Below are 72,089 nucleotides of genomic sequence, written 5' to 3' on the forward strand. Positions count from 1 at the left end.
TACACTTGAACAGAAGGTAAATTGGTGAAATAACATTATGTACATAAATGCCATTTTTACTTTTCAAAAACCTCATTACTTTTATTTCTTGTGGTAAATATTCATCCCACACGTCTCGAATTGTTACTGTACCACAATGAATGTCAACTGCAATTCCTTAGCTCTCTGAGAATATAATTTTGTAATCTGCAAACCAAATTCAATTATTTATCTCGCCCTTCTACCAGCTCAAGCCCTTCCCATACCACCTTTAACATTTTCTCTGTAAGTTAAGTGTAAGATGAAAAGTTCAAGCGCATATGCTGAGAAAGGTTCCAGCGCATACTTAAGGTACTCACGGGAAGGGCTTGGACTATGAAGGGATGAGAGGGCGGCGAGATGGGTAAGCCTAGTCTTGCAGATGATCAAGCAAACAGTCGGATAGGGATTACCAGCTTTATCGAATTTTTATTGAATGTTTTACACAAAAAGTGCGAGGCATGGAAAAAATGTAAACCACAAGAAAGCTCAAGTGCTGGGATTCTCGAAGAAAGAAAAGTTAAACACTGAAGTAGGAGGGAATAAACTATAGAAGATGCATTTATTTGTGCAATATTTTAGATTGAAATGCAGATAGTAATGGATGAATTAGGTGAATAATTTAATAAGCAAAAAAGCATTCAGAAGGAGAAAATCAATGACACGTCACTAATTAATGAGTGGAAGAAAAGTTGAGTAAAAACCTTAATGTAAGGCGTAGTGCTTTATGAATTTGAAACCCGGTCTTTGAGGAATGGACGTGGATTGGAAAACAAATGAACCTTAATATTCCATCTGAAGTTGAAAGCACTCGCATCCCAAAAGGTCTGGGTGTGGCGAAGAATACATAAAATAATTTGGACAGAGAGGAAGACAAGCTTTGAAGTTTAAAATAGAGTTAGCGAAGCGAGGAATTTGCTAGTGGGGTAAATCCGAATGAGGCAGAGAAAGTGGGTCGTAGAAAGATTGAAAAGTAAAGGGATGTTTAAGAGTGTGATAGAAGGAAAACGTAGGGAATGCGGGGTTGAGGAAAGTAGGCTTTTGAGACTGAATGAAAGCAGGTAGATATTACGAAGATGTAATGAAAGAAATAATGTAGGACAACGAATGAGAAAGTACTAGAATAGACATTTCGGAGTAAATAGTCGTTATGGAGCACCCAGAACCTACCTTTATTTGGTATAACACCTTGAATGATTGAAATTGATGTGTAACTCAATAGCAGTATCCATTTATTGCTTTCTTTTACTGAACAGGTGCCTGGGACACCGAATCGTCAGCTCAATGGTAGGTACGTATTAGCTAAGCCTTGAAACGCGCGTTGGAATTTAAATGAAATAAATAACAGTGCTAAGTTCAATCATATTATTCTACCTATTGAAAATGGTTTTGAATGACTAATTATTTGTACATGTTGAATAGTTACTTTTGTTTACCCCACGTTTGTCCTCCTCCGTTTCTTCTTAGTCTCTACGTGTCATTATACTTCCTAAATATCCTTTTCTCTTCCTTACTCTACCTCGCTTACCTAATATTCTTCCTTCTGCGACGACCTACGCTATCTCATTACCTTTTGATGTTTCCTCCACACACTTTCCTTGTCTTTTGTGAGTAATGAGCACGCACCAACATGATCACTGTGATCAATCCTAACGTTGGAGGGCAAGTGAGGGTAGAGCTCAAACAATACTGAGCCCAATCGCGTATGAAATACACACAAGGTGGAGGATCCAGTCACTTTCCCTACGCCGCAAATGGTTTCACAGGAAGGAGGGGTATCTTTCAGCTTGGATGACGCCGAGCTTTGACGTCACTGGGAATAGAATCCAGGACCAGCACTCTACCCACTGGATTACCGCGCTCCTTCTAGTACTGATATACGATTGCGATAATTTAATGTTCCTTCAAAGAACCCATGATGACAAACCAAATTTAAGCGCCAGACAATTGGATTGGTAATACCTCATTTCCATCTCTCAAGTTTTTTTTGCGAAGAATTCACATCTATCAACAAATACACAAACAATAAAGACCATTGTCTCAACAACCTGCCCCTCACATTCTTGTAGCGGGTTTTGTAGTGTACCAGGCAGATTTAGCAAAGAAAAAAATAGCATTGTGGTCAATACCCACTACGCTATCGCAGTTGGTGATTAAATGTTTTGGTATCCTTGGATTTTGGAGAGGTCTTTGGGATCCAATTACATTTAACCATATTTTTTTACATCCACACTACGCCCTAAGTTGCCAAAAGGGCACGTGGTGGGGGTATTAGGACACCAGCTATTCATGCAAAAATATGAGTTCATAAGTACGTACATGTGAATTAGCTCAAAAACAAAAAAACACGTACACATACATGCCTATATAGTTAGTGAAGCACTTGGTACGCATTAATTCTAGTTTTGATTTTGTAATAAAAAATATTCGGTAAAATCATGATAGTTGGCAACGTCCAATAAGTATGCACGCTGCTTGCTCCTCAGACACGGCCGGCTGCAGTTTCTTCGCCAAGCGATTAGGAAAAAGTGGATAAAAGGACACAGACAAAGAATGTACGAGTAACATTTATTATTTTAGACCTTAGGAACTAAATAGAAAAAATAAATAACTTGGAACACGGGACCGATTTGTCCCCATGCTTGTGAGTCTTTTAATGTTCCTGCTCATCTTAATTTTTTAAGCACATCTTCTTTGGCACTCGTCTAGTCCTGAAGTAGGCGGCGGAGAGCGAGAAAGAGAGGGGGTAGGAAGGGGTTGCTTTCTTTCTGGCTTCCTTCACTCTCCAAAGCCCTTGCTCCCCATACTCTCCGCCCCCTTATCCCACCCTTTCTTTCCCCTTTGGGTGTCAATAAAACCACAAGGGAAGCATGGCGGTGGGCTCACGTACGTGACCGCAAGGCGAGAACTTTCCTCCCCGTACCGCTCACTTTCGCTCGTTTCGAGAGCCCCTAAGGCTGCTTCGCAGTCCTACTCACCCCCTTCCACAAACGCCCCCCCCCTCTTCCACACGCGTGCACGCACTGTTTCGTCCCACTGGTGAAAGGGCCGTTAAAAACACGTACACATACATGCCTATATAGTTAGTGAAGCACTTGGTACGCATTAATTCTAGTTTTGATTTTGTAATAAAAAATATTCGGTAAAATCATGATAGTTGGCAACGTCCAATAAGTATGCACGCTGCTTGCTCCTCAGACACGGCCGGCTGCAGTTTCTTCGCCAAGCGATTAGGAAAAAGTGGATAAAAGGACACAGACAAAGAATGTACGAGTAACATTTATTATTTTAGACCTTAGGAACTAAATAGAAAAAATAAATAACTTGGAACACGGGACCGATTTGTCCCCATGCTTGTGAGTCTTTTAATGTTCCTGCTCATCTTAATTTTTTAAGCACATCTTCTTTGGCACTCGTCTAGTCCTGAAGTAGGCGGCGGAGAGCGAGAAAGAGAGGGGGTAGGAAGGGGTTGCTTTCTTTCTGGCTTCCTTCACTCTCCAAAGCCCTTGCTCCCCATACTCTCCGCCCCCTTATCCCACCCTTTCTTTCCCCTTTGGGTGTCAATAAAACCACAAGGGAAGCATGGCGGTGGGCTCACGTACGTGACCGCAAGGCGAGAACTTTCCTCCCCGTACCGCTCACTTTCGCTCGTTTCGAGAGCCCCTAAGGCTGCTTCGCAGTCCTACTCACCCCCTTCCACAAACGCCCCCCCCCTCTTCCACACGCGTGCACGCACTGTTTCGTCCCACTGGTGAAAGGGCCGTTAAAGAAGATGAAAACTGGGAACGGTAGACGTCGCCCCGAGAAAGGTCTTTCGCTCGCGTGGGACACGCGCCCAAGTGGCTGCGGGAAGAGTGAGAGGAGTAGGGGCAGGACGGCCGACAGTCACGGAGCGGGGCAACGCCCGGCGTCGTGAGGCACCTGCCTCCCGCGGAGTCTCTCGCTCTCTTGCGTTCCCCTACGCCACATCATAATATCGTCACACCACCCCTTCACACTCCTTCCTGCCTCCTGCCGGTCTTCCCTCTTTCCGCGAAATATTTTCCAGGTTGTAGAGGGTGAAACGGTAGGGTGATGAGCGGGTGGAAAAGATTCTTCAGCTGCTCTAGCAAAAGGAGAGGGCGGGGGGTGAGAGTGGTGCGATATATATGGAGAAGTTCACTCCGGTGGCTGGGACCGAAAATCCGATGCTTCCGCCGGACGTGACTCATGTTCGTCGATCGTAGCACTTTGAATGGAGGGAGATTGAGTTTTATCGCGAGGTTGTGACGGCCAAGGGAGCAGTAAAAGAGGAAACGAAGCGCGATTTCCACAATGAATCAGCTATCCGATTTGCATTATTTGTTCACCGGTTCCGGATTATTACCAGGCAACAGAAAAAATTGATCTCTTTACTTTTCCGAAATATTTGATAGTTTTCAGTTTGAAATTGATACATTTCAGAGTTTATTTAAGCATGCACTGCAAGCATCTCAACACGGATTTCATCAATTTGCTGTACCACAGGCTACCTGAATGAGTTGACAGGGAAATGGTTGATTCAGATTAAATGGAATACCTTGGCAACAAAATTTCAAATCAAACATGATAAAAATATTCTACGATACGCTGGGGTATCGTGAAGCAGGGAAAGCACCGACACATGTTCTTAGGTGAGTCACAAGACAAGTATAATTTACTTAAATGCAGCAAAGACTTAAAAAAAAATAATAAGAATACGGGCTTTCCCTGCCACTAATTCTAACCACGACCCCATTGCTTTCCACAGTGCAACTGTCGCCATTTTTTTTAAAGGAATTCTTACGCTAACAGAGAATGGATGTGAATCTTAATTCATTTATTTCATAGAAAGGAAAATTTTACATTTCCTCAAGACCCAACGGAGAAACATCATGAGATAGTTCCTACTCTAGTCATCGCCGGAATTTCACCACGCGTAAATTTGGTGCCTGAGTACTCTACAGGATGTGTTTTGAAATTTCTAGAAATTGCATCAGCATTTTGCTCATCGTTTCTTCTTCTACACTCGGGGAAAAATTGTATCCCTCGGGCTAAAATCATTATCCCTCTTCATAAAATGTCGTTCGTTCTTAAATAATAAAATCTTAGAGGAGGGGCATTGCTCTCGGATTTGAGTCACAAGCATTGAACGGTTCCTCAGATTATATTTGGTCTTTCAGTATCAGCCAAGGGAGTAAAGGGATCGACGCCCGCAAACTTCTCCACAATTTCTTTTATTAACTCGTCCTTGGAGAGGTGGTTATCACCGATAAAATCAGGCTATATTTTACATTTCTCTTTGATATTCGAAGAAAAATGTAAAAAATTAATGCCTGAGAAAGAAATAACCGGACATCTATGTCCGGTTTCCACAATAGACTCTGCCTCGCTTCGGGCTTCGCGAGCAGGACCGCGAAAATATATATAATGGGTCACCTCAATCTCTCGCAATAAACATCGAGACATAGGGTTACACTGAATCGGAGATAAATATATGAGTAAATATTTCCGCAAGAGATCACCAGAAAGCCAACGGGTTTGGACACCTCGGGGTGGGGGCTGACAAAATAAGTTCAGCACTTGTGCCCTTTCACTTTTGGGAGCGGGGAGGGGGGTGATCGACGTTGCGTCGGGGAATGAGTCAAGAGAAGTCTGTTCTTAGGTCGGCCATCCACACCCAAACATCATGACGATTCGGGCTGACTCGTAACCCCCCCCCCCCACACACACACATCGTCGTCAGCTTCACTTGATCACAGGGTCGCATCACAAAGTGCTGTCGGAGGAGATGATCGGGTGGCACTTTCGTGAGGAAAGGAGTCGCCGAGCTGGGCGAAATTACGGCTTCAGCTCCAGCGCCCAGACGTGCTGTGGCCATCCCGTGCGACCCTTGGCCTTCCTCTCTGTTGGACCGGAGCTCACCGCCGAGGGGATCTGGAAGAGAGGAGAGGACGAGAAGGGGAGGCGTGAGACGTGCGTGTACCATGATCAGAGTCATTTTGGGGATATCTCTCCCTTGGTCATATGAAAAGGCATAATGCATATAACCCTTTTAACCACCCAGGAGGCGTGTGGCAGGAAGAGGTGTTAGGTCACCAGCCTTCATTGTTAAATAAATAAGTATTCTAGGTCAGTGGTGCGCAGAAATGTTCAATCAGTTGTAGTTTTTTTCAATTTTTTAGTTTTTCCGTGCCAATAATATTTTGCATTATAACATATAAATGCATTATCCGACAGGCTAATATTTCCAGAAATTAGAAAAACTTCTTATCAAGTAGAGAATGTGCATCATACCGGATACCAGGCGTCACATATGTGATGAAACCGTTCGTATTGCAATAAATTTTAATTGCCGAATTGATTACTGCGTGTGAAGAATGACAGCATCAAAGAGAACGCGAAGAAGACACGATGCGAACGGAGATAGGTTTTTTTCATCCGATTCCGCGTTACCACACATTGAGAAGCCAATCATGACGCAAATCGGGATCGCAGGCGACGGTGACACGGCCGTTGCCCAGATGCCAACGCAGACAGACTGCATTACGGCATTTGCAGGCGAGAGGAACATTCCATTTTCAACGGGATTTTTGGTTGCGCTGCCACAGCGACGTGCTTCATGGGCATATTCCGGCTTCAGTGACTGCAGCGCGTCATCCCAGGAGGGAGGCAGAAACAGGAGACGGTGGTGGTGACCCAAGTGCTCGGTTTTTAGCTACGCAGATTTTCCGAAATTACATGACATTTTTCCTAGATATACCTTAGCTATCTCGATTTTAATTTTATGTCGAGGGTTCATGAACAACCTATTTTTAAAATCACATGTAAAAGCCGAAGTTATCCCTCTGCTCCCCACTGAGGTCATCTCCCCCGCATAACTTCCCCTAGTCTGGACTAACGTCTCCGCCGGTCCCTTCCTTCCCCCTCTCTCGTACTCTTTTGAGACCTCACATGGCTTTGACCTCTCTCTTAAGTTTTATTACCGTTTCGCATGCAAAAGCGAAACCTTTTGCGTACCCTTCTGTCTGCCTGCTCTTCTTTTGTTCGTTCCCCATCATTCGGAATTCCTCTGCTCGCTTTACAGTACGTCTCAGCATAACAAAACCGTCACTCTCCGTTTTCCTTGCCGCTCTGCCCTCTCTCGATTTACTTTGCCACATCTGATCCAATACTACATTGGGGTGCTGGTGGTAATTTTTACTTCACCGGAAGTGTACACTTTCACAAGAGGCGTCTTAATTCAATCAATCAAACCAAAAATCGCGCAGCATCACCTCATCACCTCAATTTCGTTTCTTCTCCATTAATTAAAAGTTGGAATTATATATGTAAGCTCAAAAATATTAATTCGATAAATTTCTTAGATATATGGGATCATTTTTTTAATTTAAGGTGTGATGCACTGATTTTAATTTTTTTATTCCCTTTCGATTGTAGATGGCATCAATTGGAAGGGAAAGTTTAAGGTTAAGGACTACTAAATTCATCAAACCATTCACATATCTTATTTCTCCATTCACTTTCAATTTTAATTAGTACCGTTGAGAGTAAAATTGTTTTCTGGGGATGGGTGACAGAGTGGTAAAATTATATCTTGTCAATCATAGGATTATTCTTTTTGAGTCTTCTTTGGAGCCCCTTAATTTTTTGGTGCTGGTGATGCTGAAGTCTTATAATTACCTATGCTAGTATTGTTTCAATTTCTTTTATCCAACCAATGAAAAATTTGGCCTATGCTGTAATTTTTCTGCATTTTTCCAATTTTGGTTTGTATACTTTCACTCGTGCTATTTCCTTTATTGCATTCGCTTGGGGCCATAATGCCCATGAAACACATCTGTTTGGCATTTTGAGCAATAATAAAAAATCTGCGTGCTCCATAGTGATATATTTTTTCTCGTGTTCAAGTTCACATATTTATATGATATTAAGCTTATATTCCTTACTGTCTTCAGCCCGACAGCAGTGAAAACAACTATAGCTTAGGTAGCGAACCGAAAGTCGACATTTGCGGGCAACCATTCTGCTTAGAACACACTAATGAGATTTTTTTAGACGTCTCTGATTGGTAAACGTTTGGATTTGTGTGGGTAGTAATTCAACTCTAGAGTTCAGAAAGGCAACATGAAATCCTAAACCTGACAGTCGATACAAGCATTTCATAGTTGTCACATCGAAAAATAATTCGCAGAAGTCAGGTTTTAGATTACACAACTAAACAACAATGGGAAAGTTTTTCACAAACCCAGTTTTCCTAAAAAAGATGTTCTGAAAGTAGAGCTTGATATTACATAAATAAATAAGCGTGAATGCAAGAAAAAACGTACCTTTGTGGAGTACATAGATTTTTACATTTAAATCCAAATGAACTAAGGACGCCAACGGTATTAAAAAAAACCTGAGGAAGAAAACACTAAGAGCACACGAAAGTAATCTTGACTGGAAAAACCCACGGGTTGAAATTCTCACCGAGATGGCAGTTTTCGGTTCCCCCTACCACTTCTCGCGCGGTCAACTTGAAGCGTGACCATGAACGGCGGCATGGAGAATGGTGTGAGAGTTTGAGAAAGAGTCATAAATTCTAGCAGGGATTAGCTGGAAAGACGAGATTTTACCAGTCAATGTGGAGAAAAGAAGGGAATTTGCGCACTCCAAGCGTGAAAGAAAAAATTTCTTCTATTGCACATTAGATTATAAGGCATGATATTGGAAAATATGATCAAAATTTAACTTAAGCAACTTTATAAGTTTAGACAAAAAATGATAACATTCTACATCTACCCAAAACCCCGTAAGCCGTCGTAAAGGCGTGTGGTAGGTCACCAGCCATTCTACATGCATTTCCCCTATTTCCTTATGCACCTGTCACCCCGCGATCCACCAAAAACCACTAGGAAAGGGGGCACCAAATACTAATCATACAACATGCCTACACATATTCCGAGTACTACATGGTTAGCAGCTATTCCTATGCTTACACAAAGAGGACAAGAAAATACATTACAAGAGGGCAGGTACGCATTCAATTCAGACCCTTATTACCGGATAGTATTCTACACATTCCAGAAGGATAATTCACAAATAAAATAGGTTTAATATACATTTGCCTACACCCTGCCTGGGGTAAGAGCACATGGCGGGGGGCCTTAGGACTCCAGACTTGGAGAGTGTTTTGTGGGAATATATACCCCTATTTTCAACAGTGCGTACCTATTATTTTCTTAGTTGTTCCCCGTTATATTGTTGTCTTGAATAGTTGACGGGAAAAACCAATACTTGAATTTATCAGTTTTACATGAACCGACGGGGCAGTCCGGGATGAAACCGTTCGTCCAATATAAGAGTTTGGCAACATCTACAAAGATCGTTCTAATCTCAAAAGATACGATTTCAAAAGCTCGAGCCTGATATTACTGAATTGAAATAAACCCACAGTCTGGTAACAGGAATGAATTTTTCACAGGTTTTCAGCATTATTATTTTTTTGGGGTATCTTACCTATTTACTGAGCAGGATTTTTTGATTATTATTTTAATAATTAATTATATTCCCTGCGTATTGAGGCTAATGTTCTTGGGGAATTCAGAATGAAGTGCATTCATTAGGGGGTTTAACTAGAATATTTCTCATAACATTGTGGCGTAATAATTAGGATAACTGGACGGTTTTGCAGCCTTGAAAAGACGAAATCCACAAGACATAATATCTGGAAATAACGAACGGCATTCACTTCAAAAACGACGTTCATGTGAACTCACCCGAAAGAGAGCGTTGAAATGTACACCGCCATCCCATTTGGCGCCATTGCACCCACCTCTCGGAGTGTAATTTTCTCCTCGTTCCCCTTTCCCACCCAACTCCTCTTCCCCACCGCCTTTCATCCCCGGGGAAAACCTCATTGACTGACGGTGCCTGTCACCAACGGGCGTTTGAAAACCTGTCCAATTTGTTCCCGGGGTCCCCGGCCCGTGCCGCTGCGCCTATTTAGAGCCCTTTGGTAAGGTAAATAGAGACCCAGAGAAAGTTTTTAAGTGCCTCGAGGCGGTGCGGTGATTCCCGCAAAAAGCAGAGTAGTTGTATGCCGCTGGGTGGCCTACGGGAAACCCCCAACACCTCTCCCCGCCCGCGCCCAATCAGCACACCCATTCGCCCCTTTCAACCGAGACCGGTCCCACTGGAGTCTTGACTGCGGTAAACAAAAAGACTGGGACGTGCCGCCCTGAAGGCAATCACGCACGCGCCGTCTGAACTCTTCGCCGTGGTTGGCGATGGGAGGTGAGCTGGAAATCGGCTTCGCCGACTACTGGAGACTAGGAGAGAAGGTCGCTGGGTCACACCCTTGATCCCCAGGGGAGAGCGATCTTGAATTGAGTCATCAGCGATGCATGCCCATCTTGAGGATCATAAAATAGGTTTTCCGGACTGAGTGGTTGAATGGGGATGAAAATTCAGCTGGCAGCTATAACTCGACCTTCCGTTTCTGTGGCTCAAAACAGCTTTTCATTCGTATTTCGAGGAAATTATTTAATTGAGACTCCACCGCTCGAAGTTTTTAAAAACTATTCCGCAAAGGGTACTCTGGCATTTGTTTTAGGTGCTGACCCCAATGCGTTTGCATTGACTCTTTTCACCGATTCCATAATCTCTCTACTGAAGGATTGAACTTGCATAGATCGGTATAAACGACATTTGCTCTGGCAGGCTGTAGCGTTGCATTAAAGAAATATAATAGGATATTGGGCGAATAGTACATGTGCACAGAAACAGGTTTGAGCCTTGAACCTCAATTTGAAAGTTAGAAGTTTTTAGGATTAAAATTCCTTATTTTACACTTGAATCAATTAAGTTATCCCACACGAGAATATAAAAAATCCACTTTAAATTGCTAAAGAATAAGGATTTGAATGCATAAAAATCAATCGGTGATTTGAGGGTGAGCTCTACTAGGATATCCGTGAAGTTCCGTATTCGTGCAGAATGATGAGAAAATCGAAATTCTATAACAGATAAATATATTTGCGACGGAAGAAATATTAGCTCATTCCGTCAACCAAGTAAGGATTAGCGCTCTAAAATATTACATCATTTTTAAAAGGTTTGGTGTAGTATTTTTTAATTTTTTATCTCATAATCATCAGAATATGTCGTCTAAATGTGCAAGGTATGTATGTCTTGATTGAGGATTAAATTTCGTGGCAATGCATACAAAAATGATGATCTGAATACCCTGCGTTTCCTCGCTATTGCCTTATACGTATGACACATCACATACACACACATATGTATATATATATATATATATATATATATATATATATATATATATATATATATATATATATATATATATATATATATATATATATATATATATATACATATGTGCATATATATATACATATATATACATAATATAATTATATATAATATATATATATAATATATATATATATATATATATATAATATATATAATATACATAATATATATAATATATATAATATACATTATATAAATATACATATATATATATATATATATATATATATATATATATATATATATATATATATATATATATATCAGAGTATGCATTTGGTATGCAAGCAAACGTCATCCGCCAGTTTTATTTTTGTAAAAGTTGTAAAACAGCGCTCATACAGCGTCCGCATCGTAGTATGCATTTAGGTATGTATGACATATATCACGTCTAAGGGCACACATATCAGTGAAATGTTTAAAACTATCGAATACGATTTCTCTTGTAAATTGTTCCGAAGAACCACTACGTATAATTCTGTCATACTTAAAGACGGTTGTCCAATTACAATGCATTCGATTCGACTTGAGCTTCGTCGTGTCACTAAATAAGCCAGCGAAGCAAGGAAATCCCGATTCGGAAGGAACATATTTTACGTAAAAAAACTATTTCACATATCATACTCCGAATTGTGAATACAACGGGTAAATGGCTCTGTTCAACTTAGCGCATCCAGTTTAACGCGAATGACGGAAGCGTCTACTGGATCCACGGGATCTCGCGAAACTCACGAAAAGGCACGACGGAAACCACTGATGAGGTAACGTATTGTATTGCGGGAGCCCATTTTCTCCACTTTCCTCCCCCTCCCCCGCATGGGTCGATTTACTGGGGTCCGCCCATGGACCCACCCACGCTCGTGGAGTAGGTAAGTCCACCCGCCCTCAAACCCCAAACACACCCATCAGGAGCGAAATTGGCGTTGATTACTGGACGCGGCAACGCCACCAACGAAGAGCTAAAAGAAGAGAGGGCAAGCCGAGCACATCACCGGACGTGACGTAAAAACTACTCGCTCTCCCTCCTCTTCCACATGACCTCTCTCCTTCCCTCCACCACCTCCCACCCCTGCCCACTCCATCCAGTGAACGTAATGACACCTTCCACCCTCAAAGGATGACCGAAGCTCCCACCGCCACTGAAGACCTTCCACGGTTACTCTCGATTGAGGGCCGCTGACCGCCGACCCCCCTTCCCCTTTTGTGCTGTCATTTAACGCGAGCTTATTTTCTTTTGTTCTTCTTCCTACCTCCGTCGAGCTATTGAAGCCTTCCGCACGACGGACTAACACCATGGGCTTTATTTCCTTCAACGCTGGTAGAATAGGAGTTCTGTTGGAGACGAGTGAACTTTTGGAAAGAATTCAAAAATCCTAATGGACAAGCAGGAGAACGGTGTGAAATGGCCAGAGAAGCTTGAGAAGATAAAACACAAGCAAATGAAGTTGAAACGTTTGCCACTTAATAAGTGATCAAATTTGATTTCTCTAAAAAAATTATGTATGTCTTCATCATGAATGGTTGCCATAAAAGTAACTTCTCTAATTACGAATTACCGATTTTAATGCTAGGATAATATTGAAAGTTATTAATCTTTTTCTTTAAAATCTAAACACATTTTTTTGGATAATTTCTCAAACATTTCTTTGATTATACGTCATGCAATCGTTGAAATCACCCATCACCTAGCCCTAAGACCGTTTTGCCTCCCAAGCATAATGGTATTCCCGCTGAATGTAAAAATGGTGATGTGGTATGGGAATTTATTAAGATTCTAAAACAAGACGAAAAATGAAATTACTGCGTGACAATAGATTAATTGATACCGAATCATTAGTAGCACCAAAATTTGGTGGGAATAAATTCAGTAAATTGAAATAATATTACATGGATCCATCTTTAAACGAATACAATGTCTGTAAAATACAAAGAATGTATCCTAAAAAGACTTCACGTAAATTAAAAAATAATTTTTTCGTCGTCGAGAAATCATTATTCGATAGCTAAGATGTTATTTATGAAGAATTCTATCTGGAAGTAATTTTTTCGACGGGTTTTAATTCAATTGATTTTTAGCATGAGCAATTTTAGTTACTTTCTTACTTCAATACTTATGAAGACTTTGACTGCGTTTTTATACGCTCTTCTGATACAGTTGCTTTCATGGTGTAGCAGAGTTAGGTGGCAGCAAGAAGAACAATGCGCAGGATTCTTTTTGAAAGAGACAACATTTTCATTTTTTAAGTCTGGTCTGAGGAATGTAGTATCTATTTACAAAATATTACTTTAGAGACGATAAATACGATCAACAAACGGAAAGAATACCGCAAAGTCTTAATCAACAGACAAAAAATCTTTATTAAATATTACAACGGCTATTCCTCACCATCTTTCTTTGCCACTTTACATACTTTTATGCCTGAAAATACTTCATATATAATCCAAATCACTTGAAAAGGGTCTTCCAATTCCAATTCATATGTACCAGTCCATAAATAAAATTTAAAGAGAAATAGTATATTTTAATTCTCTTCGTAAATTTTCCTCAGGCTAAGAAATTATGATGGAGTCATAAAATAAATGCGCCCACCTAGAGGTGCTCGAACCCCTAACAAGGGAAATTCATTGTTCATGACAATTGCTCACTCATAGGCAACTTCCCTAATTACTCTAGCTACCCTGGCGTGCCGAGATATTACCTGACAAAGATCTGTGACGCTTAACAGTAAAACGCTGATTCAATTCTAGACTGATACAAAATTGAAAATAATAATGTTATGAAATTTTGGGAATAATTAATTTCTTCCAATAACAATTTTTAACCGGCTAACGAACCAAAACTGTAACTGCAGAATCTATTTAAAAAGGAATCTGGAAACATCTGCATTAAAAATATTCAAGTAAGCTAGCAGAATTAGAATTTATTGAAAAATCACAGGAGAAATGATACAAGAAGCAATTAAATTATTTCAATATTTAAACTGCTAGTTCTTATTCAGAATGCGCTGCTTGAAAGTAGGTATTTGGCATATCCCTAAAGGAAAGAAAAAAATAATTCGAACAATGTTTCAAGAACGTATATGAATGTAGATATTGATGAACTAAATATTTTGACTGTGTTGCGGTTCAATGTTAACCAAGGTTCTCATGTAACAGGAGCAAATGTTTTTGAAAACTTTTAACTCATTCAAGATTATCATCTGCTCTAGGAGAGACTATTGTGATAAACTGTAGAAATGACCAGTTAAAAATATCATTTTTACCACAAAGGACGCCAGTATTTTCAACGAACAACTTTTGGGATGGATTTTGGACTGAACTGTTTCGTTTGAAGCCATTTTTGCAAACCAATACTTTTCAATTCCAAAACTACTATCAATTCATACTTATCTCACGGGATGCTAATAAAAACTTTAGTTTTAAATTACTAAGGTTAAAAACTAAGGTTTTAAAATCTGGTTATTTTCATCCGTCAGGCTGCGTCACCTACTGAAAATTTAGTAACTTTGTATATATATTCTTATTGTTATGCATTTTGGATCATGGATGCCTGATGACGAATTCTCCCGCAGCCATTTAACTCAGAATTAAATTTCAAACAACAATGCCAACGCACGCGGATAAGTGCATTAATGTGGGTTTTTTGAATGGGACAAAATTGACTGATTTTACGCGTGTTCAGGGATGACGCTTAAGAAAAGTGTAATTTCCTTTCGACTTTTATTGGCCTTCTCGGCCGCAAGGCAAATTTGCGAGGGGCAAGGAACTAGAACGCGGCCTTCCACGGAATCCGCACATCCCCTCCGCCCCGCGAGGGTTGCAAACGCCACGGCCTTCGACGCAGGGGGGGCCTGCGGGTCGATCGAAGTTGAAGCGGAGATCTGGGGGAAGAAACTTCCTCGATGCGGGAAACGTCCGGAAACTCCGTGCGACCAGGCGGATCCCTCGGGAAGTCGGTCACGTCCGTCCGCGGAGGGGGAAGACGGGTTGGGAGACACGGGGAGTCGAAATGACCACCGAGCCGAAACGCAACTTCATTCGTGCGTCCATCCCCGCCACCCCCGCCTCCCCCTCCTAATCTCCCCCCTACTCTCTGAGGGGGTCGCCCCTTTTGCCCCTCTCACGACCACTCTTAACTCCCCGACCCCGTCGCTCCTGGGTGGCCCCGCGGATGCAGGAAAGGTCCGCCTGGAGGAGGCGAAAGAAATGGAACTACCTCAACAGTTCGTAGCTGTCGGTGCAATAGTATTGGATGAGGGAGAAGGGGGGAGTATGAGGGGGCACGGCGAACGTGAGGAACATCACCACTTCCTCCTCTGACCCCCTTCCCCCCATCCTCCCTCCCTTTCACAATGTATCTCCGTCATCATATACCCGCCGACCTACCTACCTCATCGTACGCCTCTGACACCTGGCACTCCTGGAGGATAACTTACGTGCAATGCTGCTATATAAGAAGCTGACTCGAGAATGGCCGAGTTTCATAGAACTGTTCGATTGTTATTGAATCGAAAGCCAAGAGACTCCACAGCATGAAGACAAATCGTTCCATGCTGGAAACTGCCATCATAATTTCTGCGGTAGCAACGCTAAAACAGCTTACAACAATGTATATGTACCAGCTGCTCAATGTTTCATAGGGAGTTGCATTAAAGTAATCCTAGGACCGACTATTAAATTGAATGAATATTATACCATTCCTTAGCCTCCACGCTTCCCTCGGAGTATTTTTCTTGCGAATATCGACTCAATTTTTCTATTCGCAACGTTTCTGCCGGTTAAAATCAATAAATAGCGTCTATCGCATGAGAAAGCAAGGAATGCGATGGATTCGTTCGATTCCAGCATTGCACCAATCGTTTTCAGTACTCCGGCATTTAAAAGTAACTAGTGTTCCTGCACCAGGTATGGTTCCTGGAATCGAGCCTGACCTTGTTTTATTAACTGAAATACATGTACCCCACTGGGGATGAACCCCAGTATTTTTCTTGCCCCATATGCCAACCCTTGCATAGGGTGCAGTGAAATGTACATATACCTATGCACTGATCCTGAAAATACAAATATAGTATGAGTGGGACCACATCATGGGGTCCAGTGTGCGGAAAAATCAATCTCGTGGTTGATTACTGTAGTTTGATACGCGGTAAAAAACGGCAAATTCAACCTTGGGATGTAGGTAAATGCAATGCCTATAATCACATCTATATACCCTGCAACCTGTCGGGAAAGTGTGTGGCAGGGGGTGTGTCCACCACGGTTATGCACCGCACACGGACAAAGTCACGCACAATGCACGAGACGACTACACAGAAAAATTTCCGACATTTAAATAAATTCGTAACCAATTAATGGATTCGTAAAGAGGAACCTACACGTGACCATCAACATTTCTAGTGAAATCTTGCAACAAGATTGATATATTTATTGCTAAATATAGACTCGACTACCTTAAAATGTCGTGAAAATACATCGCACCGAAGATACATCGACACTTGGGTGATGCTTACAGCGCACTCTGCCCTACCACCTGGCACGACTCCCCCCCACCACCTCAACACCCTCCCTAATCATCCACTGCTCCCATATCCCCCTGCTCCGTTTCCCATCCCCACCCTTCCGCCTATTCCCACGATCCCCTCTCTCTAGGCACCACGACGACGACCGCCTACTAATCCACGGCGTTTAGTGGGCGTGGCGAGGGTAAAGGAGGGGTACAGAGTGGAAACCCCCTAACGTCCCCCTTCTGTGACCCCCATTCCTACTCCTATGGACGTGCGGCTACGAACGAACCAACAGAGCCCCGCAGAGGCGGAGAGTGGGGGTGGGGCCATGCGCACCGTGTCTTTCAGCTGTCGCAATATAAAAATGAGGGGGGCGAAGTTGGTTGATAATCGGGAGCAGGAGGCCCATCTCCGCGGAAGGGGCGAATCCGGCGACTATTAAGAAAGGAGGGGGTGTCGGTTTGTCGCACGAGAAAAGCATGAGAAATATTTACTCCCCGGCACACTTGGGTGTGGGCATCCGAAAAAAATTCGCAACATGTACATGAGCCCATAGGCATGGAAAATTATCAATTTTGCCTATATCCTACTGTGCCAACAAAATGCACGTATTTATCTTGTGAAGGGGAAACGCCTGAGAAATTTAAATGCGAGCAAGTTTTCCCAAAGCATCTCAACGCATAAGACTGATTATTACCTAAATCATTCATTCCAATTGGCAAAAAAATATAATTGGAGAGCATATTAACGTAAATTAGAATGACTCACTGTGGTTTATTGGCATTATTAGATCTATTGCATGCATCAATAAATTTTCCGAGCAGAAAATTTTCATTATTACGATATTTACGCAAAGAAAATAAGGGAGAACTTTTCAGAACAGTGTAAATTTCAATTCCTAATATTTCATTATTATAACACACTTCCCAAATATTATTCCTGTGCTCTTACTTTAATTTTAACCTTGCACTCATAGATGATAATGTCACGCTATTTTTCCTAACACAACCAGGTTAATGGAGAAAGATGGTGCACAATTACAAAAGTTGAAAATTCACAAAGTCAGTACTTTTATCTCTACAACCTGTATATTTCCATTATCATTAATCATTATAATTTTATAAAAAAAGCAATACTTTTCAAGCTAACTAAGCAATAATAAGATACTTTTCTTTCCAACATTTATTTCATCAATTAAAAAGATGTATTCTGAATGAAGCGATCGTCTCATGGTGATTCTGTTATTTAGCTCTGCATGTTAAATATTAAACATTCTTCAAAGTAGTGGCTAGTTTCCATCGTAAGTATTGGAGTAGTTTATAACCTAAATCACAATTGAGGTTTGAGGATTTCCCTTCAACAAGTTTGAATAAATATATTCTAATTAATTATATTCTTATGCCGCCCCACTACGATAAAATAAACGCAAACAGTTGTTATTGAATCAATAGGGAGGATCTGTATAGTTTATTTTACGGGAAGTAGAGGCGTTATTTCTTTTCATTCTATAAGACTTAACTTTTTCATTTCCTCGATAAGAAGGGGTACAACAAGTAATAATCGAACCTAAATGATTCCCTGAGCTGCAGACGTTGGCACGGAAAAAATAGTTTTTTAGCTGAAAGTGTACCGAGAAGTTTAAAGAATGACGTCAATCATTTATCAATTTTCATGGCCGAAAAAACCGAAAAATCGCTATAGATATTATGAAAATGGAGATTTTTCCCACGTCATCCATCACTTTCGCCACCATAGTCATTCCACCTTCTCCAAATATACGGAGTGGAAATGTCTACATCTAGGAAACAGGTGCACACAGTACGGTCGCCCATGGAGGCCTTTTCTCGTGTGGAAAATGTCTCCTAAAGCGGAGACCATTCAAATGGGGCGGAACTGACGAAACGCTCTTCAAAACGAGACAGGACGAAAATAGAGCTTTGCTGCAAGACACGGATGGGCTAAGAGGTGGAGGAAGAGACGAGGCGTCCGCAAACTTGTTTCATTTCGGGCGGAAAATTTTCCGGCGATTAAAAAAATAGAAGGAAGGAATGGGGGAGAAAAATCACTGCCGGGCATAACAAGCCGCGGCTCGAGCCTTCTGGGAACTCTGCGAAATGTCTTCACCGCAGCTGAGTTGGAGAACGGGGTGAGGGAGCTGAGGAGGCAGGGGGATGGCGGGAAGGAAGGCTGGGGGCTCGTGTCAACGGCAGCGGGCCGTCCCCACGACAGGAGCACGGCGGCCGCGGGATGGTGGGGCAGAGGGGCTTCCTGTCACGTGCCGCGAGGGACCGCGTGCACCAAAAAATCGACGCGGCTTTCACGAGACGCACCTACCACCCACGGAAACGCACAGTGTCACTTGGCAGCTTGCAGTCCCCCCTCTCTCCTTTCCCCCTCTGCGCAGTCCCCAAACACCCTTCCCTCCGCTGCCGGATTCTTACAGAGACAAAAGGCTGAGCTCCAGGATCAGTAAGCCGTTTTGAAAATTACTATTTTATGTGTTGTCTGCCTATCTGAGGTAAGTATCTTATGGATATCTAAACAAATGGGACAGCGTTAAGGTTAAAAGAAACAGGTATAGGAAAGTCAATATTAAAAGAATTTGCAATTTTCCGCAGAATTTATTTCACACTACAACGCGTTTCACCGACTTGCGGCATCATCAGGCTGACCTGGTGATGCCGCAAGTCGGTGACACGCATTGTACTGTGAAATAAGGTCCGCGGAATATTACTAACTCTTTTAATAAGGACATCAAACAAATTCACGAAGTGGAGCCGGAAAGTGTAAAGTACATATAGGTATAAAATATATAGGCATCTCTAAGTAACGGAACTATGTAAGTACTACCTAGAAACATGGAAATTTAAGAAAGAATGAAATGGCTTTCACCTGTTCCCTTAGTTGAAAGAACATTTGGCCGGAAGTCGATTCAGCTCCGACGAAGAGGAGAAAGATGAAGTTGAACGTTTCCTCAAGAACGTGGCGGCGAGCTGGTACGACATGGGTATACAAATACTGTCACAGCGTAAACAAAAATGCATCAACCGAAATGAAAATTATATAGAAAAATAGATAATTAATCAATCATAAAAATAATGTATATATTATAGAAAATAGATGTTTTTTTCTATTTCTAAAAAATTGGAGACCTTACTTTCTGGATTACCCTTGTACCAAGCAAAAACAATGTGAAATTAACGAAGCATGCTACTTCTGTCATTACATACATTAATTCTACAAAATAACACCTAAGTAACTTAGTTTTATGACTATATTTTCCCATGCACTCCTTCAATCTTCATCACCACATTATTTCTGGCCTATTCAGTGGTGTAAAATGATTATTTATCTTTCCTCTTTCCCTTTCACCTAGCATTCTCACTTGTAACACAGCCTTCAATATCTCTTCAGCTGTAATAGTAATTCCTTTATCCACAATTGATTCTGAGAATCCCCTCTAAAAATTCACTATCCTAAACCGTGTCCTTCATCTACTTCGTGTGCCCTCATTTTATTTCAAATGGCATCCTCTATAGTCTCCTGCCACATTGCGAAACCATCTTCTTCATCGTATTTTTCTTAACTTAGCGGGAATAAAGTAAAATATGGACATTTTCAATGGATCTCTGTATATTGTGAGAAATGTCGTCCATTGCTGTATTACGAAAAATCATTGAACATTGACCTGGTCATCGAACCAGCGATCACGGGATGAGCTCTTCAATGGAACTTTCCAATTTATGAGCCACGATTGAGTACATTGCTGTCAACAATAGCATCTCATGAGCTTAGACTCGATAAACAGATTCCCGTTTACAGTTGGGGTACTGCTACAATATGTAACTGCTCACTAAATGAACACATGTCAGTAAGACCAATGGGATATTTCCTGGTTTACTTTCGCTAAGTAGTTATCACTCATTGAAAAAGTTTCTTTGCCTGCAAAAAGCGGCGGTCAAAATTGAGCGTTTGTTCCTCTAGTACCATTTTTCCGCAAATGCCTATTTTTTCTCCCCTTCCGCAGTCTATTGATTTCATTTTTGATTTGGCGTCTGAGGTTTCATTCTACTCCCTCCTCCGACCTTGGCTTCTTCTCTTCAATCTCCCGACGGTGAGTTCTTTCTTACTCTCATCCGACCCATGTGTTGTTGAGTCACGGCCACCGTGGAGATATTTCGAAGAAAATAGTTATGAGAACAATCCCTCCAAAAGGACGTGATGCGAAGGCGAAGAAGTGGGAGCGGGAATTCTTTCTCTTCCGCTAATTCGCTTGCCAGTTCTTTCGTGGGTCACTAGAAGAGCGAAGGGCTTCATGACCTGAGGAAGCCCCGAATATTACGAAGGGGACAGCAGTATCATATGGAATTACGGAGCGCGTAGCTAGACAAGCGTCGTCACTATAAAGTTAACATACGTCTTTCACACGATTGGAGGATTTTGAAATGTACGACGTTGGAAAATAGGAAAAAGAAAATGGATAGAGAGGAAATTATACGCGGGCAAGTGCAACGCACTGTAGGGAAGGAGAAAGAGTTGCAAGGAAACATTCAAAGAAGAAATACTAGACGAACATACGAAAAATACTATGGAAATATTTTTCATTAGTTCGATTAATTCTGCAGGTGATCTCGGCTTTCAGTCACCTCCCCAAACAATTTCTAATACTCTTGCTTAAGTATTACTTTAAAAAATTCAATAATGAGGAAACACTAAGCGCCCAGATAAATTCGATTATTTATAATCTTGAATCACCAAAGAAAACATATGAAATATAGTTTATATTTATGAATATAATAAGCCGGATAAATATCCGAGCTGACCTCACTTAGCTGGGCGATATAGTTCGGTCATTTATATACCAACCAAGACATCGGTTTGTACATATCAATTCTGGCCCATAAAGTTTGTCCCGTGTGATAGTGGCAAGCACAGGGTGAGCTATAGTGGGATAATTCGCTTTAGCAGGGATACTAAGCACTCCTAACACGTCCGCACAGAAAAAACAAATCAAAAAATCATGTAGTAGTTCCAAAATGTTCCTAAGTTCAATGTTTGTAGTTCCAAAAACCTCAGTTATAAGATTTATACACTCACATTATAAAATTTCATGAAGTCAAAAATAGTGTATGGTCTTGGCCGACACTTAATGAAGTCGATTCTTCGAGAATAGACATAGCTTATAAAATTATATTCAGATGGTTCATTTGAAGACGACTTTGGAACCCGTAATCCGGATTGAGAGTTAGTTTTTCTGTGAAAATAACTAATGCGCCTATCCTCTACCGTAAAAAAATATATTTTCATATTATCTTTTGTCCTAAAATTTGAAATCACGCAAAAAATCGTTAATGTCAGGAATAGATTAGAATATGGGACAAATGTCATCGTTTAGATTAACGTTAATTATGAATTTCGAAATTTCACACACAAAAACGCAAAAAATGTTCTGTGAGACAAGGAAACATCCCTATCCGCCAGTAACATTCACTAAAAATGCCATATTTGTATTTTACAGAAGTGCGTTATCCAAATTTTAAACTGGTTCTTAGTAGGTCTTTGGGAAAGGAATTTCTAAAGAAATACACAGGAACATTCCGGGAGCATCGCTAAGAACCTAAAACACTCGTCCCACATGCTTACACAAGGTGTTTTACCGCTTCACACGGCTTTGCTCTGGTGAGTCGATGACCTTATCAAATGAAACAACAACGAATCTGTAACCCAAAGTATGGGATTGTCCACTCTTTAGTTTTTTTCTTAATCCTTTTCTTATTTCTTCCTCTTTCCTGTCGTGTTCATTAACGAATTTTCACTTCTCCCGTGTCCTTCACGTTTCTCTGCTCATTTGCTTCCCTAAATAATTTCCAATTGAAATGGTTCAATCCCCAATAGATAAATACACTTCCCCGAGTCTATTTTGCGCTGAAATGCGCATGGCTATCTTTAAAGTTTTCATTTCCGTGATTTGCGTCTGGAAAAAATCCCAAGCACCTCCCGTGCTAGATAGGCTCGTTTTGTACCCCCTGTCTGTTTCGTTCCTTTGTGCCACTCTCTAATTTTCATACAAATATCCATCACCCTTAGCGTGTGCCGTAATTTATAGGAAGAAAGTTAACAAAAATAACGAGAGTTTGCTTCAAATTGGTGGGAGATTTCAACGCCAGAGTTACACGTAAGAAAATTAGCCAAATCTCGACTTTTTTACAATGGTGTTTGCCTAATGGAAACAATTCACTGTTGTGAATGCAATTAATAAAATAAGCTAACAGAAGGAAGAGAGATATTACATTTCGATTTTCCAAAATGAACCGTGACATTGCTAGTCAAGTGAATTAGCATTAAGGTTTGACATCAAGGCAATCCCGGTCTGGATTTCTCTCCATTCCTCTTTTGCAATGTGAAAATCAATGAACGTATTCTGCGAATAGGTATGTTTTTTTTTAATCTGCGTATTTAAAGAATGGTTTTGGAGAAGTGACAATATAGGATAAAGTATTTATTCGATTACTCCGTTTCTTATCTCGATCCAAGTCTGGTAACCTACTCCCAAAATACAGGAGGTGAGGAGGATATAATTATGCCACCGAATTATTTTCTTAAGGTTGATAAAGGTGACAGATGAGGAGAATGGGATTAACAGAATAACAAAGTTTAACAACAATTTTATAATGCCATTGGGTAATGGCGCTTAACAAATTACGCGGCCCAGGGGGAGTTTTTTTCCGAAATGGGTTAGCATTCTGGGTTGTTCTGGTGCATCCGATGAAAAAGCGATTACTAGATTTTCGATCCCCCAAACACCAGCCAGGTCTTACTTGGAATAATTCCCTCCCCCTTCCATAAGCTCCCATGGTAAATGCCGCACATCACTACTGTTCATTTAACCTCAGAATGTGTCACAAAATGTCCGCATGCGTCTCATGAGAGAAAGAAATTGATTCTCTGGGCCAAATTGTGCCAATTTTTATCATCAAAAAAACGTTTAAATTTTAAATTGACTTATTAAATTGAATATGGTCTTAGAAAATGAGTCATTATTAATACGCCAAACATATCATAGTGAATTCAAGTACCTGATGTACCATAACGGGTAAAGGTTATGAACAGAAAAGGAAGGACTTAGCACTACATTATGAGTATGCATTTCCAAAAATGCACCACATCGCAAATATCCTGTAAAAAATCATTTGGCAAAAAATAAGAGCGAGAATATGAATTTATATTCAATAGCTTTAGGATTATTAATGTTAGTCCAACCATCAGATCATTCTAATTCGGTATAGGTGAACCTCGAAAACTATTAATCAATGTCGTGGTCTTCAAGGAACTATACATATATAATAATGAAATGGCACATTAAAATCCAATTGCCTTTCAATATACTTGCACCGCCTTTCTTCTCTTCAATGAATTTCTGCAGGCAAATGTCTCCCTTCCACTACCGTACATAATACAGAGATGCTAGGAATGTTGGGGTGGCAAATAGATATTATTACAATGAAATGTAACCCAACACTTGAATGAGTAAATACTTTTATGGGCGCATTTCGTAATAGAGTTCCTAATCGACTTATTAAAAATGACAGAAGCGTAAGTATTGAACCGAAGTGCCCAACACATACTTATGTATCAATGAGGCGGATAGCCAAAATGATCTCGCCGCAGTCGGTCATAATAGCATAGGCCTAGAACAATAAACTTTAGTGGCTAGTAGGTGCCGGTGATGACAATAAAATTTAATGACTGTAATAACTTTAAATATAGATACAACTATTTAAAGTTAATTATTTTCCACGTGTTTTTGCTGAATTTTGATACATGAGAATAATCTCAAAAAATAAATATACACAATTTCATCGAGTAAGTTGCCAAAATTCTCACTCCTCCTAATACTCTATGCTAACTCCTTAATAATTAGCCTCGAAGAAAAGGAAAACTTTATAAATGACTAAGAAACAGAACGCCTCGTAGAAAAAACATAGTATTCGAAAGTTTTTTTTCAATTCGAAGAAGAAACCTATCATACCTCACCCCTATATCTCCCTTTTCCCCGGCATTCATCCCATCATGCAATTTTTCCACCCCCATCCGCTAATGCTATGTAATTCCGAGCCACATTCCGGCCGGAAATGACGATAAACAACTCCTCCCACCTTTTCCCCACCCGTCTTCCGCACACAGGGCCCACCACGGTGGCCGAAATTCATTTGTTTTGTGGGGAAAGGGAGTGTGGAGGGAGAGGGTTTCATCCTTCCGCCCCCTTCTTCATCTCTGACGCCCACCAGCGTCAAAACACACGCGGCAAAAACTAGGGAGTCGATATCCCACACTTACTCACCCGTTCCCTGGAGGGGCTTGTGTAACCTCCGTCCCCTCGATTGAATGCAGCCTGGGATGGGAGATATTGGGGGAAAGAGGGGTGGCATGTATGTATGTATATATATTTATATATATAAGGCTTGCGAGTCGCACTTAAAGCGATTAGAAGCCGGCAACCGACCCGTCCGAGAGGGGGACAGTTACAGCGGGTTGGTAGGGGAGTCGGGACTCCGGTCGTTTATGAGTGTGGGCGAGATACAGACGTTTCCACTCGGATCCGAGGGGGCAATCATCTCCGGCCGCCTCTGAGGAAGCACACTCGTTCCTCCTCATCCCTTATTCCCCCTCCACCCTGCCCCTCCTCTAACCCTGTTTGAGAATTAGGAATCCGCCTGTCGCGCACCCTCGAGCAAATAATGAAACCTCCAGGATCAATTGATTAGCGAATGCGAATATACTATATATCACACCTCTAATTCTTAATCTTATTCTATTCCACTCGACTGTACTAGTTTTTAACAATTCATTCTTCCCGTCAGTGGATATCGTGCGTCTATGTACCTGAGCATCTATCCCGTGGTTCAGGCGAATACATTGAAGTATCGTTGCTGTGCCCAACGCCTTCCGTTGACTAAAGAAGCGTGTCACATTCCCTACATTTGACTTTAGGGGTGGAGACTATGAGTTCAATGTCCATGAAATAGTAAAAGTTCCCTTTATTGCTTTTCAATTCTCGATGACTTGTACTGTTATGGTGGAGGTCTGTCGTATAATGGTTGTGGTTCAATTTTATTCCCTTTTTTCGCATTACGAATAACTAATTTATTAGATGAATTAACAATTGTTTTTAATTAAGTCTCTCCCTCCAGCATGTACACAAATATACACGCTATATGATAGTTTTTTACTTAATATATGGAGGAAGTACCCTCTCCCCTTCTTACCCATATCCTCCCTAATCACTTTTCCTTCCCACCTGGTTCTTGCACCCCCTGCCACGCACCTTTTTGGTGGCTCACGCGGTATTAATGCCTGTGTAGAAAGTACGCGTTCAACATCTAATTAGAGAGAATACTGGCACAGAGACGAATGCCGTGGCCGTTCATCATCTCATCTTGGGTTGTTCTAGCACGCGGCAGGTTCTCTCGGTTGACCTCCGTGCCCTGTCTGTCTTGAGCCACTCTTTTGGTCTCTTCATACTTCCTTCCAATCTTAACCTTATCCAACACCGAATCTCCTCTAGTAATTGTTCTCTCGTCCTCTTCTCCGCTCTATCATTCCCTCTTTAACAGTTTCAGAAAGCACTCCTTTTTCATACAATATCAGAGAACCAATTCATCTTTCTTTCCTTGATTTTCTCTCCCAATTGTCTCTCTTCTCTAGTTCTTCAAAGCTACTCCTCATGTTTCCCGATAAACTTCCCTTTAATCCCTTCCATCCACCTCAATATCCATGTTTCGAAGGCCTCTACATTATTTATACTTCATCTTTCCGCAATGCCCATGCCTTTGTTCCTTAGAACATCACACCCCAGGTATACCAGTCTACCAATCTCTTTCTCAGTTCCATTTCAAAGACTCACAGAGTAGTTTCTCCTTTTTATTAAATCCGTCTTATGTCAAAACTATTCTTGATTTGATTTCCTTCGAACAGGACATGTCTTCCCAAATGCCTAGAGCTCTCTACCAGTTCAATCAATTCACCTTACAATGTGATATTGATCCTTTTACCTCCGCCTCCTATTAGTATTCTCTTCTTTCGTCTTTTTCTTGCTTATTAACATTCCATAAACCTCACAATTTCCATTAAGGTCTGCTAACGTCTATATGACTTTCTACCACTATAGCCATACCATCAGCAAACCTGAAACATTCAACGTATTTACCTCTGATGCTCTATACCTTCATATCACAAACGTCATAATATCGATGATAATTGTCGAAGTTCGGCATAAAGATTTCTTAAATTTATCCATATTGGATGGTCGATATAAAAATATCGACTCGTCGATATAGCTATACCGCCGAGTCCTAAGTCTAGCCTCCACCCAACCGCTAGGGTAGGCAACTTCCCCAGGGACACTTGAACACCTCCCCTACCACTTCCCCATCCTACTTCCTCTCAGCCGGCTATTATGCTTCCCCTCTCCGGGACGAGTGCGAGGGTTAGGAGAAACAGACGGCTGCGCCTGAAGTGGGGGCTCCATCCAGGGCACAAACATTTGATCGCGATCCGAAAAGTGATTAAGGTTCACTCCCGGCTCACACCCTCTCTCCCTCCGTACCCCATCGCCTCTGCGGTAGACGGCTGCGTGGGCGTAAATGGATTTCTCTCGTTCGAAAAAAAATTTGGATGAGTCTTGGCGTCGAAGGGATGGGTTCAGTGAAGGAATTCCTTCATTCTCCCACTTTCCATTTTCCCGTCACTGCGACATAATAATTCTCGGAGGAGGTAATTAACAGCTTCGGGCCGCCCAGGCACAGAAGAAGTTTACCATATTCTTAATGAGGCAAGGAATAACAACACCCGTTCGTTCCGGCTGTAACTGATAAGAGGGAGCCACGATTTATACTGCATATTTTCATTCCCTCTAAGTGGCCAATCAGACAGAGAACTAAATCAACCATTCAATTAAATTGTCTTCTTCATCAATCAATCAATTATAAATATAAGACAATGACATCATAGATGCTTACGTGAAATGACGTCTAACTAACTGGCAGCCACATTATTCGCCGCGCCAATAGTAGTCAAGAGTTAAATTTGAGTTTTGGGTGAGCCCAATGACTAACCACAGTTATTATTTGCTTGTATAACTAGACAATACCTAAAGCCATAAGCTACCAAGAAATCTCCCTTCAAATTGCATAAATTCTACCTTAGTTCAATCACAGTGCCAATGCTGTAATGAAGAGTAAAATATAATATTGTAATAAAGGTCGTGCTAACGTACTTGTAGCATCTTAAAAATATCCTAAAATAAATACTAACCCGAAGATCGGTTTGATATGTGAAGGCGTAATCACTTCGTGGTAGCTGAAGCCCTAGGTCGTTTAAAAATAATATTTTCAAGATTGCTGTTGTGCGATTGCGGTTTTTTAGAATGTCTTTATAATGAGAAAAATTACAACATACATTTTTAGCTGTAGTTACCCTGATACATCACTTACATTTGGAAAAAAGAAACTTCCTCCCGAAGGTAACCAAAGTTTTTTCCTGCTAGGCTTTTAAACTAGCAATATTTATCAAGGAAAACTTTGTTTGTATACGAATGTGCAAAGTTGGTGCCGATGGAATCAACGGGTATTTTTCTTAGGATCGTGGAAGAATATTACGTTACTTAACTTTATGTTTTAGTAGTGGTATAATCTTTTGTTTCGGGTCGAACATTAAATTGTATAATTTTTTTCAGAGAATTGCACAAAATAAATTTCTATGCTTATTTACGTAAATAACAACGCACATAAATACTTCACCATCGAACTAAAAATTAAGGAAAAACGTTTTTAAGTCAATACCTCAGTTTCACAGAGCGCCTTAGTCGATTTTTACAGTGTGGAGAACAATTAGACCACCTCTAATGCTCACAAGAGTTCAGTTGATACATTTATCCGGATTTTAGCTGGTAATCGAGCTAATAATATGCATAAGTAAATGTGTATAGTTACCTAGTATTCATATTATGCAAAAAATACTAGGATTCCTATTCTGAAAACTTTCCCATTGAACTCATTTTTACTTCCATGTCTTAATATAACTCACTTTTATCCTATATATAACTCACTTTTATCCTATATATAACTCACTTTTAACCTAACTAAAGCAATACTAGTAATGGTTCCCAGAACTCCATAAATGTATGCCGATAACACCGAAAAATAACAACGAAACACATTCCCCTTTTACGCATATTATTTTCCTCTGAAGCGGAGTCCAACAAAATAGCTCCGAACAAAAAAGACTCAGTCAGAACAAAAGAAAGCAGTCAGTGATACATTCTTCACCGCCGCGAGAAGAATCGGCGTCCCACCACCAGATGGTGTTCGGAAAACCATCGACCTCAAAAGACACTCCCCATTCGCGTGGCCTCCCCAACACCGCCGTCGGGTTAGGTAATCGCAGCAACGACACTCGCCTCCGATGACTCCTCTCCCCGTAGGCTGCTGTCATTACGTAGGGCCCTTTCCTGCGGTCGTAAATCCATCCAAATTTGACTTAACGGTGAAATAATTGACCCAATCGACCTCACGCCTGACTGTCAAAGGGAGATGGCCTCGCCAACGAGTGAGGAAGAGTTCCGAGGGGAATAAGAAGAGGAGTGTTTGTGTGTGTTTGTGGAGACTTCAGGCGTCGAATTGAATGAGTAATGCAAAAGGAGAGAAAGAGAGAGATGGGGAGAACGCAAGTGCACATACTATATGGGATGGATGGGGTAGATAGGTGGGAAATGTGACCACGAACGTAGTCAACGAATGCCAGGGACGGCATTCAAATCACTCAAGGGTCAAATTTGCGGAGTGTTTTTCTCAAATGAAATCGACTGCGGGGCCATCGGCAGCTTTAGGTCGACACGCGACCCACTATTCAAGGTCCCCCTCCATCTCTCTCATCCCTTCAAACCGCAGCCCAGGCACAAAAACCCTCCATGGCTTGCTGAACCCTTAGACCCCCACACCCCATCCCGAGGCCCCGAACACACGACCGCTGCGCTACCCTTCGCTAGAGACGACAGGCAGTGGGATGGGACGGGTGATCCATTTGCGGTGGGCTTCGGTTCCGTCCTTTCCGGAAAGGCCATTTGATTCTGTCCCCTAATGTGACTCGCAGGATCATTATTGGCACTTGGCGGCGATAGTGTAATTCATACAGTGCGACAGGAAATATCTTTCTTGAGTACTACTGTTAAGAGCGAAAAGTACTGTAAGAAATAATTTTCTAGCAGAAAAAAATACTTTTTGAGGAAAAATAATGTTATAAGGACCACATTTATCAACAAGAGTATTCTTTTGATAGAATAGGCTAAGAGCTCACTTCTTACTCAGTCCTAGGATATTTGAAATTCACGCAGGTTAAGGGGTAGGTTGATTTTCTTGTTCCACGAGTGGTTTTTCGTAAAATCTGGAAATTAAAAATCACACAACGCCCTACCCACTAGACTACCATGCCAATGAAAATATGTAGTACTACCTTAGGTAAAGGATGTAGTTAAAAACTTTCATGCATGCGCACATCCTTCATATATTCACATGTATATAGTTCCTTCTTTCCCTTTAGAAATGTGGCTGCTCCACGGAAAATTTGGAATACGTTTGAGTTTTGCTTCTTCTTGTGTGTTTCTGCGTTTTTGTTCGCCAGTTCTATCCTAAGGATTCATAGAATTAATACGCAGGTGTAATTCACAGATTAAAAAATGAGGAAGCCCGTCCAAGAGTTAGTGAAGAGAAAATTCTATTGAAGAGATTTACGCTACAAGAAGAAGAGAGAACCTTATTGGGCATATACCCGTGTCATAGTAACGTAAATCCACGGATTGATAGCCCGTAATAGTGATCGATGCGAGTTAACGTCCTCTCCTGCCAGCCAAGAGGTTGCAGTTTTGATTCCCACCTAGGTCGGTTTCACTTCACCTTGTATGTTTGTAATTTCCAAATGTAATATTCAGCGGTTAGGTGGAAGAAGAGACTGTAAAGTCTCAATCTCCCCCAATAAAGTCGTTAAGTAAATACATAAATAAATTAAACACCTTTTGCTGAAATAACACTATGAAAACAATGAAACTGAAATTTCCGAAAGGAAATATTGCAAGTAAAATATTTTCTAAGGTACCATTACGGTATATTCTACGGTATTTTCGGTATGGATCACTGCACCTATTTCGCACCACTCCCGCAGCGGACCTTTCCATTCTTCAAACTGCGTGTCAAGTAAGATTTAGACAATACTCCGCTGGGTATGCCTTTCTAACTTCGTAAGAAAATCCAGCCTCCTCGTCTGGAATCAGATTTCCCTTTTCCCGGACATGGGTCCTCAAGGGTGTCTCTCCCCAAACGGAGAAGAACTTGGGGAATCTACGACCCTTCGGAATGTAGCATTTCGAACAATGGAAAGCAGTGTTCAGCTCGTACGGCATTTATTTTAAATAATGTGCTTCTTGAAATGCGTAATTACATGGGCGATGGTGGATAGGAGAGTGATAAATGCTACCCGTTATTGCCAGCGCTGTTTAACTTATATACTGAGGAAATATTTAGAGGGAATACGAAGGGCTTGAATCGAAATATGAGTGGGCGACGAAGGCCACTAAAGACAGATTTTCAGATGATAGAGTTACTTCAGTAAACGAAGGTCAAAATAAGTCAGATTTAAAAAAATCGAACCCATTTTTTTCATGCTTTACAGGATGAAAAATCTTGACGAGAGACATAATACCAAAACATCAAATGAATGACATTATGAAAGAAGACAAGTCAAGTTAAACATAAAAGTAGGAGGGTGTTAATAGGTGACGAAAGTTTATCGAAAGTAACAATTTTGAACAAAACACTAACCATGAAATAAGTAAACGTAGCGGCTTAAACAATGCAATCCAAAAATCTTGGCCGTGCAGAATTCTTTTTATGGCGGTACGAAGCCAAGGCATGTCTTTGTTGTCTTGGCATGTAGTTATTGCCTTAGAGCATCGTTTTACGACTGTTGTTACAAATTTCCCTTCCGCCAAGACGGTATAATATGTATACAGACAATCAAAAAATTCAAGAATCGGGCTCAATCAGAAGTTTTAACCTACCAATCTGTAGAGATAAACCAGTATTAAAGTCCGAAAGAGAAACAACGATTAAATTCTATTATTTATTATACAAAACCTTTTATAAAATATACATTACAACACACGCTAAAGGTTTATGGGATTCTCATGAAGTTGGACCGATTGCCAAATAAGATTAAGTACAACGTAGGAAGCAAGATGTGTACAATAATGTTACAATAAACTTAGCAGCGTCACTATATTATTGGCGGAACTGGGTTGGGTTTCACTCACGGAGCGAATGTTAAATTACAGATTAAATATTTCACATAAATTGGAAGCAAGTTTCTTTAGCAATTATGTCAAAACTACATATTTTCTCAATCGGATTACAGGAGGGCAGATTATGACTACGGTTGAGAGAGATCAAGAGTTAAAACAACTAATATTAGATGTCGTTTTCCGCATAAAAAGTAAGGGATCAGAAAAACTGTAAGCGACCACGGGGGGGGGGTGCATTTTTTCCTTTTAAGAAGCCTAGTAAGTTTTCATTATTTCATGAAGCCTTCAATTATTGTCCTTGCTACTGACTGCGTCCTGAAGCATTTCACACTTAGATACAATAGTGCATGCATTTGTAGTTTTCTTTATTCACATTATTTTAATTATTTTACTGATTCCTTTTAACTAAAAATTAAGATATTCTTAATTTCAGGTACTCTATGCATGTTGCTGAATCACTCATTGCAACACACATCCTAGTGGAGGCTTGCAGGGTACGATGTAGTTGTAGGTTATATGCTTAGATTTCACAACCGTAAAAACCCTTGTTTTATAACCCTAAAAAAAACAAATGGCGGTACAAAATCAGGCAAGACTTCGCTTAGTTATTTTCCGCAGAAATGTGGTACTCAAAAAATAAATAAAATTTCACGATCAGTAATATTTTAATTGTAACGAATCGAATGCGTAATAAGGCGTGAGTGAAAAAGAGATTCCTAATGCATTAGGAGTCACCACTTTCGCCTATTTTCACAAAAAGCAATCGTTATGGTAATATTTGGAGATCGACCAACGAAGGTCAGTAATATTTTGCCTCCAATCACTGTCAAATCCGTAGGAGGATAGACTTCTGTATCAATTCAAGGGACTGCCCCACTTAGAATTAGATGACTTAACTTCCCGCTGTGAGTAGTCCGAACTATGGAAGTCTTTCTCTCCTGAGAACCGTTTCACCATTGCGGAGCACGACAGACTGGTCCGTGACCCAAACTGCTCTCTCCCACTCCCGGTCCCACGGCAGGAAGGGAACGCGAATATCCCAGCGGGCCGGGAGATGCGCGCAAAACGAGCAGCGGGAAGGCAAAGTGCTTCGATCCCTATCTCAACACGCCTCCGTGGGACGACGCACTGCCCCGTGCCACATTGTCTGCGGCCCCTCAGGCACACTCCCTGGGACGTGGCCAGGGGACCATCACTGCCTCCCTCCTACCCTCCCCCCTATCGCCGGGGCCCATCTACGGGTCAATTTATCCCAATTATCGCGAGGGATGATGCCGGTTCCTCGCGCGCCTTATGCCACGGGATGTCTCCCGGGGGCCTCCGCTCCGGGTGCGAGATCGACGAAGATGCAGGGAGAATGATGCACGCTCAGCGGGGGGTGTGGCCGTATTGATTCGGAGCGAGATTCGCCAGTGATTCAACGTCTGCCCTCGTGTCGCCAATTGCGTGTATGGGAAAGAGGTGGATCGAGATCCGACCAACATAATTGACATTAAATCAGAACAGAAAAGAGAAACGGCAGAGCTTTCAGATAAAAGTAGGATTTTATATTGTATTTGGTGACTGCTGCGAGATTTGAAGGAGAAATCGAATAGTGAACAACGCTCAGGTCTGTGCGATATTTCAGTTTCGCCAGTATGTAGGTATGATAATCACAACTATCGACCAGAGGATTGGTTTCATAAGTGAGGGTAGAGCTTACATAGTACTATGCCCAATAACGTGTGAAATTCACATATCAGGATAGGAAGTTCCTTTCCCTGTGCTGCCTAACAGATCCAGATCTGTTATCTGAATAATCACATCGCTTGGATGAATATGAGGGAGCCCAGAAGCGTCTCTGGGAATAGAATTTGGGGCCTTCAGTCAGTAGCCCAGCGCTCTACCTACTGGGCTACAAGGTCCCTTATGTAAAATAATCATGGAAGTGAAACTAGTTAGGCGGATATATGTACGAAACATATGAAGAAAGTGCCTTTCATTACAGTGATGCTGATAAGAGGGTGTAGGAAAGATTGGAGAAATTGTCCCTTCCTTTCCACCCACCAGGATCACATTACTTGTATACACGATAGCACAAATAAGTTCAATGTATTGAAAACCAAGGGGTGGAAAATCTAGAAAAACATACGTAATATGTGGAGCGGAAAACTGCGAGTAGGTTTCCTTTGGTAGGTTCTATCACACAATACCTAAGAAAGTGATCACCATATAGAATATACACACTTTTCCAAATAGGAAGAACTTCAGATTCTCGACAGGACATTGTCACCCGATATAATTTAAAAGTTTCCAATTTTATTCCCTTGCTTCATTTAATAACTCATGAGGTTACATTCGAGATTTGAATAAAAAATTTTAGCGAGTGCTAATTAAGATGCGTTAAATTGTATTTGCAACTCATATGCTCGGAACTACATGCTTAAAAATACCTGCTGTCCCAACTCTAACAACACAAATAGTATCTATTGCAGAGCGCTCTCTACATTATTTTCAAATGGAACATAATCTTCAACTTTCCTGGTAAGAAAAAAGTCAAAATTCTTTCCATTCACGTTTAAAAAGGAACTCTCTCCGCTTAAATACTGTCTACAATCCCTCCTGTGAGGGATACAACGTAATCATCCAGCATTCATCCATAAATATCACAGCTCCTCGGTACTCCGAAAGAGAAATTTTCCGTTTCATATTTTTTTGACATTATTCGAGGAAAGCTTAAGAAATCTTCTTCGAACCCCTAGCGTACTTTCGGCAACCTTCCGTGAAGGCTCGCTTTTGAATGGAAAGAAAACTAGGATGATATGCGCGGAAAGCACAACATCCGCCCTTCATTATAATAATCGACCGTTCTCTGGGATGGAAAAACATGGTGATAAGTTTTACAATAAACAGGAAAAGATGGTGGTTCGGAAAAATCAACTCTTAAAGATAAACTGAATAACATTTTTATCCCCCGACCGCGGAACACGGAGCGAAAGAGAGGGAAAGATCTTTCCTTACGCCCAGGCACGTCCTTCGTCGCCAACTTCATACACTCATCTTTTTGTACGCGTCTGTAAGAACAGCCGATTGTTGTGATTACAAAAAACTCTCCCTCTCTCTCTCTCCCTTCGCGTCTTCCTAGCCCCACCAATCCTTCGCATACCGACTCTCGAGAAGCCCCCCCCCCCACGGAAACGCCGGTCGCGGATAAAAAAAAAGAGGAAAACGCTGCGGCTCACACACGCACGGCGCTGTGGTTCGATATTCCGGCGGTCCAGAGCTCGGGGGGCTCTTGAGGGAACAGCGGGAATCTTCCCCCGCTCGAAGCCGGCGGCTGTTTGTTGACGCTTACCCCCGCGCGGGGGTGTGGAGGGAAAGGGGGTTAGCGGGTGACACGGGGCGTGTGTGGAACACGCAAGCAACAGGGGAAAGGGGAGACGGGGATTCACGGCGAGAGGGGGCGAGCAACACGCGAGACTCACCGCCCCGCCGTCGGCGATCGGAGATTCTCGCCTTCTGAGGGAGGCTGGGAGACCTCACCCGGGTCTCGATCTCGGCTCTCCCAAATGAAAAGCCCGAATTTGCCGCGAAAGCCATTGCAAGAGGCGCGGCGCGTGACTTCTTGGGCGACGTTAGAAAGCATTTGAAGCCCGAAGCACTCGAAAAAGGGCAGTTTCCGTTAAGAGTATAACTGGAATTCACGAGGAGGGAATTATACATAATTGATGTCGAGAGAGAAATGTTCACAAAACGTATTTATCAATATCTAATGACGGTCAATGATTTATCAAATGCCTGCATTGTTCCCAATAGCGGAAACAATAAAAAATAAATACATAGAAATAGCCCTGTTACACTAATTTTGCAAAAAATCATTTGTCCATTTCATTATCACGTTCAGTTAGATTTTTGATTCGTAACGGAGGACGCACAATCTTAACAGTAGTAGTTTTTATGGGATGCGACCGACAGCTAAGGTCATGTGCGCCCTTAGGGATGGATGGGAAAGGAGGAAGGGTGGAGAGAAACCCGGCGTCGGCATTAGCCTACTCTTGTCGAAAGGCGCCAAGGGGCCCGCAATTTAATGTCCCATCCGATGGACGTCGTACTCGCTCAAAGTGCTCTCCACAAAGCACCTCAAGTAGAGATCGGGATACTACTGAAAAATACTTGTTGTTTCCAGGATTTGAGCCCGAGCCCTCTCGGTGGGAAGCCTGTACGTTAGCCACCGCATCATCCCGATCCCCACGCTCGATCTTAAAATGCATGCCTTGTTATCACGCCTTGAAGCGCACCTTGCCTCAAGAAAAAGAATAACCCGGTGATACGTGTAATAGTCCATTTTGAAACTAAAAATTAAATGGCATGTAGCCACCGTGACCTCTTTTTAATGAGAATAGTCTATCATATACAGAACCAGGACGGGGCAAACAAGCCGTTATTACGTAAGTTTTAAAAAATCTATTAATAAAAAAAAACATAATCTGAAATCCTCGTGTATAGCTTCAGCGAACAATTTTCTTAGCATGCAAACATTTAATGAATGATAACATGTGACGAGAAATTCTGAAATATTCCATCTCATCATATCCAGGAGTTGCGCAAGTACGCAGACATTCGCAATGATTTAGAATATACAGCTCGAGGAAGTACCACCAATGTGATAGTAATAAAAAAATAGTAAAGCACACTGTGACTGCTCTGTACATGAGCACACCATTAGGTTTTCCCGTGCACGACAAGAGTGGTGTCATATCTTCGAGTTCATTAATTGAAGACCCACGGGAGCGAGAAAGATTTTAATTTCAGTCTATCTACGTGCTCCCATCAATTATCGGTCTTGTGGTTGACCGAGTTCTCGAGGAATATGTGATTTTCCTAATCGTCTCTCTCGCGTAAGAAACCTGTGTTTGTTTTTTTCATATTTTCTCGCGACGCGTCCGTGTGTAACTGAAGTGAAGAAAGGGATCGTGTCCGGGTCGGCGGTCGTGGAAAGAAATACTTTCCCACAGAACGGGATTGAGTCCCGATGGGAAAATGTCGAGCACACTGCAGTAACGACAGCAAGTGTGCGCGCGAGGGAGCGAGAGAAGCCATACGATGAGGCACTCGATTCTCTGTTTGTTTTCATGACGCGACCGAATCTATGAGGCGACCGACAACTATGGGGTCACTTTCAACTCTTGTAAACAACTCCTCTATTTCACACTACCCGACGGCCGAGAGGGTTCCTTCGCTCAGGGAGGATGGAGTGCTCGGATTTCCCGAAATCATTCTTCCGATAGCAGGAAACCTCCCTTATAAAATCCCTCCTCCTGCCCGTAATGCTCCGGGATTTCCTACCTTAACGATTCGAGGTAAATTTGTGCCGCCGATAATAATGGTACATAGTTTACTACGAGGGAATTCTTTCACGCGCCAATCATGAAGTACAATTGCGATTTACCACAAAAGGACTACGGATATGAAAAGACATAGAGTTATTATGATTATGATTTTCAGGCTTTAGTCCCACTAGTGGAGGAAAGTAAATTAACCGTTGTATTGGTTGTGTCCATCCAAAAACAGGTAGATTAAAAGCAATAAAAATAATACAAGATGTGCCCACTGCGAGAAATTGTGGCCACTCGTAGTTGCGCACACTGCAAATCCTATTGGAACACCATTACTTATTGCACTAAGTTTCCCTTACCAGGTTAAAGAATAACCAATCGTGGTTGAGTTTTTGACACTTTAACCTTAGGAATTTCTAATTCTTAGATCTTAGATCAATACAAGGAAAAGCAGTTGAAAATTGATAAAACTTCGTCTGGTTTATATACTCGTAAATTATTGTATTTGGAAAAATTTCAAAGGTTAAAAAAACATGAGAAATTCTACATCGAAAAAAATACCCCGTGATCCAGCAAAAAGGCATTTGGCAGGGGGTGCAAGAACAAAGGGAAGGTTGAGTGATATGGGAGAGGAAGGGAAAAGGGGAAAATATTCGTTTAAAAACTATCATAAACGCGTAAATTTTAATGTATGCTGGAGGAAGACACAATTCAAAACAAGGGTTAATTCACCCAACAAACTGGGGGGGGGAATTTAAATAATTAAATAGGGCCATGGTGGGGGAGAAGAGAGACGTTCTTCTGGATTAATAATGGACAGGAAAAGTGTTATCGGGTAAATTTTATCGGCGATGGAGTAGTGAGTAGGTGAAAGAGAGGAGAACATGAAGAAAACGAGGTGGAGAGAAAGATAATAGGAATAGTAGTATGTACATGAATCAGGGAAGATGGAGCTAGATTGTATGCGAAAGTAAAGGGTTAACAAGTACTCGTATATTAAGTTACAGCATTTTGATGTACTGGGTGAAGCTCATAGTTGTAGATGATAGTAAATTTAAGTCCATTTAAAATTACTTAAACATTTAGACTACCATTACTATGGACAATAAGGGTAATATCGTATTCGATTATATAAAAAATAGTTTAGATAATATTATGGGTAATATCGTAACATCATTCATCATTATCTTGCAAGAAAATTGTATTCGATCAAAAGAAGATCGCCCTTCACCCAGATACACCTCTCGGAGAGTTTCCATCACCAAACACCTGCTAATTGGACCTTTATTCCAATAAAAATTAGTAACTCAACTAAACAGAAAAACTAAAAGAGAAAAGAAATAAATATAGGTGTGGGTAACGTGTGAATAATTCTGTACTAATGAATTTGACGTAAAACATTAGAATTGACTTAATTAAATGGAGTAGGGTTGTTTTCCTTCGCGTCGGTTGCAATAATATTACATTTGAATTCGGTCAATACATTCACCTTTGATTAAATTCAATAGCTGGTCAATGCTTCAAAGGACTGAGTCGAGTGCATTATAAATGGAAGTATGCAACTGATTGCAATATTAATAAATTAAGAAATTGTCTATAACTACTTTTTGGTCCTCCTGTTCCTCATAAGATTAGTTCTTTTCAGTATTCTACGAGTCATTTGGAACTGTATTTCACCTTAAAAGTTAAAGTCTTGAAGAGTGGCCACTAAAGCCAAACATTTCTTCAATTCAAAAAAGACATTTCTGCATCATATTAATATTCTGGTCTATATTGGATAGTGAAATGTTCAGTATAACTAGTTTTACGAATTTAGACTCTTTCACACTCACAGGGAAAGCAGGAAGACATATCTAAGGAAGAGTGGACAATATTTGGAAACTGGAAATAATTCAAATGAAGTTACAGAAGAAAGTTGACCGTAGGGGTGAGCACATACGAAAGGAATACAAGGTATTGATTTTCTAAGGTATTCGTTAGAAGCACGTGTATGTACAGAAATAACTAAGGAAATTATTTCACACATTACTCAACGTACCACTTTTCATTTAAAGTTATTGATTGCAGACGTGACTCAAATAAAAAGTTGCACTTGATCTTGCTTATTATAGCTGGGTTAGTATAGGCCCTAGCAAGAGTTAATTGGGGAGAAGGGTGGAGAAAGGGTAAGGAAAGAGAAAATATTTGACGAAAGTAGAATAAAGAATATAAAACTATGAATGCACGATGTAAATAGAAGAGGAGATGAGGATTTCCATATAAGGCGAACGAGTGAAACCAGAGTATTAACAAAATTATCAGAAACGAACTTCTAGTTAGACGATGGTCATCAGGACGCCCGAGGAAAACATGGATCGGTATGTTGACTTCTCATCAGAAAGAAACATTTTCTTCTTCTTCATCTTGTTTAAAGGAGAAGAAAAAAATTGTAGATGAGCACGAAGAGTTATCTAAATATGGATATAACAATTGTCTGTGCCCATTTTGGCAGTTGTCTCTCAGAAGCCACTGGAGGAGTCTCTGGGAGAGGTTTGGGTTCTCTTTTATCAAACATTCTGATGTGTACTTTTGACAGAGACGCCTAATTACTGTGACTGAGGCATCAATTATGAGTCATCGAGGATTTTCGACATTAGTGATTTTTAATTGCTAATTAAGCACCTTCATAAGAAAGTTCAGATTCTTCATTTATCTCGGAACTGACAAATAAACATGAGTTGGCAATACCATATCATTACTAATTAATGAAGCGTACAGATTATATTTTACACGCTGCGTTTTTTAAAATTATTTGAAATGAAATAGCACCTATGAAAACTAGCTCGACTGGCAACAATAAGAAAATTACGACCTTTTCACCTTTGATCAAAATTATATTTACAGTTGAAGGAATTATTTGTGGCAATCTCGCATCCGACATGAAACTACAATGGTAATTGGGATAAACAAAGTTTGTAAAAATAAATTCCTTTAGAAATGAAACCAAGATCAGACCCAATACCGTGTTCCCACATAGATGCGTCTTCAAAGATAAGAAAGTCTTCGTTCACACTAATTTCTTCGATTGATGACGGCCACCTGGTGACAGATACATCGATATCAAATAACATTTCTACTTTCCCTTCGAGTTTTTGAGTTTCAACCTTAGCTCTATCGCATATCAACCAATAGCTCTTCATCCCAACTTTTAACCCGTCAAATATCCTCGTGAAAATTCTACATTTCAAATCATCTCTGGTACCATGCAAGCTACCGCTATGGTGCGTAGTATGGGGTATTTCAAAACCAGGTATGCTGCACCAAAAATTAAGTTTTCTAAATTTTTAGTTTAATTATATGCATGCAATGGAACTGAAATAGGAAGATTAAATACATACCATCGGCTATGTGAAGTAGATAATGGAAAGCAGTGAAGTAGATAAGTTTTCTTTCGATGGGTTAAGAGGGATTGAAGAAATTCAAAGGGAACTAAATTGTTTGGTAGGTTTTACTGCAAAGCATTCCTCAGTTCGATAAGCCATGATGCTTTCTCGTATACTGTCTTCTTAAGAGAAATACTTGTCAAATTTCGTCAAAATCAATACCCGTTCAAATAGCATTAATTTACCAATACCGCCTCAAATAATATTCATTCACAACTTAAAAATTAGGGTAGGTCTAAGGGCAGGGAGATGATTATCATTTAGTATGTTGTGAGGGGGTTTCCCCATCCGTCGTCCCCCACAGGCACTCACCAATCCGTGCTCCCCCTTCCGCCTCTCCGATCCTCCGTCACACGAGCCCTCGAGGTCGTCGCCGTCCGGGAAGACGGCTGCCCCGCCCGCCGGCGCCTTCTTCCCCGCCTGCTGCTGCTGCATGATCTCCGCTTTGAAGCCCACGTCCGAGGCGTTCGGATCCTCGGAAGCGAGCACGCCCATCAGGTAAGCGATGTACGACGTGGCCAGCCTGAGCGTCTTGATCTTAGACAACTTCGTGTCAGAGGGGACGTTGGGGATGCAGTCACGGAGGTCCGCGAACGCAGTGTTGATGCTCTGCGTCCTCCGGCGCTCCTTCTTGTTGGCCGTGTTCCGCCTCTTGACCACCCGAACGAAGGGCGGCGGATTCGAGCCCAATTGCGGCGGGTCCTGGCACCCCGGTTGCTGCTGTTGCTGTCCCTGTATCCCCTGCTGCTGTCCCTGGAGCCGATAAGATTGACCCTGCACGGAGGCGGGGTGCTGGAGGACTTGGTAGTGCCCTGCGAGGTGCTGCTGTTGGTATTCGTATTCCTGGAAGGCCTCTTCCGGGGAGGTGGGCGTGGAAGGTGCGGGAGCGCTCACTGAGGGAGTGGAGGGCGTAGGGGTGTGGCAACCGACGTACGCAGAGGGGGTCGCTGGTGGCCCCCAGGGGCCGGAGGGGTAGAACGGCCCCGGGTGGTCTTCCACCGAGGGCGGGGAGGAGGCGGAGGAGGAGGCTGGTGATGGCGCGAGGAAACCCTCTGACTGGTGCACGTGGTGTACGGCGGTACCGTGGTGGTGGTGATGATGGTGCGGGGGTGGGTACGGGTGTACGGCTGCGGCCGGGTGCAGCGAAGGGTGCGGCGTGTAATAGGCCGAGTGCGAGGAGTAGAGGGGATCGTGCGGGGAGGAACCCGGCGGACTGCCAGAAGTCGTCGTAGTGCCCATAAGCAGGTGGTGATGGTGGTGGTGGTGTGGCATGTGCAGGTGGTGCTGGGTGCCGTAGCTACCCACCAGACTCATGTTGATGTCTTCCCCGGGGGTAATCTCTTCGGGAGTGCCGGGAATAAAAACACGCTCACACACCGCGTCACGTGAGGGACGCTTCGATCCCGCCCACTTGACCTCGGGTTCTCACACCCACGTGCGGCTGACCCCGCACTCGGATCGGAGTCGTTTTTATTCTTATGTCGGTTTTCGTTCGGAACCACTTCCTTCTTTCTGGACTCGAGTAGCCACCGATTTCTCCTTAACGGCAGGCGAGGTCTCACTTCTCTCCAACTCACGGGTTTTTGGTGGTCGCCGATGAACTCTCAGCCCCTCCTGCGCATGTCTACCTCGAGGGAGGTGTCGAGATCAAACGGGGACGGCACGGGGGTGTAACCGTGTACGCCTTTCGAACGAAGCAGGCGTTCTGAGGAGAGAACCTTACGAGTGGGTGACTCCGGAGAGCCTTTGGTGTAGAATGCGAAGGGGAAAAATGAGGAAAAGGCAGAGTGAGAGTAAAAAAAACCTTCCACTTCCATGGGACCTAGGGGGTGTGTGTGGAAGTGGGTTGGGGAGACAGCGTTCAGCTCCCTCCGAAAGGAGCCTGGCCGAAGAAGATTTGAGATAGACCACGCCCCCCCACCACTCGGAGTCCCTTTCCCCACCCCCTCCTCTCTCGGCCCCTGACCGCCCTTTCACCCAAGGCGCATGCCCGGACAACGGGCTTTTCCAAGGACCGCCCACGGGGGGGCGGGGCCTCAACAGCCTCTCCACTTCTCCCTCTAACCCCTCCCCCACCCATTTCTCCGGGGCAACATAACCCCCACCAAACATAAATTCCCCTCCCAAAGAACCAAAACTTCATCGCTCTCCCGCACCCTTCTTTATAAACCTCTCAGGCTTAATCAAACAATGGCGACCGCGTGGGCTGTTGGGATGGGTGAGAGCTGAATGATGGGGTTGGGATAAGAAATGCGTAAAGCTATTATCTACTTAACGCACTTATTAGGTATATGGGAATGAAAAAATACGATCATGTGGTGTGATTACGAAATGTTTACAATCGATTGGAGAGGGTCCCCTAGATGATGGGTTCCTAATCTTTTTGAGAGTTGGATCACGTATGAACGTGGAAAGTGTTTTGGTGGGCTGTATCTAAAATCATATTTTTTCATTCAACGAAATAATAATTTAATTAAATACGTGAGTTTGGCTCCAATGTTGAGACCATGACAATTCGACGCGTATGAGATAAAGAGGGATCTAGAAGAGTATCATCCGTATTTCTGCGAACTACTATGTGCGGTAAATGGGTATCTCGGACTAGAGTATGCTGAGGGTTACCTTTGCATGATATTCAATGTGTGCACGGCCCACATAGAAAACTTTCGTGGGCCTGATCTGACCTGCGAGCCATAGTTTGAGGACTCCTGCCCTAGATCATTGATTCACCAGCAAGTCGTGAGCAATACTCACGAAAATATATTTATTTTGCGAAAGTACTTCAGTGATTCACCCGAAGGTGGGTTTTAAGGGATGTGAATATAGGTTACCCTAAACTCATAAGTATGGGAAGGTTGTGAAATGTATACACACATTCAGGGTAGGAGAACGAGTAACGAGGGGTACGAGTTCATTGTGTCTCCACCTGGAGTTCCCCATCGAGAAGTGGTTTCCACGAATTTAAAAATTTAAACACGTTTTTCAAAGACATTACCCGCGATTTAAACCCATAATCCTCTGGTTAGCAGCTCAACTTGCTCTTCGCCCTGAGCTAGCATCCCTTATTTGCGCATAAAAAAATTCTTCAATTCATTTTGAACGGTGTGATTTTAGATAATCAGACTGTTGATGGCGGTATCCTCAATTGGAGACTTATTTCGAAACGTAACACGTTTCATTTGAAAATCACGTATAATTAACCTCTTATTAAGTTGGTGTACCAATTTCCTCCTAAAAATTGTACGCTAAAAATCTAGATAAAAATCAATGAAAAGAGGTTGCTGCTCTGGGTGATAAGAAATTATTTTGCCATTTTCTTTCCAAATATAATTCCTCTTCTAATTTACGAACATGTATCATGAATCCGTGGCGAAACTCTCTTCAAGAGTAACTCTTATTACTGTAGTCTACCCAAAATATAAACATTTCTATTTTGATTGTTTTTCTAAATTTCCAATTTACTACCAATTATACTTTAGGCATGAAATGCCTATTTTATATTTAAACGATGTCATTTGGCTTAAGGAGAACGTATAAAATAAGAGCTGCAATATGTCGAGAGGGTCGATGTGATTGGCTTAGCCAGTTTGGATGGAATATGCCTTTATATGCCATTCAAATGAACGCACGATCTCCTTTTTCACAGCCATACGAGTACACATGGCACCGCACTGAAGTTTAGGAATAAAATAAAAGTTACATTAAAAAATAAGTGAATTAAGAAGTAGATGGGTTAATCAATTTAGACAGATAAAATACTTGAGTGTTTTACTGATATCAAACCTTTTAGAGGATACACATATTAAAAGAACATGTGGGTCAGCGTTTAAGTTTTATCAAATGGGTTTTGGGAAGATACGTTAAACGTAAAAAAGAGGTGTAACTCAGCTATATTTAGGCTACATTTTGAATACGCAAACATTGTTGAGATCAATGGGAGAAATCCCTAATTAGGAAATTTGATAATTTTCAGAGAAAATCCGCTAATTCTGTTAAAAGTTGCTACAAGAAGCAAGTGAATGTCACGGGAATGCCGAAGGCATTAGATTAAGAGCCTCTTGATTCTTGAAGAGACCAGGCAAGGCTTACTTATATAATTAGAAAGTTACTGGACACCTGATTCTTCATGTAACACAAAGGGAATAGGTATAATACCAAGTTTTATGGCTACGTTTGACCACCGGGATAAAACAAGAGAGATAAACCCCGTCACAGACAGGGTCAAAGACTCGCTCTTCCCTCGCACGATATGCAAGCATTAAAAAATCTTACCCAAGAGCTCGAAAAATTTAATTACTTTGTAATTTTCCGCAGACTTAAGTCTGTGGAAAATTAACAACTCATTTAATACGAAAAGTATATGAATGAACAAATATTTCTACACATGATTGATGGTGTAACATCCGCCCCCTCCACACGCCCTTGTGGAGACTTAAGTTGTATTGTGTAAAAGTAAAATAGCAAGCCAAGCGCAAGAAATCGCAAAAAGAATTTCAAATGGGAAGGATTGAGAAGCAGAGAGAGCAAAATGGAAGGTTAAGTATCTCTTGTGTCCAAAGTGGTTCAATTTAATGACATCATTCAACTTTCTGCCTATGTGATCAATCACTTGCTGTTGCGATATGTGACTTGAAGAGCTGTCATTACTAAAAAGCGTCACTTTACTCTTGTTTTCGACACTTTATTTACCAGTTACAAAAAAAGGCTAGAACACTTCCCGATGATTACGATGAGAAATAAATATTTAAGGCTCGTACCGTTATCAAGTTTTAATGCATTTTGCAACAAAATTTCTGCATAAATTATAGGCTCAAAAACAATTTGGTAAAACGCAAAGGATATTGAGAAAACTTGCTAAGTTATCCACATGGATCATTCGTGACTAAAGAAACGTTACACCTGGTAAAATTGATGGGGTCGAATTTCTTATGAAAAAACGGTATTTAATGTAAAGGAAGATATTTGGAGGAGATTGGCCACATCAGGAGAGGCATTAACAGCAAGGAGCGAGATGCTCAGCGGAACATTTCAAAAGGAAAATTTGAAGAGAAGTTCGTCAATTTAATTTGGAAAGTTGTCTTGCCAGTTTCAATGTCTTGGGACTTCTAAGAAATGAATAAGACTAAGAGACTTCTGAAGTGCCGGTGTGTTGAAGGACGGATAATTTGAGGAAACTGTCAAGCAGATGGTTTAAAGGATGTGCCAGTGAGCACATCGTAGGAAACTGATGATCTGATGATTCGTCGGTTACACATACATGTCATGTCATCATAAATGCTCATTCGAATCTTTTCTTTTTACTATCTAATTCCGCTCGTTTTTTCTTCTTTTTACTAGTCACTCACTATTTATCTACATTTTTAGTTCATGGTTCTAGAAGACTTTATTCAGTGTACCATTCGCGATTTTTCAAGGCCTGAAGGAGGCAGGGGAATCAGAGAAAGATAATTTTATACATGACGGACGCCCTACAGTTTTCACAAATTTTTTCAAGAATGTTCATACTCTTATATATGACACATAAAAAGGATATTAGATTACTTCATACTTAACCAAATCGTCTCAAGATGGAGTTAAAGATTTGGATAATTAATGAGGTCATAACAAAATAAGAATTAGAAAATAATCGGTGTAACTCTGCTACAATGACTTGATTTTGGTAGCGGCATACCTTGCTTCACTTCAATATAATTTTTCGATTTTGTACATTCATACCCTTCACGTCATTCCCTTCAGGGTAGGAGAAGTCGAGAAGAGTCTGATTTAAATTAATTTTAATAAACTCACCCATATGCTTTCTTTTTCTCTGAGACTTCTAACACTCTGTTTTTAGAGCGTGTAATCAACCACATTCTCCCACGACGTTCTCCGTCAACTTCTGCTTCTCAAATCATTTACAAATATTTCCTATATCTGTTTGATGATTCGACTCTCATGTACTATCTCAGTATTACCAAACTAGCAAAGCTCATATTTTTTCTCAGATGTCTAATACTGAAACGTCAAATCCACATTTCTTCACAACACTAAATGTTTCACCTTATCCCTTATATTTTTTGAACTTCAACTCTCCACAGATACGGGATACCCACAATGCACATTTAATTGTCTTTCTTACTCTTGTATTCCCACCCAAGTTTCACTTCCATGAGGTAAGTACACTTTTATAAACTACCACTTTGTCTTCCTTGTGTCGACATCCATTTATTTCACCACGGCTAATACTCATAGATACTCGGAACAAACTTATTATTGAAACTCCATAAAATTGCATCAATAGGCATATTAATTTAATTGGTTTGATATATTTTAATTAATTTACCGAAAATTGTGCTGCGTGCAGCTTTCGCCAGAAGTGTATGATAGAGCCCCAATAAGTCGTATTTTTGGCGAAAACTTCAAATAGAGTGGGCGGAGATCATTCAGCAAGGAATCGACATCTTCAAACATCGACGATAAACAGGTTGTGGCTTCAAGGCCTAGGGTAGCAACATCAAACGTTTGCCTATCGATGGATAGCCCAACAGATATTTTCTGAGTTTGCGGGTCGCATTAAGCAAATTGTAGTAGATAAAAAAGTTACTCCGTGCAGAGTAGTAGAAGACTTAGGGTAGGCGACCGATAGCTGAGGCCATTTGCGCTATTATTTGGTGCGTTTATATTTTTATTAAAATAGTACGTATATAACGTAGCTATTGATCATGTGATCGTACTTGAACTTTAAAACAAACGTAATGAAAGTATCAGAAAATGAAATCATTATTTGAAGTCTTGAGTACCGTTAATTAAATATACATTATCATCAGCTTGATGTCAGGTCACTTATGCGCCACTGATCTCGGCAAACCCTGATTGCTGTGAATGAGCCATGGATGAGGCATAAATTTAGGCAGTGACGTCCAAATTTCTGCAATCCCTCGGTTCGACGATGGCCAATCTTTCCGAAATAGTTAAAGAGGAAAAGGACGTCTGAAAATTACTGACACGCCCCGATAGACGAAAAAGAGGGAGTGTGTAGCCAGTTCGCTGTTTCTCCCACGGGGCGGGGGTATTGGGCGTGAGAGAGTAGGTAGGGGAATAAAGGGTAGGAAGGGGGTCGGCGTCGGCACCTGTCCACTTGGGCGCCCCATTTGTCAACCTTTCCCACCCTCTGGACCCATAGGATGCGTAGTCGGCGTCCCTATCCCCAACGCCAGCCCTCCGCGAACGTCGGAGGGGGGTGTCACGTGGGCGAAGGAATAGGGGATGAGGTGCGAGGTGTGTCAGCACACACACACCCTCCCCCCTTTGGTGCCCCTGTCGCAATAAAGTGGCGGGCGAGGCTGTCCCTTTTGGCGCCACCTCCGTCATATATCCCCCGGGGGTACACGGGACCACGTCTCCATCCACCCCTCCCCGCCCCATCCTTCGTCCCCCGACCGACCACTGCTTCTCCCGTTACACTCGCCCGCGTAAACCCTGGCCGGAGTTTTTACGAGGGGGTAAATGATGTCGGAGTTGAAAAGGGGGCGTGTCGGGGGCTACCGAAGGAAGGAAAAACCCCTGTGTGTCCCCCTCTGGGTCCTCCCTCATTGACCACCCTGGGCAGTGTCCTAAGACCCCGGAGAAGCCACCCACCCATGCAAAGACTCGAGCATTTATATACCTCTTCTCATCGGCTTCTTCCCGATTCGAAGATTGGGCCAACTAAAGCCCTTGCTTCCCTTTCTAACGCGAAAATCTCATTATTCGCTGATAGCTCTAGCGTTCGTCATCCTTATATACTTGGCCTAGTTATAAAGTCCTTGGCCTATCACTATTGAAGGACGTCATTTCCCTTCCGAAATATATATGCTTTCGAGTGACAAAAAATCAAATGGTATCAATTATGCTAAAGCTAATAAAGTTGGGCTTCGAAGCGTATGTTCACAACATGCACAAATGCCGGCAAATACACATTTGGAGAAACTTAAAATTCGAATAAAATTGATAGTGATTCGTATTAATGGAGCGGTAGTTCACAGAATAAAATAGGATAGGTCAGATTGGTTTAACTCTAGTTTTAAAAATGGGAAACTAACTTGCCTAGCAAATCGCCTTCAATTATTTAGATGAATTTAATGTCTTAATTTAACCTATTTCAGCGATACCACAATGTACGAGTCGTAGTCGTACGACTATGACTCCCTTTTAGATACTTTCCATCCAATGTATTCATGACTAGTATTTAATGTAAGTCCACAGTAATCAGCTAGAAGTTTGTTTTGATATGCGAGGGTATAACTCACTAATGCTAATCCCTACAGAGCGTTCGAAATTCCCACCTCAGGGTAGGGAGAGGGAAGGCAGATCCTTTCCCTGTGACGTCTGTGGTTTCCCAAGAAGAACTGGTTCCCGAAAAGTCGTATATATTGGGTGACAGTGTCCGAAGGTGTCACCTATGATGGCACCCTTACCTGTTACAATGCCACGACCTGTAATACATTCTTTCGTTCAAGTTATCCTGCCTATTTAAATGTAAGTTCTGATCGATACCTAACAACTATTGATTTCTAAGATTCATATGAAAATCTTCTTGACCCAACATTATTTTTTTATTCAACTCCTCACGACTTTTTCCCTACTCCATGGTGTTTAGAAAACCTATTATCTTCTTTCCTGCGCCACGTTTACTCAAATTCTTCTAATATCAGGGCTTTTTTTATTCCACCACCTATCCACATTTCCTCCATCTACTTACCCTAGCCTTTTCGAATCTCGTACGGCAATTTCCTCTTTTCACTAAAACTATATAAACCACTGCGGTTGTCCTCCGCGCTGTGATACTTTGTTTCTTTTCACTGTGTTCAATATTAAGTCGTAAATTCCGCTTCACATATTTGTCTGTTTCACCATCGGCTTTGCTCGTCATGGAATAAATAATCATCAATATAATGGTTATCAATATATTAAGGGTGATTTTGTAACGCCATCTAACAAATATAACGTTTCGCTTGATCTTCCCCTCGTTAACTCGATATTAATTCCTTCTTCAGTTCTTCTTACCCTCTGACTACCTTCATGGTATCCAAAATGTCTATTCTCTTCCGTAATCGTACCACTTGCTCTCTGTATTTCCTGATTCAAATTATATGGCCTTCTTCAATAACACCATTTAGAGACGCTGCTGCGTGTTTGTGAACTAACACTTACCTAACGATACCTGGGCAGTCGAAACTGGTTGTTTGTCAGAGAACTTGAGATATGCAACGCAGTTTGACTTTCTTAACAAAATAAACAGATTCCACTAAGTTCTTCTACAGTTTACCCTTCAAACTTCCATGGAGTGTCAGGTCACCAGGCATCAGAAAAATGCATTGATGTTTTTTAAATTATTTTCTATTGTTTTAGTCTCAAATTTTGTGAGATGAACACGTTTCCGTATAGTATATATAAATCGGTTGAACCAATTACCCTTAACATCTCACAGCGGTCTCGTCTGCCGTGCTTGGGTTATTTCTTCTGTGTGATTTCTTAACTCAAATGGTTTGTACTTTCTTAACGTTTAGGTTTTGCCTTTAATTTCCAAATTTACATATTCTCCAAAGCAAAACCCTCCAATTACAAAGTATTATATGATACTTTCCTTTGTTAATTGTGTTTCACCATGAAGCGGCAAGTATTCCTTTATATCCTGTTTAATTTTGCAATCGAGTCATTTTGTGAAGGGCCCCGTATACTCTCTGCCTATTCAAATTGCTGTCTAACCAACACAAAAGATTATTAAGTTTTGACTGTTACAAGGAGTAATGCCTAATTACCTTTATTTTGTCTCATTTTCCATGCATATTTCATATTTTAATGCAGAACCAATAATGGGAATATCAATACTAATCAGATGTTTGTAAATTCAACGTGCGGGTGGAGGGTAGAATCCGGTCCCCACTGCTATTTCTCCAATTGCAAAGAAAAGGACAAATGGCGGGGGAATGAGCGCGCGGTGTTGAAAGGGAGGGACGCCCTCATGGAGCGGGGGGTGGGGGAACTGGTGAGGGGGTTAGGGGTAAGAAATGGGGAGGTATGAGGATGAACTCGAGGAGAAGGAAGGACGGCCGTTAAAACAAACGTCTCCCCGCCTTTTCTCTCCTCCCCTCCCGTGGCCCTCCACCCTCTCCCGGTGTCACCAAGGCCGTCCCGTCACCATCCTCCTCCTCCCTCAGTCTTTCTCATCCCTCCTCCTCCACCTACCGCTTACTTCCTCCCATGAATCAACACGGTTCTCACAATGAAATGCCTCGCCGCCCGCCGACGAGGGCACTTGTGACAGCAGGGCGATAAAAATGGCTTCTCGAGGCTGACGGAATGCGATTTTTTAATGACTCCCTCCAGAGACACGCTCTTAATGCGGATCGGGTGGAGTCCAGTCCCTTGAGGGAGGATTGTTTGGCGATCCCTGTTTGGTCCCGTCATATTACGTAAATGTAAAATTGTAGACTGGGCAAGTTGCAAATTATTCAAGTTGAAATGGCAAGTTAAGAAAAGTACGTGAATCTTACAATAAGCTCTCATGAAAAAATAGGGAAAAAAATTATTTTGGGTAGATTTTTGGATTTTTTAAGAAAATCTCTTCAAAGCTCGATACACTTTTCTCAGCGCTTCTTACAACCTAGATACCAAACATGTCCTATTTTCAAAACCCAAATCCCATCCCTTTCCCACCCGCTTTTTAACTCTCTCCCGCAAATTCCCTACTCTACTTGAATATCTGGCAATGTAGTTTACCTGCTGAAGTGCCAACTTTGCCCTGCCTTTTATATTGGACAGTGTACCACACCCTTAATATTAGAATTATTAACCTGCGTGCCTCATGCAAGAATTCTTCCCTGATTGAAATGCTCCCTATCCCCAAACACGCCTCCGAACATAGCCCTCACTCCCTTTGATAAATGCTATAGCGTATCCACCTTAGCATCCCTCACACCCACTGATCCTCCACTCAAACCCAAAACATAGAGCAATCCTTCATTTGGCTCTTGGAGTCGTGGAATCGCCCAGATATTAATATTAGGCATTAATTACCCTGATCTAAACATATTTTCATCCCCCCCTCCATCCCCATCATCTTCCACATTTTCCCCACCTTTATAAAAATCCTCCTTTTAACGCTTCCCCTCCAAACCCTTCCCTTCGGAAACCTCTCCCCACCTTCCCTTCCCATCCATCGTTCCAGGCCTGGTATTCGCTGCAGTTCTGTTCCTCCCTTCCTTGAGGAAGGTGGCTGCAACTACAGAAAATTCGGAAATTAGTGAGTCTCTTTTTTGTGTTTTTCTGTGTTTTTGTACGTGCCCACTAGTGCTAAATTTTATGCATTATATATTTTTCTATACATATATATATATCTATATATATATATATATATATATATCTATATATATATCTATATATATATATATAGATATATATAGACATGTACGAGGGTCATCCGGAAAGTAGTACCCGTTCGTGAAATAAAGACACAAAAGTAAATATTAACAAACATAAAAAATTTTATTTGAAAGAGGATACTTTAAACTACTTCTCAACATAATCTCCAAGCAAATTAAGGCATTTGTCATAACGTGTGACAAGTTTCTGTATTCCTGCTGCATAGTCCTTCGCCGCCAGCTCATTGAGATACAGGGTCACTCCTTCTTTAAGTTCTTCATCGCTGTCAAATCTTTTTCCTGCCAAAAAGTCTTTAAGCTTTGTAAAGAGATGAAAATCTGAAGGGGCCAAGTCCGGGCTATACGGTGGATGGTCGAAAGTTTCCCATTTGAATTGCTGCAAAAGTTTTTGTGTTATCCCAGCTGCATGAGGCCTGGCATTGTCATGAACGAGAATGACACCAGTAGACAATAGACCTCGCCGCCGATTTTGTATTGCCCGCCGTAATTTCTTTAATGTTTCACAATACGCATTGGCATTAATAGTGTCTCCACGGGCCATAAAATCAATAAGCAATACACCTCGTCGATCCCAGAAAATGGTTGCCATGAGTTTCCTGGTGGACAGAACTGTCTTGAATTTTTTTGGTTTGTTTGGTGAATGAGCATGATGCCACTCCATTGACTGTCGTTTACTCTCAGGTGATGCATAACAAACCCATGTTTCGTCACCAGTAATTATGCGAGTCAAGAAAGAGTCTCCTTCATCAGAATAACGTCCCAAAAACGTCAGTGCTGCAGCCATACGCTTGGTTTTGTGCTCATCTGTAAGCTTGCGAGGGACCCATCTTGCACAAATTTTTGCATAATGCAGATGGTGTTTAACAATTTCATGAACAATTGTTCGAGAAACATTGGGAAAATGCTCACAGATGTCATCAATTGTGACGCGCCGATCGTTCCTCACGAATTCGTCAACTGAGCTCACCAGTTGGTCTGTAATGACAGACGGTCTCTCCGAACGCTCATCGTCGTGTGTGTTCCCCCTCCCCATGTTGAAGTTGCGACACCACCGCCGAACAGACGACTCGTCCATTACATTGTCTCCATACACCTCCTTTAATTGGCGATGAATATCACATGGGCGAACGTTTCTTGCATTGAGGAATTTAATCACTGCCCTCACTTCACAACTGGCGGCGTTCTCAATTTTTTTAAACATTGTAAACAATCACAGAAACAACACAGGCAATGCTAGCGTCACGCAACTTGGCTCAGAGAAGGCAGACAAGCCACTGAAGCTATCTGACCTCGTCCAGCGGCTACTCGCGTCGTCAGCACTTCATGCGGCACGAACGGGTACTACTTTCCGGATGACCCTCGTATATACCTCCACCCAAGCTATGTGGTTTTTCGGGTACCAGATTTTCCTGAGAAACCATAACCGGCACAGGGAAAGGAACTGGCCCCCCTACCCTGAAGTGTGAATTTCACACGCCGTCGGGCTTAGTACTGGGTAAACTCTACCATCACCGACCAAATCAACCTTCGGGTTGATTACTGTGTTTATGTTTAAATATATGTAAATGTATATATATGTACGTACATGTATATACATTTATATATGTGTGTGTGCATATATATATATATATATATTTATATATATATTTATATATATATTTATATATATATTTATATATATATTTATATATATATTTATATATATATTTATATATATATGCATATGTATATATAAACAAATTTGTTTTAAATTCATAACATTGAAAATCATTACTGGATATAATATTACATCTAGGAAGTTTTGGGAATCATTTTAAGATACCTCAGGACATAATGCATTGCTTCTAAAAGGATGACACTAAAGAAGTAGTACCATATCTAGTTAAGCTCATATTGGTCTTGGAAAAGTTCCAGTTTACCCCTGAGAAGTTTTGCGATACACTAAAAATCTTTACGAAATGTGTCGGAAACTTTTGTTTCTAATGAGACCTGGGTTCTTAATTTTTTGAGCATTTTTGAAATAGTAATCTTTTCTGCTACCTGATGATTGTGAGCAGAAGTGCTGTGGAGACCCTAGGTAAAAGCGGAATAAAGCGTTTAAGTTGCCAATTCTTCTATCCCTCTAGAATGACTGGTCTTTTTCCTCATTTAACTAAATACCGGATGCCGATTGTATGGTGTCAATTACTATCATTTTTGAATTGATTGGTAATTCTAGATTTACAGTACAGTTAACGGCAGATACTAAGATTTCTTAGGTACTCATGTAAATTTAGCTGGTATAAACTAGCATTGTTTTCGAAATAATTTTTATTCGTGGTGATAATAAGCATAAAGTTCAAGGATATTATGTCTTTAAGATGTTTTATATAACTAATTTGTCTGTCAAGGATTTTTATATTTTAAAGTTATTTTTCCATTCAGCGTGGATTTCCACGTATTCCCGGTCAAAGCTACATTTTTATTTTACATGCTTGACATTTGTATTGGTAATGCTTACTACTGATCCATATAGTATCCAATTTTACTATTTTCGGTGGATCTTTAGGCAGACCTAACATTTAATAATAAGGGTTGCGTTTCGACCCTCGCTTCATGGGCGTCGAGGCACCTCGTTGTCGAAGCCCTAATGGCGTGGCCCTAAGACAAGGATGCACCTTCGCATCAATCGCACCGTTTTTCAGCTTCAAGGCCGAGATAGTTGATGCGCACCCCAAAGTGTTTGATGCTAGAATATGAACGCACCCAAGCACAATTGAAATCGTGCAAAATGAAAGTAGAGAAAATCCCATAATGGTGGGAGCAAACCTGCGGACCTCTGGACTAACAGGCGATGATGTTGACTCTCAGCAATTGAGGGAGATGATGGAGAACTGTAAATCGTAAATGAATGAGTAATTGACAAATCAAAGTTCATGAAATAGTTAATGCCGCAGGGAAGTCACAAGAAGCGTGCAGTGTTTTCAATATTGCACGAAAAATGTGGTGTAAAATATCTCAGCAAGATGAGTTTCTGCGCCGATGCATAACTGTGAACGAAAAATGGATACAGTCCGACACCCCAGATACAAAGGGGCAAACTCTAGAGACGCAGAATCATCAATATCAATTACTTGCAAAAAGGATAGAAAATAAATTGACAGAATTATATGCCCTTACTGCACCGGTTTAGCGAAGAAATCAAGAAAAACCGTTTTTATTTGGCGAAGAAAAAATGTTCAATGTGTTCATCAAACGCTTACGTTACGTGTAGTCTAAATACTCTTCATTATCAATGTTGGTAATCTATCAGTTAATCTAAGTTTTGGATGGACACCAACTATCAAACGGTACAGGGAAAATTCCCTTGTCTCTCCTAGCGAACAAAGTCAATATCCTATTCTACAATAAGCCTCTTTTCCTTCATACTCTCTTCTTCCCTTCATTCTGTCCTACATGTCTATCCTATTCCTGTCCTTTCCTTGTTTGTCTAACATTCCTCCCTCTACCACAGTCTTCAGTGTACCATCGCCAGTCAAAACGCCTGTTCTTGCCTCTTTAATTTTTCCCAACAATTCTCTCTCCTTCCCTACCATACCCATCACTTCCTCGTTTGTTCTCCTTTTAGCCCACTTCACATTGCGCCTCCAATATATGTATATCATTCTGCTTCGTCACTTGTCGTGATCATAAGGTCATAGTGATCATAAAACCATGCTACAGATCAAAGTTTCAACGAGCCTCAACTCCCTTACCCCTCAATCCTTACTTAACTTCCCTGTCACCAATTACCTCCTCCTTGTGAAAGCTCCTTTGCCTAACGAAGAAGTAAAATTATTCTCTGTAAAATATTAATGCGTGACTCTTGAATTTGATTGTAACTAAAAACTTAATTGGAAGATCAATGTCCTGCCAAATGATCTTCCGTACAGTCAAGAAAACCGTCTCAAAAGTTGAGCTATCGCGTTTATACGTATCCTGCAAGTTACCTTTGCCACAATGTAATAAACTTACCCCCCTCTCGAGTCCAATAATAGTCTCGCAACGAGATGGCGGTGCGGGACAGCACCCTCATATTCAGCATCGGAGAATGATTCAGAATGGATGCGAATCTCATATAGCGAAAGCCAATTGAACGTCTGGAACTAGCATCTGCTCCCTTGTGACTGCATATGCTTCCGGGAACAGAAGCCATTGACGAATCATAAAACTAGATTGATCTCCTAAGAAATGTGTTGGCAACACACATCAAATGGGGGAAGATCAGTGCATCACCTGCAGTTGTTTAGAACTGAAAATCACAAATATTCATCGCATCCCGGAAGTGCGATAGTTTCTCTTAAATTGACGATAAAATATTTTATCTCAAAGACAGCACGAAGACTGCAAATCCGAAATAAGTTACGATTAATACCTTAGAATTATATCAATAGATATATTATGTGGTAATGTGGTAGTAGGTGGTATTCCTGGCCGGAATGTAATTATTCATTTCGTGCATTTCAGCAAAACTGATCTCATAAATTGAACAGTTCGTATTTGCACAGATAATAATAATACGAGTATGTGCCGCTGCGAAGTTAAAAACATTTTGCTCGAGATAATGCCTGAAGAACAAAGTCAAAACTTACTGCTCTTGAAAACATTGAAATAGTTATTATATCTAACCCCATCGAATAAAGAATTGAAAAATCAATATGCATTGGTGAAAAATATTCCTCGTCAAATAAATATAAAATCTTCGTTGGTGATATCTCAAATTTTTGAATTTTTAGTTGTTGCTCAATACTAAAGGAGATCGAGAATCTTAACTCATTTTACGGGTGTGGAAGATTTTTCTCGTGACACTCAGGATCTTCAAATGAACAATTTTTCATATTTCTCGAGGAAACATTTCGTTCCTCCGTTTGCTGCTAGGCTTTTTATACCATATTTACTAATTTATTACATATTTAATCATACCATCATTTCTTGTAAAATTCTCATCTCTCTTTTCGTATCAGGATTTTATTCGGTTGGACTCGGATTGTAATTAATTATTATTTCATAGAAAATCGCAGATATAAATGTATCAATGCCTAAATTCCATAACAACTTTCTATGTCGCGAATTAAATTTGAATTTCAATATTCTGTGTGTCTTTGCTAAAATAAAATTTCTTCAGCCCCATTAAAAAAGAGAAAGAGGTTTGAATACAACAAAAAAGACCCACAAAATAAAATCATGGTTTTAATTTTGCAGAGAAAAATTTTGTTTTGCAAGCAATGAAAGATCAATAAAACAAAACAAGACAACATTGGCGTAATAACTTCACTTTTTCTCAGTTTCAGAGTTAAACGGAGGCGAACGTTATAGCAGGAGTTACATAAGAACGTGTTCCTAGGCCATGGCCCTTCCTAATTTACGTAAACGATCAACCAAATGATTCACATTCCCAGGTAATACTCTTTTGTGATATTTTCATTAAAAGTAGGCGGGTAGAGCATGTAAATGACCGCATAATACTTCAAAATGACATGGATCGCCTCGGTGACAAGGGTTACAAATAATTATATGGGCATTAATGTAAATAAGAGCAAGCATATTCATTTTTCAAATAAAAATAATATAAAAATAATATTTAGAGAAAGAATCCCATGGAGCAGTCATTGCAAATATTTAGGCGCTTTCTTGACTAGGTATTATTGGTGGGAAGTTCAAGTAGTAGTAGTGTAGCTACAGAAGAAGGGTTAGCCCTATCCTAGAATACTCGTCCGTAATATGGGACCCGTATGAGGTGCGACAAGTTAAAAAGATGGAAAATGTTCATAGAAAGGCAGCAAGATATGTACTCGGAAGGCACAAAAGAATACATAGTATTACGGAAATGTTGGATACACTGAAATGGAAAATTTTGAAAAAAAGGAGTGGGTTAGGCGAGATGTAATGAATTGTTAAGAAGGACGAAACGTGGGAAGATTTATGGAAAGAGATAGAAAAACTAAATCTAAGGGAAAAAACGGCCACAATTTTAAAATAAAAATAAGAGCGCAAAAAAACCAAATAAGAAAAAATACTCTTTTTTAAACAGAACTATTTTTAAATGGAACAAGCTGCCTGGAGGTTTGTTTGAGCCTTTCCATTCAGTTTTAGAAGTTTCAAGAATAAGTGTCAAGCAGCTACTGGGTGATAAAATTTATCGGTTAGTGATTATTATACTATTGTTCTTATTAAAATATTGTTCTGTTAGTAATGTGGAAAGCGTAAGAAGTTTCATTGCAAAAGTGAATGATATGTTAACAGTGCATGATTATGAGCAGCATATGAAATATAAGTGTGCGTGATTATGGACGGAGTGCGGTGATGGACGGTACGTTGTATATATAATGTGAACCTAGCCCATGTGTGATGGTAAAGGTGTGATTGGTAACCTTTAAGTGTCATCGTATATAAGAGCATTTTGTCTCATATCTGTTCTTCTTGTGTGTGTATGCATGTTCATTGTAAGAGTGACCGTTGACCGGACATGGCCGTTGTCACCAGGACAATCGCCGAATAGCGAGATTTCTATAATAATAATAATAATGATTTTTATCAAAATAATAAATATGTTTGAAGCAAAGTTTAAAAATACAATTAAGATGTTCAGTTTCTGCGCCTAAGTGCAATTTTTACTTTTAATAATAAAAGAACTTCTCGGGAAAACGTTAAAGAGAAAATAACGGGTCAATATTTTTGCAGTACCAACAGGAAACTTAAAAATTGCCCCCCATGCGTCCAAAATTACACCTGGAATAAACACATTGAGGAGATCTATAAAATTGAATAATTTGTTTTGATTGCCAACATTGACTGATTAATTAACTTCTTACCCGTACCTCTTCTACCGGTCCCCGAGACAAAAAATTGGAATAAACTGTCTTTCGGTTGTAATTATCGAGACCTTTTAGAGAAGAAGAAATTTTCCCCTGATTGAACATCTGAAATTAGGCTTACATTTTAATATCCTGTGCTACTTTATTCTAATGATCGGTTAATTCTCTCTTACGGCGACCATTCCTCGCAAAATACTGAAAGTTTGAAGACGCTCATTTTCGTCCTACTAAGATTTTCCTCTTTTTCTTCACTTCCGTCTCTTCTCCTTTCAAGAACATCCGAGTGCCGCAATGCGATGAACTTTATCTCTAGCGTACGAAAATTTCTTGTCGCGTTTACCAATCGTCCGAAGTTCTGCATTAGCATTATATTTATTTCTTTTATGACGAGGGATCCTTTTCTGTGTGGCGATAGAGGGAGTATATCGGTTTATTGCTCTATCAAGTAAACTCTCTGCCTCTCGCTGGTATGTAATCATTCTACGATTGACAAAACAGCCGAAATGAACTATGGCTTGAAACCAACGGAGGAGGATAACTAGACAAATGCAAATCATACTTTTGTTCAACATTTTTGTGATCCTAACCGTACCCTAGAAGAATCTGCGACCCGCTCCTACAGTCGTTGAGTCTGTGATCTCGCAAGACTGTTAGTTCTCCCAAATGTCGTGGGGCACAACCACCTACCTCCAGCACCTTATCAACAAATGTCAGTACCAAGAGTTCGGGTTTTGCATTTGCCGGACCAATACGACAAGATAATACTGAGGAAAGGTTCGTGAGTCACTTAAAAGAAATTATATTTTCATTATAAATTTTAAGATTAGATTATAATTGGCAATTTTTTCAGATGTTAGTATTTCACAGGAGTATTTGCACCGCTTAAGGACTCGTTTAATTTGCGAGATCTGGTCTATGGAAAGTGATCATATTTTAATTTGTATTATATTAATGTAAAATATTTAATAACTCATTATATTGTTACTTTAGTTATGGTGTAGGTGTGAAACACGTTATAGGGGTTTCACTCTAGTACTACGTTAACGGCAGCCATTAGAAATTGAAACATTCAGTTCACGCACGCCTACTTAGGAGTATGAGGATGGAACGGTTTCTCCACACAATGGGGATAAAGAAAAGTTAAAAGGGGATACGTCTGAACTGATGCATCATATTGCCGGGGGTGAAAAACTCATTTCTTCATCTACAGCTACATAAACCCTGCAAGCCCCCGAGAAAGCGTGTGGTAGGGCGTGTATATTTATATCAGGTGGCACACAAGTCCCAAATAATCACAAAGGTAAAATCAGTCATTGAACAAAAATACACTCAAAGGGAACTTCAAAACACAAATCTCTTTCACAAAGCAAGAAAATCCCCATCTCATTAACATCAATCAATCAGCAAGATAAATAAAAAAAATTAAGCTGTTACATATGATTTTACACCACACGCCAATCAAATGATCTCATATATTCCTTATATCTTTTCTTAAAAGTATGCACTCCGTTAGGAAAGGGCTCGAATAGTTTTGCAGGTAAGGTGTTCCAATCAACAATTGTATTATTTAGAAAATAAATTTTTTTTTCGTTCTTTGTACCCGGCATTTTACCAAATTTGTGGTAATTTCTCGCTATAAAATTTGGGTTCCCCACCTCTTTCCTAAGATCTACCCAAGCTTTCTCCACCTTCAGAATGCGGAACATTGCACAAAGTCAGCTTTCTTTCCTTCTAGTTTGTAGAGGTTCCCAGCCCAGGGTTTTTAGCATGTCAGACACACTCTCCATCCTCCTATGTTTCCCCAGTGCATATCGGGCAGCCTTTCTTTGTACCTTTTCCAGTTTTTTGATTTGTCCTTCTTCATGAGGGTCCCATACTAGAGATGCGTACTCTTAAATTGGTCTTACCAGGGTCTGATATGCCTTCTCCTTAGTTCCTCTAACGCTCCCTTTGAGGTTTCTCATCACCCAATGAAGAGTTTTGAAAGCTTTCTTAAAAATGCACTCCACGTTTAGCCCCCACCCTAAATCTTTAATTAAATATACACCAAAGTATATTATAATAAAGTTAAATAGTTAAATATACACCTAAGTATAATATAACATAAAAATAAATATTTGTATACTATATTGTACGAATTAAACTTTATGATATCGTTTCATTGAACGGACCTTACATTTGGTGGTATATGCGATCACGTTGTGGGAGCATTTCATCATAGGAGGCATAAAACACTTCTTTTAACCACATGGTTGTATTTTTACACGGAATATTTTTATTTTATTCTTGTAATGTGTGCGTAGGGGCACTTGAGATCCAGGACAACTAATTACAACGATGAATGGTTTGTATTTGTCTTTGTATTTGTATTTGTATTTGACGCCGTTGAATTTACTTTCTCTGGGTTTGGTTATTGTTTGGAGGACACCCTTCGCGTGCCAAACTGATGGAAATGCTGGATTTGGAGACGCGGCATTGGTCCAACGATACGTCTTCTTATCCTCGTCTCCTCCCCCCATCCCATTTAGTTGTCATCGCGGGTGACGTAATTGAGGCAATGGGACGAAACGATTTTAAGTCATTGGAAGTGACCCCTCCTCCCCCCCCCCATAATGCCCGAGTGGACCACACCATGAGGGCAACGCTGGTCTCTATTTCTTAAGCTATCCCCTTCCTCGAGATAAGACGGCAAAATGATTTTTGAAGCACACACAAATCTCCGGGCCTCGGTGTCCCCGAGTAAAATATTTCTGCATGGAAGAAGGAATGGGTGTCCCTGGGTGGCCTGAACAGCCTTCACCCTTATCGCCACACGAACCTCCCTTCCAGAGACTCCTTCCCCATAACCACTTCCTTATTTCTTCCGCCAGAGAAGCGAAGTGCCGTCACTCTAGGAACGGAAAACCAATATCCCTCGAACAACATCTCCGATACGAATTTCCAGGGAAGGAGATAAGCAAAGGAGTGGTCCATCGGTTTTCGCGGCTGAGTGTAAGTCCGGGGTTCCTGATGATTTGAAGTTGGCCGCCTGAGAATCGTATCCACTGGCGCATTCCTAAGCGAGTCGTCTTTGAAAATCATGGAGGGTTCACAGCATAACCAGTGACTTCATCAGGGAATTCACATTCACGCAAAATTATGCAATCTGGTGTTTTTATCGACCGCGACCTTACGCAACCAGTCAAGTCATCTCATGACCATATTTATCACATCCCACCATTTTCATGAACTACTCAAGAATTTGATTTTCCTCGTCATCTAAAATCCTTGCCGTTAATTCAACAGTATGGAGAAACAACGCGCTTTTTCAATTAAGATTTAATATGTCTCAGAGAAAATAAATTTCTTTGCAAAGACATAACGTGGAAATTATGTACCAAGATAGTTCAATAAAGCATATTAGATTAAAAAAACATTACATATTAGTAATAACACGTTTTGTATTTTCTTTACCACGAATTATTCACGCGCAATCAAATCAGAAAAAGCTGCATAATTCAAAGAAATGCCTTGATATTAGCTTCTTATGATATATGTGCGCGCTAAAACCAACCAACCATCAGTTAGTGCCAAGTAAATTGTCACCATTTATACAATGAAATGATTATTCATCATGCACTGTTCATATATGCAATGAGAGACGTAAATTTCAGCCACAAAGGACTGATGATGAACCGATGTGATAACAGTGGGTATGACGCTTGATAATCCCAAGAAAATTGGTCAAAGTTATCCAGCGACGTAATGTATAGAGCGGTTTCATGTTCAGTAACCAAACACAGCTACCAAGCTTAAGGTTGATTTGATAGTTGATCTCACCTAGTACTAAGGTCACAGTGTGTGAAATTTACGTACAGAACATGTTTAGGAAAGGGAGGGGCAGGTCCTTTCTATACACCGCCTGTAGTTTCCCACCAATACCTGGTACCCGATACACAGCTTGGGTGAACCCCATAGTGCCCAGAGGCGTCCCCGGCAATCGAGTCTGGACCCTCTGGTCAGTAGCTCAGCCCTCTACCTGAAGCCCTAGACTGAACTATCAAGTCTCTGTGCTCTTTAAATGAATCTATAATTACAGGATATAATTAGAAACAAAATGTATCTAATAATATCCTGACTAAACACCAAAGATATTTTATTATTATTTTGGTTAGATCCTTTCGATAATTAATTACCTGCTGAAAATATTGACTTCGCATAGCCTAGTGCAATATTCCAAGCATAGTAAAAATTCGCCAAAGAAGAGAAAAACAGTATATTTACCATAGGTATAGTAAAAAGTATTTATTTATAGGGTTGTTCAATTAATAGGGATAATGGAGTCAAATCAATGAAACTTTTTCTCATATAAATGACAAATTAAATTTAAATTATTATTATTTGGTCAATTTCTGTTTAAAAAACATTTTGAGAGATGACAGCTGAATATCACTACATTTCTAAGCCTCACCTAACAATTCCCTTCCCTCGTCTCTAGCCGAACGTTATTCCCTTTATTTCACTCTTAAAATTCCTATCGCAAAAAACAAAATACTCAGTATTCATTTTACTCGAAACCGTTTTCCCAGAAATTCTCTCTCTTCCCCCATCTTTCTCAGGACTTCTTTCTACGGGTCCCTTTCCGCCCACTTTATATTTTCCATCATTGTCTACATTTACACCTCAAATTATCATCCAATCTAAGCCTATCATCTTGCTTTTACAACCAAGTTTCCGAACCGTACAGACCCACGCTTCATAAAAAAGTTTTCACCAATCATTTATTAACGTTCTTGCTCGACATCCCTATCACCAATGCCTGAGATAGCTACAATTCATAACATAATTTTTCTTCTGATATCGTTACTATGTTTACCATCCTGGTCCAAAATACTTCCCAGATTCGTAAATTTTGCCATTAGCTCTATTTTTTGCCCTCCTATTTTAACGTTCAACTTGGCCTGTATATTTCTCGAGAACGTCATAACTTATATTGTCTTTTCCAATTTAAAATTGATACTTATCTCATATTTATACAAGTACTTGTACGTATCATACTAATTGCCGAGATACTGAACAATAATGTTAACAAATTAGGAACATAACATAAAATTCAATGATTGTGTGGAAAATGTATGCAAATAAAGCATTCATGCTATGATACTAAATGTTATAGCACTTGTAAAGTAAACTCAGTGAAAATGTGTTCATATAAGGGTACAAAGTGAAATAAATAACGGCTTCAGTCTTCCATTAATGGCTCATTTTGATTGATCTTCTTAAATCTAAGGATTCAAAATGTTCCCACTTCCCTTATCGTGTGGAAGCTGAGAGATAATTAATACTTCCCTGGTAGCTCTACCATTGTGATTTGACAGATCTATAAAAGATATAAAATTATAAGATAATAATACTTTACATTGCCTTCAACGATGCAGCTTTGATTCCTGTCAACGTATGCTTTCATGCCTTCAGCTACAAACTCTCCACTTCTACGATATTCGGTAGCACACACTTGAACTTCTAATAACCAAATTACGTGAAGAGTACTCCTACTTATTCTCTTAAAGTTTTAAATTTTTTCACTGGTGGATTCACATTTATGATTAAATGCCAGGATCAAATTTCTGAATTAGATGAATTGGCCACAGTATCAGAATGAACAGTTCCGCAGGTATAGCAGGTGGAACAGTTTACGTATTTCGGAAGTGTTTTGGACGAAAATGGTCCCAAGTACTATGGAGAAGAATTGCGTTAGGCAAATAATCTTCAACAAAGAGGAGGGAGTTGATGATAGGGACGTTGAGTAAGGATGTTTAGAAATGGCTTGCTAAAACCTTAACTTAGAGCACGGCTTTGTATGACACAGATACATGGTCACTGAAGCCAGATGATAGGCGTAAATTGGAGAATTTTTTAATGTAGGCGTGAAGAAGGATAGAGAAGGTTAAGTGGACAAAAGGAAAACAAATAAGGAAGTGCTAGGTGTGGTGAGAGAGATGAGAGGATTGTTGCAATAAATCATAAGGAGGCAGGAAAACTGGATTCAAAAAAGATTGATTGGCAATTGGATGTTGAAAAATATGATAGTGGGGAGAATGTTATGTAAACGAGAAGGGGCAGGAATAGGATAGGGATGTTGGACGGGATTAAGGGAAGAAGGAGGTAAACAGAAATGAGGAGGTGTTGGCTATATAGTAAGTTGTTGGGTTGTGTTTTGCCAGGAGTGATAAGAAAATTATATGGTTGTCGTGCCAATCCCAAACCAACCTATAATAATAAAAATAATCCGAATGAAAAGCGATATTTTAATTTTTCATAATTTAGATTTTTCCGATATCAGACACCATCAACTCTTCCATAGAGTTATGCCAGTAAAGTTATGGATGATTGTGATCGAAGAGACAACTAAGATAAGAAATATGAGTCTCTTGAACTGGTGAGCATATATAGTATCTACGAATTTTACAGAAGTATGAGCACCTGGAGAAGACAGGCCAGTGCGGGAGAAACTAGTTCATGAGATAGTTTCCTGAAATAGCCTAAAAACAGGATTCTTTTCTGAATAACTACCCAAAACGGGGAAGCGCAATCGGTATAAAACTCTTTCTTAGATTTGGCGGTCCCTTTTTCTCTATCACAAAGGTCACATTATCGTATTCAATTAATTTATGAAATTTTCATTTCATCAATAAAGTTGTTTCTCCGACTCGGAAGATTTTTTCCCCTTCCTTCGCTTACCGAAAGTCCTCCTGGAGACCCACTTGGCTAGGAAACGCTTTGAAACTCAACACGCTTCCTCTCCTATGCATCTCATGTACAAAACGAACAAAGCTTCGTTGTGTCAGGCTAAACGTGGGTGAGAAGTTGCAATTTTTAAACAGAAAATCAAATAGAATTTTGGTGATTATCCACCCTGAAGTAGACTTACTTATCAAAGACACGTCTCGACATTTGACTTGTAAAACGATTTGACAGACGGGATAATTGAATGAGACACTACCAACAACCGTTTTATGCTCATTAAGTAATTGAAGCATCAATCAGTACTCATGGCGTAAGTAATTGAAGCATCAATGTTTCCCATGTTTCCCTTACCACGTAAAAACTGTAGCCGAAACTTAATATCCTCATTGGAGGAAATGTTAAATCTCGTTAGCATTTATTCAGTCGATAAATTCACACCAATTGGTTCAAATAGATATTATTTCCGTGTATTTTCATGATCAAAGTAGGACGAGTTTTCAGAACACATCTGAAGATGACGATAAGAGTCGAAACGCTTCGTTGATGAAGAAAATATTTAGTGATGAAATCTCAATTACACCCCAGTATTGTTTAATTTCCTGAAGTCATTCCGTCTGATGAGGGATTGTGATGTCTGATGAGGAGTGTGTGCGAGGAAGAAGAAAAATGGCTGCCCAGCCACGCTTTTTCAACCGTGTCGTGTGGAAAAAAATGAGAGGCACATTTAGTGTAAACACGAAGAGGATTCCCCCGACGCCATCTAGACAGCGTCTAGTTGTCAAGGAAGGGTGGTAGTGGTGTTGGTGGTGATGGGGCAAGGAAGCGGTCGCCGTCTCAAGCGATGTGGGCTTATCTTCTCGTCTAGCAACTTCTTGAGTCGTCCATGGCGGGGATGGGTGAAGGGGAAAGGTGGGAGGAGGACGTCTTCTCATGGACCCGAGAGGGACATCATCAGAGGGCCGAACCCACGATTGGATTTGTCAGCTCTGCGGCACGTCTTGGGTGGCGCCTTGGAGGGAGGGGAGAGGAGATGGTGCTCCGTGGTCTCCCAAGCCCTCGACCAAGGGGGTGCGAGGGAGGAGAAAGAGAGAGAGAGAGAGAGAGAGAAAGTCTCGACTGGGGTTAACAAAAAAAATATCGGTCTCGAATGGGGATACTCCTCCATCGGTTCGCCATTTCATCGAACGTCCTAAGTACTCCGAAAAGGCTGTTAAAAAGGGCGACCCGCCTTAAGTGGGGGGATGGCGAAATGAATTATGACAATCGTAAAAAAATACTCAAAAGCTCGAAACCATTATGAGACGGGTGGGCGGGGGAGGGGGGTTCGTGGGCGTCTACGAAAAAACTTCCCGACTCCACACTTTTTTAATGCCTCGAATGTCAACGGAGCACTCACGTTCCCTTTTCAACTTCGGCTATTTTGGATGGGTCGAACGTTGCACATTTCATTTTCCCTCGAAGGAATTTCCCTGCAGGTGGAAAGCAGTTAATGTTTTTACAGGAGCTATTAAGAATATGTGTAGCGGTTGACACGTTATGCATGCTTCATGTATCCTTTCCAGTTCTGTTTCATGCAAAATTCCTATAGGTTCTTGCCTTTTGGTCTAGTGTTGAGCAATAAACCCCAGATGTGAGATAGAGAGTTATTTTTTTTCCTGACGGTATATTTCCGTTAACTCTCCCATTTTAAAATTCTGTTACATTGGAGTTTCCGCATTTTAAGGTAGAGGATGCACTTACAAATTTTATTACGTATATTTTAAACTGGGCGTATTAAGGAAACCATTGTATTGTGAAAGACCAGAATGATGCTCCCTTCGTTCATTTTTAATTCGATGAGTTGGTGGAATGACATTTGTAAATTTAAAAAAATGAATGTATGATTGTATGAATATAATGTACCCTGCAAGCCACCGTTATGGTGTGTGGCAGGGGGTGAATACATACCAAACTAATTTTTACCCGAATATGACCCTACCACGGTCGGACAATGTAATTATGATCCCTTGTCGTTCGTGGAAAAAACGGCATCTTAAATATATCTGTTCTACCCTTAATCTCTTTAATTTTATTGGCATGATTACTCCTACCGTAGTACTATTGGGGATATTATACATTTTCAGCATCACTTCCGAAGAGACGCCCTCCTAATTTATGCAAGAGTTTCAATCTATAATTTAACCTTCGCTCCATGAGTGATTCCCAGCCTAGCTGCTCTAATATTTTGGGTACGCCATAAATCTTATCATAACGTTTTGCAAATCTAGCTCGTCTACGCTGCACACGATCCAAAAATGAAGCATTGCAAGATACTAAACTGTGAGGACGTTTTCTACCAATAAACAATTAAATGAAGCTCTTGGAAAAGCTAAATAAACTCCCTCAAAAGCTAACAAAATTATAAATAACAGTTAACGATAATAAAACAGTACTCCCATTGATCAGTATGCATATTAGTAATTTGTGGTGAATAAACACATCTGCCTTTATTAACTGTGGCCATCGGCCACAGTAACTACTGAACCGAAATTCAAATTTTACTGAAAGCTCCCGGTGTTTATCCAATACCCTGTAAGTTGAGTGAGATGAACGTTAGTGAAACGGGCCGCACGATTGAAATCTGAATGAAGGAACACAAAAGGCAACTGAGATTGTGACGATTGGAAAAATCAGCGATTTCCGAATACAGCATTATCAGAGATCATGCCATCTAATGTTATTAGGCAAAAATGCTATGCCCCTCTTGTTACTTTTGGGATCGGTTGGTCAAGGAGGCTCTTGTGATCCACCTCAAAAAGAATAATTTCAATAGGGATTCAGGTTTTCAATTATGCCACCCCTGGAGACCTATTCTGAAATGCATAGCAGAAAACAGGCAAAACTCTCGGCCAATCGGGATACGCCAAGATTGGTCTAGAGACCAATACGGTGGCATCTGATCTCAGGACGAACATATACCGGGAAAAAATTGGCGATAGGTTTTCCAGTACTGCTTAGTGCAAATGTGGTGTTCCCAGTGAATATGCAACACTTTTATGAGCAGTGAAAAACGTTTCCTATGATAAATCAATAAGGTCGTTGAATGTTATCCATTAGTTGTTTATCTACTGTTAACACGGCATATATTCTACGTCGGTTACTATAGTTAAATGTTCTATTCCTGTTATACCTTCTTTCTAACTTAAATATCCTCTGTTTTCGACTTCTATAATTATTAGTCTATTATCCCTTTTTCTCTCCTGCGGTCTGAGTTTTTGCGGGTTTCCCTCCGTCCGCGGATCAATGCCGCTCCCGGTGAATACAAAATAAATAAGATTTGCCACCATCGCTCCCCATTTGCATCGTCATTCCTTTATTTCTATACTACTCCGAAGAGGAATTACTCCTAAAATGGGGTTTCCGTTATGTTTTGCTGATTTCCAATTAACTACGGGAGATTCTTTGCGACAGTAACTTTGAACGGAACCATCCACTTAATGTGGATAACAACGCAACAATGTCAAAGTGTAAATACGGTCAAATCGAATGATTTTTCACCCGAAAATTTTTACATTGCGTTTTTAATTTATTTAGAGTTTATATTATTCCTTCATTTTGAGCCTTTTCATTGCAGAAACGAAAACCTTTAAGTCGAAATTAATGGTTAAATGCCATTCAAAATCTATGAGAACGATGACCGATTGGAATTTTGAAAATTCGGCAGCAATAAAGACACTAACCCAGTGGAAGACCTTAGAGGATTCCACTCAACAGATAAGCCGGGAATCTTTCAGTAATCATCTAAACTTCCATAATTTAAAATCTTTTATTGCGGATTTGATTCTTGTTTATATGAAATGCAAACATGCATTGCGATGCATGAAATCTTAAAACGATATAAAAATAAAATCCCAAAAGATTGAACGATTTAGTAAGCAGGAGAAACTAGCCGAGGGCAGTACCAACCAGGCCAGTTGGATACTTGGTTTGCTGACTGATGCTCGCGGTAATTTAAATTTTGAGAATAAATTTGATTTTTCATGAAAAAAATAGGAGACCTTACTTTTAGAATCGCCCTCGTATATGGTTCAATCGTAGCATTGATTTATACCCGTTCCCAATCTGCGATCTCAATGCTGTTGACAAAACATAATATTCGCCGTGTAGACAATGCTAAAACTTGTTGTCATTTTCTTAATCGATAATTACACCTCTAAGTATGTGCATCTGAAAAGAAAAATGTTACCTGCAGAAAGAGGAAAACAATATACGCTGCTTTTCTCCACTATTAAGATGATCGAATATCGATGATATCAATAATTTATATATATTATCCAGCATTGCTTTAGCAACGTTACCCATACCTCCAAGTAGTAGTATTTAGGGGAGGCGACAGCTGAGGTCGTTTGCGCCATAGGGGATGGACAGGAAAGGATGAAGGGTGGAGAGAAACCCGGCGACGGCATTAGCCTACTCTTTCCGAAAGGCGCCAAGGGGCCCGCAATTTAATGTCCCATCCGACGGACGGCGTACTCAATCAAAGTGCCCTCCACAAAGCACCTCAAGTAGGGATCGAGATGCCTCTGAAAAATATTCAACACCGCCAAGATTTGAACCCGGGCCTTCTGGGTGGGAAGCCAGTACGATAGACACAGCACCATCTTGATCCCTCTTTGATTCCTAATCTTGTGGGAATGTGCAATACTTTTCCTCAAATGATAATGCCATTCATGGGGATTTGAAGATCTAGCACTTAAAAACCACTCTCAGTAATCCTTCTAATTATACAGATTCTTGGAATTCTTGACATTTTCTCATTTTAGACAGATGTCCGCAGTGGTTTGCATATTGCAGAATCAAATCCCGATTTTTCACTAATATATTCAGTATGGAGGCCTGCAATCTTAGATGTACCATCAGATCAATACAGATTCCATCATGAGAATCAACTTTAACAAAACGTTTTATTTTACCCTCGACTGAAAATATTTTTTATGACCTCGTCTTTCCATTGCCAAGTGCATACAATTTACATTCCTGAGTAATTGAGGATAACTGAACACCTTAGAATCCGAGCTTCCTTGCTGTTCAACTACCGCAAACAGTTTTCTAACTTCAACATTGTTTTAAGAAATTAAAATTATCACCGCCGAGAGTTGAACCCGGGCCCTCTGGGTGGGAAGCCAGGACGCTAGCCACCGCACCATCTCGATCTCCTCTTATTTCAATTTCTTTGAAATGATTCAATATAACAGAAGAAATTCATTAATCTGAATTCGGCTCTTTTACTTTGTACATCACCTTAATTCTACTTTCTACAAAGATGCACCGAGTATGAGCTTTTAATTCAGTAGAAATTGTTTTAATTTGGGTTGGCCGTTGGGCGTAAATACAACCTACACATTGTTTGCTTCCAAATCGAAATTCCTAATTAGTGTACAGCAAAAAATAGTCTGTTGGCTTATACGGTAACTCATAATATATAAATATTTGTGGATATGGTAGTAGGTAAAACTTTACCCAAGGCAATAAACAACTCTTCAGAAGTCAGGCAAGTTAAGTTTAGTTAATATAAAAGTAGTTGTAAATGAGAATTAAATACATTTATTTCATTTATATAACTTTTTCGTAGAATTTTGAAATGAATCATTGAAAAACTAATATTACTGAACTTTTGTTTGGATGAATGAGAACAAAAATTATTGCAAAATTTATTAGGCTATTAAATCCAATTATTATAAAGGTGAATATTTCGTTGAGCTGTTCATTTAAGGAACATGGAAAATATATTTTTACAAAATTGAAGGAGTGCAATGCGGTTTTTTTCCAGCTTCGGATAAGCTATTTGCAATTCAGTGTTATTCCAAAAATACATTAGTGTATGAAAGAAGGGGCATTTCACATTTCTTAATTTCCAGAGGGTTTGCGACAGAAAAATGGGGATGAATTATGAATATTTTGAAGGAATGAACAATTCCTGTATGTTGTAAAACCGATATGTGGAAATGGGCATGAGTGAATGAGATTTTAAGTGACTAGTTTGCAGTGACGCTTGTTTAGTGAAATGATGATAGCGCATATACAAGGAAGGTTTAATGGTAAGAGATTTCAATTTATAAGTTGTTCTATACTCAGAGGATACGATTCTTATTGCAGAGAGATCTGGATAGTTTCAGAGGGGCAACTGAGAAAATGGATACAAAATTATAGGATGTCATTGTG

Source organism: Hetaerina americana, unplaced genomic scaffold (assembly GCF_022747635.1).
Source record: "Hetaerina americana unplaced genomic scaffold, ioHetAmer1.1.p SCAF_8, whole genome shotgun sequence".
NCBI lineage: Eukaryota > Metazoa > Arthropoda > Insecta > Odonata > Calopterygidae > Hetaerina > Hetaerina americana.